Source organism: Oncorhynchus masou, unplaced genomic scaffold (genome assembly GCF_036934945.1).
Source record: "Oncorhynchus masou masou isolate Uvic2021 unplaced genomic scaffold, UVic_Omas_1.1 unplaced_scaffold_679, whole genome shotgun sequence".
Lineage (NCBI taxonomy): Eukaryota > Metazoa > Chordata > Actinopteri > Salmoniformes > Salmonidae > Oncorhynchus > Oncorhynchus masou.
The window spans coordinates 1722-72581 of record NW_027013240.1 but is presented as its reverse complement, the minus strand read 5'-3'; the positions used below and the strand labels follow the sequence as shown (position 1 = coordinate 72581).

At 51.2% G+C, this 70860-nt stretch overlaps 2 protein-coding genes across 2 annotated transcripts in view; one reads left to right on the top strand and one right to left on the bottom strand.

The window, feature by feature from the left end:
• large1 (LARGE xylosyl- and glucuronyltransferase 1) overlaps window positions 1-14448 on the top strand; it is a 215447-nt gene extending 200999 nt beyond the window's left edge. Inside the window, exons 12-15 of the mRNA XM_064963116.1 lie at window positions 5703-5981; window positions 7764-7910; window positions 11566-11761; window positions 14245-14448. Of these exons, the coding sequence (XP_064819188.1) occupies window positions 5703-5981; window positions 7764-7910; window positions 11566-11761; window positions 14245-14442 (820 nt within the window). The 3' untranslated portion in view covers window positions 14443-14448. The remainder of the gene's footprint in view (window positions 1-5702; window positions 5982-7763; window positions 7911-11565; window positions 11762-14244) is intronic.
• A 31158-nt stretch (window positions 14449-45606) lies between these two features.
• On the bottom strand, window positions 45607-69484 carry LOC135536892 (stimulated by retinoic acid gene 8 protein-like; the record flags this gene model as incomplete). The annotated part of the gene is made up of 7 exons (XM_064963115.1): window positions 45607-46086; window positions 50416-50527; window positions 53187-53248; window positions 61494-61788; window positions 66360-66524; window positions 69221-69302; window positions 69394-69484. Coding segments are annotated over 7 exons (888 nt in total), but the record flags the coding sequence as incomplete, so codon positions are not given.
• Between the last annotated feature and the right edge of the window lie 1376 nt (window positions 69485-70860).

The window sequence follows — 70860 nt, the reverse complement described above, 5'->3', positions numbered from 1 at the left end:
CTCTCACTCTCCTCTCTCTCTCCTCTCTCTGTCTCTCTCTCTCTGTCTCTCTCTCTCTCTCTCTCTCTCTCTCTCTCTCTCTCTCTCTCCCTTCTCTTCTCTCACCCCATCTCTCTCTCTCTCTCTCTCTCTCTCCCTTCTCTTCTCTCACCCCCATCTCTCTCTCTCTCTCTCTCTCTCTTCTCTCTCCCTTCTCCCTCATCCCCATCTCTCTCACTCTCCTCTCACTCTCCTTTTTCTCTCTCTCTCTGTCTCTGTCTCTCTCTCTCTCTCTCTGTCTCTCTCTCTCCCTTCTCTTCTCTCACCCCCATCTCTCTCTCCCTCCCTTCTCTTCTCTCACCGCCATCTCTCTCTCTTCCTTCTCTTCTCTCACCCCCATATCTCTCTCTCTCTCTCTCTCTTCTCTCTCCTTTTTCCTCTTTCTCTCCCTCAAGCAAGGGGATTGGGACTTATCCCCAAACTGGGAAACATTGGAAAATGTTTAAGAACACTTTAAGGAACGCTGACTGTGTTCTTCTGTTTTCTCTGTGTGTCTGGGCTTTTAGGACAGGAGGCATGTTTACCCTGTAGCCCTGTCAGTTAGCTCTGTGAGCTGAGGACCACATGGGAGTCTTTACCCTCTAGTCCTGTCAGTTAGCTCTGTGAGCTGAGGACCACATGGGAGTCTTTACCCTGAGGACCACATGGGAGTCTTTACCCTGAGGACCACATGGGAGTCTTTACCCTGAGGACCACATGGGAGTCTTTACCCTGAGGACCACATGGGAGTCTTTACCCTGTAGCCCTGTCAGTTAGCTCTGTGAACTGAGGACCACATGGGAGTCTTTACCCTGTAGTCCTGTCAGTTAGCTCTGTGAGCTGAGGACCACATGGGAGTCTTTACCCTGTAGCCCTGTCAGTTAGCTCTGTGAGCTGAAGACCACATGGGAGTCTTTACCCTCTAGCCCTGTCAGTTAGCTCTGTGAGCTGAGGACCACATGGGAGTCTTTACCCTCTAGCCCTGTCAGTTAGCTCTGTGAGCTGAGGACCACATGGGAGTCTTTACCCTCTAGCCCTGTCAGTTAGCTCTGTGAGCTGAGGACCACATGGGAGTCTTTACCCTCTAGCCCTGTCAGTTAGCTCTGTGAGCTGAGGACCACATGGGAGTCTTTACCCTGTAGCCCTGTCAGTTAGCTCTGTGAGCTGAGGACCACATGGGAGTCTTTACCCTCTAGCCCTGTCAGTTAGCTCTGTGAGCTGAGGATCACATGGGAGTCTTTACCCTGTAGTCCTGTCAGTTAGCTCTGTGAGCTGAGGACCACATGGGAGTCTTTACCCTGTAGCCCTGTCAGTTAGCTCTGTGAGCTGAGGATCACATGGGAGTCTTTACCCTGTAGCCCTGTCAGTTAGCTCTGTGAGCTGAGGACCACATGGGAGTCTTTACCCTCTAGCCCTGTCAGTTAGCTCTGTGAGCTGAGGACCACATGGGAGTCTTTACCCTCTAGCCCTGTCAGTTAGCTCTGTGAGCTGAGGATCACATGGGAGTCATGTCTCTCTCTCTCTCGCTCTCTCCCCCTCTCACTCCTTCTCTCTATCTCCATCTCCTCTCTCACTCCCTCTCTCTCTCCATCTCCTCTCTCCCTCCTCCTCTCACTCCCTCTCTCTATCTCCTCTTTCTCTTCCTCCTCTTCCTCCTCCTCTAACGGTGGTGTCTCTCTCTCCTCTTCCTCCTCCTCTAACGGTGGTGTCTCTCTCTCCTCTTCCTCCTCCTCTAACGGTGGTGTCTCTCTCTCCTCTTCCTCCTCCTCTAACGGTGGTGTCTCTCTCTCCTCTTCCTCATCCTCTAACGGTGGTGTCTCTCTCTCCTCTTCCTCCTCCTCTAACGGTGGTGTATCTCTCTCCTCTTCCTCCTCCTCTAACGGTGGTGTCTCTCTCTCCTCTTCCTCCTCCTCTAACGGTGGTGTCTCTCTCTCCTCTTCCTCCTCCTCTAACGGTGGTGTCTCTCTCTCCTCTTCCTCCTCCTCTAACGGTGGTGTCTCTCTCTCCTCTTCCTCCTCCTCTAACGGTGGTGTCTCTCTCTCCTCTTCCTCCTCCTCTAACGGTGGTGTCTCTCTCTCCTCTTCCTCCTCCTCTAACGGTGGTGTCTCTCTCTCTTCCTCCTCCTCTAACGGTGGTGTGTCTCTCCTCTTCCTCCTCCTCTAACGGTGGTGTCTCTCTCTCCTCTTCCTCCTCCTCTAACGGTGGTGTCTCTCTCTCCTCTTCCTCCTCCTCTAACGGTGGTGTCTCTCTCTCCTCTTCCTCCTCCTCTAACGGTGGTGTGTCTCTCCTCTTCCTCCTCCTCTAACGGTGGTGTATCTCTCTCCTCTTCCTCCTCCTCTAACGGTGGTGTCTCTCTCTCCTCTTCCTCCTCCTCTAACGGTGGTGTCTCTCTCTTCCTCCTCCTCTAACGGTGGTGTCTCTCTCTCCTCTTCCTCCTCCTCTAACAGTGGTGTCTCTCTCCCTCTTCCTCCTCCTCTAACGGTGGTGTCTCTCTCTCTTCCTCCTCCTCTAACGGTGGTGTCTCTCTCCACTCCAGACTCCAGATGTTAGAGGCTATCTGTAAACACTGGGAAGGTCCTATTAGCCTGGCTCTGTATCTCTCTCCTCTTCCTCCTCCTCTAACGGTGGTGTCTCTCTCTCCTCTTCCTCCTCCTCTAACGGTGGTGTCTCTCTCTCCTCTTCCTCCTCCTCTAACGGTGGTGTCTCTCTCCTCTTCCTCCTCCTCTAACGGTGGTGTCTCTCTCTCCTCTTCCTCCTCCTCTAACGGTGGTGTCTCTCTCTCCTATTCCTCATCCTCTAACGGTGGTGTCTCTCTCTCCTCTTCCTCATCCTCTAACGGTGGTGTCTCTCTCTCCTCTTCCTCCTCCTCTAACGGTGGTGTCTCTCTCTCCTCTTCCTCCTCCTCTAACGGTGGTGTCTCTCTCTCCTCTCCAGACTCCAGATGTTAGAGGCTATCTGTAAACACTGGGAAGGTCCTATTAGCCTGGCCCTGTCTCTCTCTCCTCTTCCTCCTCCTCTAACGGTGGTGTCTCTCTCTCCTCTTCCTCCTCCTCTAACGGTGGTGTCTCTCTCTCCTCTTCCTCCTCCTCTAACGGTGGTGTCTCTCTCTCCTCTTCCTCCTCCTCTAACGGTGGTGTCTCTCTCTCCTCTTCCTCCTCCTCTAATGGTGGTGTCTCTCTCTCCTCTTCCTCCTCCTCTAACGGTGGTGTCTCTCTCTCCTCTTCCTCCTCCTCTAACGGTGGTGTCTCTCTCTCCTCTTCCTCCTCCTCTAACGGTGGTGTCTCTCTCTCCTCTTCCTCCTCTTCCTCCTCCTCTAACGGTGGTGTATCTCTCTCCTCTTCCTCCTCCTCTAACGGTGGTGTCTCTCTCTCCTCTTCCTCCTCCTCTAACGGTGGTGTCTCTCTCTCCTCTTCCTCCTCCTCTAACGGTGGTGTCTCTCTCTCCTCTTCCTCCTCTTCCTCCTCCTCTAACGGTGGTGTCTATCTCTCCTCTTCCTCCTCCTCTAACGGTGGTGTCTCTCTCTCCTCTCCAGACTCCAGATGTTAGAGGCTATCTGTAAACACTGGGAAGGTCCTATTAGCCTGGCCCTGTCTCTCTCTCCTCTTCCTCCTCCTCTAACGGTGGTGTCTCTCTCTCCTCTTCCTCCTCCTCTAACGGTGGTCTCTCTCTCTCCTCTCCAGACTCCAGATGTTAGAGGCTATCTGTAAACACTGGGAAGGTCCTATTAGCCTGGCTCTGTATCTCTCTCCTCTTCCTCTAACGGTGGTGTCTCTCTCTCCTCTTCCTCCTCCTCTAACGGTGGTGTCTCTCTCTCCTCTCCAGACTCCAGATGTTAGAGGCTATCTGTAAACACTGGGAAGGTCCTATTAGCCTGGCTCTGTATCTCTCTCTCTCTTCCTCCCTCTAACGGTGGTGTCTCTCTCTCCTCTTCCTCCTCCTCTAACGGTGGTGTCTCTCTCTCCACTCCAGACTCCAGATGTTAGAGGCTATCTGTAAACACTGGGAAGGTCCTATTAGCCTGGCTCTGTCTCTCTCTCCTCTTCCTCCTCCTCTAACGGTGGTGTCTCTCTCTCTCTTCCTCCTCCTCTAACGGTGGTGTCTATCTCTCCTCTTCCTCCTCCTCTAACGGTGGTGTCTCTCTCTCCTCTCCAGACTCCAGATGTTAGAGGCTATCTGTAAACACTGGGAAGGTCCTATTAGCCTGGCTCTGTCTCTCTCTCCTCTTCCTCCTCCTCTAACGGTGGTGTCTCTCTCTCCTCTTCCTCCTCCTCTAACGGTGGTGTCTCTCTCTCCTCTTCCTCCTCCTCTAACGGTGGTGTCTCTCTCCCTCTTCCTCCTCCTCTAACGGTGGTGTCTCTCTCTCCTCTTCCTTCTCCTCTAACGGTGGTGTCTCTCTCTCCTCTCCAGACTCCAGATGTTAGAGGCTATCTGTAAACACTGGGAAGGTCCTATTAGCCTGGCTCTGTCTCTCTCTCCTCTTCCTCCTCCTCTAACGGTGGTGTCTCTCTCTCCTCTTCCTCCTCCTCTAACGGTGGTGTCTCTCTCTCCTCTTCCTTCTCCTCTAACGGTGGTGTCTCTCTCTCTCTCCAGACTCCAGATGTTAGAGGCTATCTGTAAACACTGGGAAGGTCCTATTAGCCTGGCTCTGTCTCTCTCTCCTCTTCCTCCTCCTCTAACGGTGGTGTCTCTCTCTCCTCTTCCTCCTCCTCTAACGGTGGTGTCTCTCTCCCTCTTCCTCCTCCTCTAACGGTGGTGTCTCTCTCTCCTCTTCCTCCTCCTCTAACGGTGGTGACTCTCTCTCCTCTTCCTCCTCCTCTAACGGTGGTGTCTCTCTCTCCTCTTCCTCCTCCTCTAACGGTGGTGTCTCTCTCTCCTCTTCCTCCTCCTCTAACGGTGGTGTCTCTCTCTCCTCTTCTTCCTCCTCCTCTAGCGGTGGTGTCTATCTCTCCTCTTCCTCCTCCTCTAACGGTGGTGTCTCTCTCTCCTCTCCAGACTCCAGATGTTAGAGGCTATCTGTAAACACTGGGAAGGTCCTATTAGCCTGGCTCTGTCTCTCTCTCCTCTTCCTCCTCCTCTAACGGTGGTGTCTCTCTCTCCTCTTCCTCCTCCTCTAACGGTGGTGTCTCTCTCTCCTCTTCCTCCTCCTCTAACGGTGGTGTCTATCTCTCCTCTTCCTCCTCCTCTAACGGTGGTGTCTCTCTCTCCTCTCCAGACTCCAGATGTTAGAGGCTATCTGTAAACACTGGGAAGGTCCTATTAGCCTGGCTCTGTCTCTCTCTCCTCTTCCTCCTCCTCTAACGGTGGTGTCTCTCTCTCCTCTTCCTCCTCCTCTAACGGTGGTGTCTCTCTCTCCTCTTCCTCCTCCTCTAACGGTGGTGTCTCTCTCTCCTCTTCCTCCTCCTCTAACGGTGGTGTCTCTCTCTCCTCTTCCTCCTCCTCTAACGGTGGTGTCGCTCTCTCCTCTTCCTCCTCCTCTAACGGTGGTGTCTCTCTCTCCTCTTCCTCCTCCTCTAACGGTGGTGTCTCTCTCTCCTCTTCCTCCTCCTCTAACGGTGGTGTCTCTCTCTCCTCTTCCTCCTCCTCTAACGGTGGTGTCTCTCTCTCCTCTTCCTCCTCCTCTAACGGTGGTGTCTCTCTCTCCTCTTCCTCCTCCTCTAACGGTGGTGTCTCTCTCTCCTCTCCAGACTCCAGATGTTAGAGGCTATCTGTAAACACTGGGAAGGTCCTATTAGCCTGGCTCTGTATCTCTCGGACGCTGAGGCTCAACAGTTCCTGCGCTACACCCAGGGGTCAGAGGTCCTGATGTCCAGGGGAAACGTGGGCTACCACATCGTCTACAAGGAGGGTCAGTTCTATCCGGTCAACCTGCTCAGGAACGTAGCCATGCGGCAGGTCAACACGCCCTACATGTTCCTGTCAGATATCGACTTCCTGCCCATGTACGGCCTCTACGAGTACCTCAGGTGAGGGAGAACGACTCAGCTGTAGAGATACTGTAATGTATAATGTCCTATAACGTCTCTGTAACGTCTCTGTCTGTAACGTCTCTGTCTGTAACGTCTCTGTCTGTAACGTCTCTGTAACGTCTCTCTCTGTAACGTCTCTGTCTGTGACGTCTCTGTCTGTGACGTCTGTCTGTAACGTCTCTCTCTGTAACGTCTCTGTCTGTAACGTCTCTGTCTGTGACGTCTGTCTGTAACGTCTCTGTCTGTAACGTCTCTGTCTGTAACGTCTCTGTCTGTAACGTCTCTCTCTGTAACGTCTCTGTCTGTGACGTCTGTCTGTGACGTCTCTGTAACGTCTCTGTCTGTAATGTCTCTGTAACGTCTCTGTCTGTAACGTCTCTGTAACGTCTCTGTGACGTCTCTGTCTGTAACGTCTCTGTAACGTCTCTGTCTGTAACGTCTCTCTCTGTAACGTCTCTGTCTGTGACGTCTCTGTCTGTGACGTCTCTGTCTGTGACGTCTCTGTCTGTGACGTCTCTGTAACGTCTCTGTCTGTGACGTCTCTGTCTAACGTCTCTGTCTGTAACGTCTCTGTAACGTCTCTGTCTGTAACGTCTCTGTAACGTCTCTGTCTGTAACGTCTCTGTCTGTAACGTCTCTGTCTGTAACGTCTCTGTCTGTAACGTCTCTGTAACGTCTCTGTCTGTAACGTCTCTGTCTGTAACGTCTCTGTCTGTAACGTCTCTGTCTGTAACGTCTCTGTCTGTAACGTCTCTGTCTGTAACGTCTCTGTCTGTAACGTCTCTGTCTGTAACGTCTCTGTCTGTAACGTCTCTGTCTGTAACGTCTCTGTCTGTAACGTCTCTGTCTGTGACGTCTCTGTAACGTCTCTGTCTGTAACGTCTCTGTCTGTAACGTCTCTGTCTGTAACGCCTCTGTCTGTAACGTCTCTGTAACGTCTCTGTCTGTAACGTCTCTGTCTGTAACGCCTCTGTCTGTAACGTCTCTGTAACGTCTCTGTCTGTGACGTCTCTGTAACGTCTCTGTCTGTAACGTCTCTGTCTGTAACGTCTCTGTCTGTAACGTCTCTGTCTGTAACGTCTCTGTCTGTAACGTCTCTGTCTGTGACGTCTCTGTAACGTCTCTGTCTGTAACGTCTCTGTCTGTAACGTCTCTGTCTGTAACGTCTCTGTCTGTAACGTCTCTGTCTGTAACGTCTCTGTCTGTAACGTCTCTGTCTGTGACGTCTCTGTAACGTCTCTGTCTGTAACGTCTCTGTCTGTGACGTCTCTGTAACGTCTCTGTCTGTAACGCCTCTGTCTGTAACGTCTCTGTCTGTAACGTCTCTGTCTGTAACGTCTCTGTCTGTAACGTCTCTGTCTGTAACGTCTCTGTCTGTAACGTCTCTGTAACGTCTCTCTCTGTAACGTCCCTGTAACGTCTCTGTCTGTAACGTCTCTCTCTGTAACGTCTCTGTAACGTCTCTGTAACGTCTCTGTCTGTAACGTCTCTGTAACGTCTCTGTTACGTCTCTGTGACGTCTGTCTGTAATGTCACTGTAACGTCTCTGTCTGTAACGTCTCTGTCTGTAACGTCTCTGTCTGTAACGTCTCTGTCTGTAACGTCTCTGTAACGTCTCTGTAACGTCTCTGTCTGTAACGTCTCTGTCTGTAACGTCTCTGTCTGTAACGTCTCTGTAACGTCCCTGTAACGTCTCTGTCTGTAACGTCTCTGTAACGTCCCTGTAACGTCTCTGTCTGTAACGTCTCTCTCTGTAACGTCTCTGTAACGTCTCTGCAGGAAGTCAGTGGTACAGCTGGACATGGCGAACAGCAAGAAAGCCTTGGTGGTGCCGGCCTTCGAGACGCTCCGTTACCGTCTGTCTTACCCCAAGTCCAAGGCCGAGCTGCTGTCCCAACTGGACATGGGGACTTTATTCACCTTCAGGTAAAAACACAGGTAGCTGCTGTTCCAACTGGACATGGGGACTCTATTCACCTTCAGGTAAAAACACATGTAGCTGCTGTCCCAACTGGACATGGGGACTCTATTCACCTTCAGGTAAAAACACATGTAGCTGCTGTCCCAACTGGACATGGGGACTCTATTCACCTTCAGGTAAAAACACATGTAGCTGCTGTCCCAACTGGACATGGGGACTCTATTCACCTTACATTCCCCTGTACCCCCACTGGGCCAGTTTCTAAACGTCCGTTCCCCTCCACCTGTACCCCCACTGGGCCAGTGTTCTGAACTTATAGGGATGGCCCACTGGGCCAGTGTTCTGAACATAAAGGGATGGCCCACTGGGCCAGTGTTCTGAACTTCAAGGGATGGCCCACTGGGCCAGTGTTCTGAACTTAAAGGGATGGTCCACTGGGCCAGTGTTCTGAACTTAAAGGGATGGGACACTGGGCCAGTGTTCTGAACTTAAAGGGATGGCCCACTGGGCCAGTGTTCTGAACTTAAAGGGATGGCCCACTGGGCCAGTGTTCTGAACTTAAAGGGATGGCCCACTGGGCCAGTGTTCTGAACTTAAAGGGATGGCCCACTGGGCCAGTGTTCTGAACTTAAAGGGATGGTCCACTGGGCCAGTGTTCTGAACTTAAAGGGATGGCCCACTGGGCCAGTGTTCTGAACTTAAAGGGATGGCCCACTGGGCCAGTGTTCTGAACTTAAAGGGATGGCCCACTGGGCCAGTGTTCTGAACTTAAAGGGATGGCCCACTGGGCCAGTGTTCTGAACTTAAAGGGATGGGACGCTGGACCAGTGTTCTGAACTTAAAGGGATGGAACACTTGGCCAGTGTTCTGAACTTAAAGGGATGGGACGCTGGACCAGTGTTCTGAACTTAAAGGGATGGGACACATTGTCATTAGTTAGCAGCAGCACAGATGTTACTCTACCGTTCGCCTGCCAACGACTGAAACAATCATTTAAGGTTCAACATCAATCTTACTCCGGCTCTCAGGGATAAAGGGAGGCCTCGTTAAATAAAGACTGACTCCTGGTGTCTAAATACAAGCAGCAGCGTAGATGTTTGTCTTTCAACACAGAGATCGTTTTTGATCATTAACATGACAGATTGAGCTACAGAGCCCAGAAAGTTGGGTTCAATCACTCCTCCGCTAGAAGGACTCCCAGATGGGTTCAATCACTCCTCCGCTAGAAGACTCCCAGATGGGTTCAATCACTACTCAGCTAGAAGGACTCCCAGAAAGTTGGGTTCAATCACTCCTCCGCTAGAAGACTCCCAGATGGGTTCAATCACTCCTCCGCTAGAAGACTCCCAGATGGGTTCAATCACTCCTCCGCTAGAAGACTCCCAGATGGGTTCAATCACTACTCAGCTAGAAAGACTCCCAGATGGGTTCAATCACTCCTCAGCTAGAAGACTCCCAGATGGGTTCAATCACTACTCAGCTAGAAGACTCCCAGATGGGTTCAATCACTACTCAGCTAGAAGACTCCCAGATGGGTTCAATCACTCCTCAGCTAGAAGACTCCCAGATGGGTTCAATCACTACTCAGCTAGAAGACTCCCAGATGGGTTCAATCACTCCTCAGCTAGAAGACTCCCAGATGGGTTCAATCACTACTCAGCTAGAAAGACTTTAATTTTTTTTTTAATTTTACCTTTATTTAACCAGGCAAGTCAGTTAAGAACAAATTCTTATTTTCAATGACGGCCTGGGAACAGTGGGTTAACTGCCTGTTCAAGGGCAGAACGACAGATTTGTACCTTGTCAGCTCGGGGTTTCAACTCGCAACCTTCCGGTTACTAGTCCAACGCTCTAACCACTAGGCTACCCTGCCGCTAGAAAGACTCCTAGATAGTTGGGTTCAATCACTCTTCAGCTACCTGCCGCCTCTACACTCAAACCACTAGGCTACCTGCCACCTCTACACTCTAACCACTAGGTTACTTGCCACCTCTACACTCTAACCACTAGGCTACCCTGCCACCTCAACACTCTAACCACTAGGCTACCCTGCCACCTCAACACTCTAACCACTAGGTTACCTGCCTCCTCTACCCTCTAACCACTAGGCTACCCTGCCACCTCTACCCTGCCACCTCTACTCTCTAACCACTAGGCTACCCTGCCACCTCTACTCTCTAACCACTAGGCTACCCTGCCACCTCTACTCTCTAACCACTAGGCTACCCTGCCACCTCTACTCTCTAAGTCTAAGTCCTGTGTGGCTCAGTCGGTAGAGCATGAAGCTTGCAACGCCAAGCGTCGTGGGTTCGATTCCCGCTGGGGCCACCCATATGTAAAAGTAGTGGCCACAGCTGACTTGTAAGTCGCTTTGGACAAAAGCGTCTGCTAAATGGGATATATTATTATATATTTAACCACTAGGCTACCCTGCCACCTCTACTCTCTAACCACTAGGCTACCCTGCCACCTCTACACTCTAACCACTAGGCTACCCTGCCGCCTCTACACTCTAACCACTAGGCTACCCTGCCGCCTCTACAATCTAACCACTAGGTTACCTGCCACCTCTACTCTCTAACCACTAGGCTACCCTGCCACCACTACTCTCTAACCACTAGGCTACCCTGCCACCTCTACACTCTAACCACTAGGCTACCCTGCCACCTCTACACTCTAACCACTAGGCTACCCTGCCACCTCTACACTCTGACCACTAGGCTACCCTGCCACCTCAACACTCTAACCACTAGGCTACCCTGCCACCTCTACACTCTGACCACTAGGCTACCCTGCCACCTCTACACTCTAACCACTAGGTTACCTGCCACCTCTACACTCTGACCACTAGGCTACCTGCCACCTCTACACTCTAACCACTAGGCTACCCTGCCACCTCAACACTCTAACCACTAGGTTACCTGCCTCCTCTACTCTCTAACCACTAGGCTACCCTGCCACCTCTACTCTCTAACCACTAGGCTACCCTGCCATCTCTACTCTCTAACCACTAGGCTACCCTGCCACCTCTACTCTCTAACCACTAGGCTACCCTGCCACCTCTACTCTCTAACCACTAGGCTACCCTGCCACCTCTACTCTCTAACCACTAGGCTACCCTGCCACCTCTACTCTCTAACCACTAGGTTACCCTGCCACCTCTACCTGCCACCTCTACTCTCTAACCACTAGGCTACCCTGCCACCTCTACTCTCTAACCACTAGGCTACCCTGCCACCTCTACTCTCTAACCACTAGGTTACCTGCCACCTCTACTCTCTAACCAGTAGGCTACCCTGCCACCTCTACACTCTAACCACTAGGTTACCTGCCACCTCTACACTCTGACCACTAGGCTACCTGCCACCTCTACACTCTAACCACTAGGTTACCTGCCTCCTCTACTCTCTAACCACTAGGCTACCCTGCCACCTCTACTCTCTAACCACTAGGCTACCCTGCCATCTCTACTCTCTAACCACTAGGCTACCCTGCCACCTCTACTCTCTAACCACTAGGCTACCCTGCCACCTCTACTCTCTAACCACTAGGCTACCCTGCCACCTCTACTCTCTAACCACTAGGCTACCCTGCCACCTCTACTCTCTAACCACTAGGCTACCCTGAATGTTGAATCCTACTCCCTGTTCTCCCTGCTAGATACCATGTCTGGACGAAGGGTCATGCTCCCACTAACTTTGCCAAGTGGAGGACTGCCACCACGCCGTACAGAGTCCAGTGGGAAGCGGACTTTGAACCCTATGTGATGGTGAGACGGGACAGTCCAGAGTACGACAGACGCTTCGTTGGCTTTGGGTGGAATAAAGTGGCTCACATTATGGAGCTGGATGCACAGGTACTGGCCACACCTCTTTGCCATCACTCTGTCACTCACAGGTACTGGCCACACCTCTTTGCCATCACTCTGTCACTCACAGGTACTGGCCACACCTTTACCCATCACTCTGTCACTCACAGGTACTGGACACACCTTTACCCATCACTCTGTCGCTCACAGGTACTGGCCACACCTCTTTGCCATCACTCTGTCACTCACAGGTACTGGCCACACCTTTACCCATCACTCTGTCACTCACAGGTACTGGCCACACCTTTACCCATCACTCTGTCCCTCACAGGTACTGGCCACACCTCTTTGCCATCACTCTGTCACTCACAGGTACTGGCCACACCTTTACCCATCACTCTGTCGTTCACAGGTACTGGCCACACCTCTTTACCCATCACTCTGTCACTCACAGGTACTGGCCACACCTCTTTACCCATCACTCTGTCACTCACAGGTACTGGCCACACCTCTTTGCCATCACTCTGTCACTCACAGGTACTGGACACACCTTTACCCATCACTCTGTCGTTCACAGGTACTGGCCACACCTCTTTACCCATCACTCTGTCACTCACAGGTACTGGCCACACCTCTTTACCCATCACTCTGTCACTCACAGGTACTGGCCACACCTCTTTACCCATCACTCTGTCGCTCACAGGTACTGGCCACACCTCTTTACCCATCACTCTGTCGCTCACAGGTACTGGCCACACCTCTTTACCCATCACTCTGTCACTCACAGGTACTGGCCACACCTTTACCCATCACTCTGTCACTCACAGGTACTGGCCACACCTTTACCCATCACTCTGTCACTCACAGGTACTGGACACACCTTTACCCATAACTCTGTCACTCACAGGTACTGGCCACAGCTCTTTACCCATCACTCTGTCACTCACAGGTACTGGCCACACCTTTACCCATCACTCTGTCACTCACAGGTACTGGACACACCTCTTTACCATCACTCTGTCACTCACAGGTACTGGCCACACCTTTACCCATCACTCTGTCACTCACAGGTACTGGCCACACCTTTACCCATCACTCTGTCACTCACAGGTACTGGCCACACCTTTACCCATCACTCTCACTCACAGGTACTGGCCACACCTTTACCCATCACTCTGTCACTCACAGGTACTGGCCACACCTTTACCCATCACTCTGTAACTCACAGGTACTGATCACTCTGTCACTCACAGGTACTGGCCACACCTTTACCCATCACTCTATATGCGATAGTGATGCTGTCTTAGTGTTTCTAACTCTGTCCTCTGTCCTCTCTTCCAGCAGTATGAGTTAGTGATGCTGTCTTAGTGTTTCTAACTCTGTCCTCTGTCCTCTCTTCCAGCAGTATGAGTTAGTGATGCTGTCTTAGTGTTTCTAACTCTGTCCTCTGTCCTCTCTTCCAGGAGTATGAGATAGTGATGCTGTCTTAGTGTTTCTAACTCCGTCCTCTGTCCTCTCTTCCAGCAGTATGAGTTAGTGATGCTGTCTTAGTGTTTCTAACTCTGTCCTCGGTCCTCTCTTCCAGCAGTATGAGTTAGTGATGCTGTCTTAGTGTTTCTAACTCTGTCCTCTGTCCTCTCTTCCAGCAGTATGAGATAGTGATGCTGTCGTAGTGTTTCTAACTCTGTCCTCTCTTCCAGCAGTATGAGTTAGTGATGCTGTCTTAGTGTTTCTAACTCTGTCCTCTGTCCTCTCTTCCAGCAGTATGAGTTAGTGATGCTGTCTTAGTGTTTCTAACTCTGTCCTCTGTCCTCTCTTCCAGGAGTATGAGATAGTGATGCTGTCTTAGTGTTTCTAACTCTGTCCTCTGTCCTCTCTTCCAGGAGTATGAGATAGTGATGCTGTCTTAGTGTTTCTAACTCTGTCCTCTGTCCTCTCTTCCAGCAGTATGAGATAGTGATGCTGTCTTAGTGTTTCTAACTCTGTCCTCTCTTCCAGGAGTATGAGTTAGTGATGCTGTCTTGGTGTTTCTAACTCTGTCCTCTGTCCTCTCTTCCAGCAGTATGAGTTAGTGATGCTGTCTTAGTGTTTCTAACTCTGTCCTCTGTCCTCTCTTCCAGCAGTATGAGTTAGTGATGCTGTCTTAGTGTTTCTAACTCTGTCCTCTCTTCCAGGAGTATGAGATAGTGATGCTGTCTTAGTGTTTAACTCTGTCCTCTCTTCCAGGAGTATGAGTTAGTGATGCTGTCTTAGTGTTTCTAACTCTGTCCTCTGTCCTCTCTTCCAGCAGTATGAGTTAGTGATGCTGTCTTAGTGTTTCTAACTCTGTCCTCTGTCCTCTCTTCCAGCAGTATGAGTTAGTGATGCTGTCTTAGTGTTTCTAACTCTGTCCTCTGTCCTCTCTTCCAGGAGTATGAGTTAGTGATGCTGTCTTAGTGTTTCTAACTCTGTCCTCTGTCCTCTCTTCCAGCAGTATGAGTTAGTGATGATGTCTTAGTGTTTCTAACTCCGTCCTCTGTCCTCTCTTCCAGGAGTATGAGTTTGTGGTTCTGCCCAACGCCTATATGATCCACATGCCTCATGCTCCCAGTTTCGACATCACCAAGTTCCGGTCCAACAAGCAGTACCGCGTCTGCCTGAAGACCCTGAAAGAGGAGTTTCAACAGAACATGTCTCGACGATACGGCTTCGCTGCCCTCAAATACATGACTGCAGAGAACAACAGCTAGCCAACACCGATGAGCCAGGACACTCTGACCCGTTATTGACTACACTACCCATAACACCCTTCTCTAAGGCTGTCTAGGACTACACTTCTACAGAGGAGAGGGAAAGGGCGGTGGATTCTAAGGACAGTCGATGTAGGGGAGTCGGGAGTGGACAGAACGGTTACTAAAGACTCTTACTACGAACTCTGACCCGTTATTGACTACACTACCCATAACACCCTTCTCTAAGGCTGTCTAGGACTACACTTCTACAGAGGAGAGGGAAAGGGTTGGTGGATTCTATGGACAGTCGATGTAGGGGACTCGGGAGTGGACAGAACGGTTACTAAAGACTCTTACTACGAACTCTGACCTTTGTGCCAACCGATCATGAGGTTTTAAATTGTGAGCTCTGATTCTTGTGAACTCTCACCTTTTAGTTTGGGGTTATGACCTGGTTTGAGACAAACCAGCGTTAACCAACTGAAGGGTAACCGGGGGTAACCGTAAGGTCGTTGTGTCCCAAACATTGTTTTTACCCCTCCCCGAGGACGGATGGAGCAGTCTGTCCAGAAGTTGCAGACCGGGTTTCTGGCTGTTGGGCCAGGAAGCTGTTGCTGTGAATGTTGAGTCAGTACAGGGCTGGTTTGGACTCATACAACTCTCTGTTCTTCTCTACCAATAGAACTGGGCATCACTATGGGAGGGAAGGAGGGAGGAAGGGAAGGAAGGAGGGAGGAGGGGAAGGAGGAAGGGAGAGCGGGGCAGAGAGACTGACTGAAGCCCTGGACTTGGAAAGCAGACAAGACATTTGTTCTCTGGCCATATCTCGAAGACCAGCTGCTCATTCACAGCTGTTGTTTGTTGTGCTAAATGTAATATGGTATGTGTGTGTCTGTCTCCCTTCCTCCTTCCCTGTCTCCCTCCCTCCCTCCCTGTCTCCCTCCCTGTCTCCCTCCCTGTCTCTCTCCCTGTCTACCTGCCGCCCTCCCTGCCTCCCTCCCTGTCTCTCTCCCTGTCTACCTGCCGCCCTCCCTGCCTCCCTCCCTGTCTTTCTGCCTCCCTGTCTTCCTCCCTCCCTCCCTGTCTCCCTCCCTGTCTCCCTCCCTCCCTCCCTGTCTCCCTCCCTCTCTCCCTCCCTCCCTGTCTCCCTGCCTCCCTCCCTGTCTTCCTCCCTCCCTCCCTGTCTCCCTCCCTCCCTGTCTCCCTCCCTCCCTGTCTCCCTGTCTCCCTGCCTCCCTGTCTTCCTCCCTGTCTCCCTGCCTCCCTCCCTGTCTCCCTCCCTGTCTTCCTCCCTCTCTCCCTGTCTCCCTCCCTGCCTCCCTCCCTCTCTCCCTCCCTGTCTCCCTGTCTCCCTGCCTCCCTCCCTGCCTCCCTTCCTCCCTCCCTCCCTGCCTCCCTCCCTGTCTTCCTCCCTCCCTCCCTCCCTGTCTTCCTCCCTCCCTCCCTGTCTCCCTCCCTCCCTCCCTCCCTGTCTCCCTCCCTCCCTCCCTGTCTCCCTCCCTGTCTCCCTGCCTCCCTCCCTCCCTGTCTCCCTCCCTGTCTCCCTCCCTGTCTGTCTCCCTGTCTGTCTCCCTCCCTCCCTCCCTCCCTGTCTCCCTCCCTCCCTCCCTGTCTCCCTGCCTCCCTCCCTCCCTCCCTCCCTGCCTCCCTCCCTCTCTCCCTCCCTCCCTGTCTCCCTGCCTCCCTCCCTGTCTTCCTCCCTCCCTCCCTGTCTCCCTCCCTCCCTGTCTCCCTCCCTCCCTGTCTCCCTGCCTCCCTCCCTGTCTTCCTCCCTGTCTCCCTGCCTCCCTCCCTGTCTCCCTCCCTGTCTTCCTCCCTGTCTTCCTCCCTCTCTCCCTGTCTCCCTCCCTGCCTCCCTCCCTCTCTCCCTCCCTGTCTCCCTGTCTCCCTCCCTGCCTCCCTTCCTCCCTCCCTCCCTGCCTCCCTTCCTCCCTCCCTCCCTGCCTCCCTCCCTGTCTTCCTCCCTCCCTGTCTTCCTCCCTCCCTCCCTCCCTCCCTGTCTCCCTCCCTCCCTCCCTGTCTCCCTCCCTCCCTCCCTGTCTCCCTCCCTGTCTCCCTCCCTGTCTCCCTGCCTCCCTGTCTCCCTCCCTCCCTGTCTCCCTCCCTGTCTCCCTCCCTCCCTGTCTCCCTCCCTCCCTCCCTGTCTCCCTGCCTCCCTCCCTCCCTCCCTGCCTCCCTCCCTGTCTCCCTCCCTCCCTCTCTCCCTGTCTCTCTCCCTCCCTCTCTCCCTGTCTCTCTCCCTCCCTCTCTCCCTCCCTGCCTCCGGGACAAATGCTTAGCGAGGACTGAGGAGAGTGGACAGAAAGCTTTGAAGCATTGTGTGCTTTACATTATGTCCTGCCTCTCTCCCTCCCTGCCTCCCTGTCTCCCTCCCTCTCTCCCTGTCTCCCTCCCACCCTCCAGGACAGATGCTTAGCGAGGACTGAGGAGGACAGAAAGCTTTGAAGCATTGTGTGCTTTACATTATGTCCTGCAAATCAGAAAAATTATTATTTTCTCTCCATGTGCCGTAAAAAATAAAACAATTTAACTGACAGACAACGTATCCAAGTTTCACTCTCGTAAAAATGCAAATGATGTTGCTCAGGGATAAGAGACAAGAACATCAGAGCCTCAACAGAATCAGAACCGTCGGAGAGTCTGGATGACTGACACGTCTCAAATGGCTCCCTTTTCCCTATAGAGTGCACTACTATAGACCAGAGCCCTATTCCCTATATAGTACACTACTATAGACCAGAGCCCTATTCCCTATATAGTACACCACTTTAGACCAGAGCCCTATTCCCTATATAGTACACTACTATAGACCAGAGCCCTATTTCCTATATAGTGCACTACTATAGACCAGAGCCCTATTCCCTATATAGTACACTACTATAGACCAGAGCCCTATTCCCTATATAGTACACTACTTTAGACCAGAGCCCTATTCCCTATATAGTACACTACTATAGACCAGAGCCCTATTCCCTATATAGTACACTACTTTAGACCAGAGCCCTATTCCCTATATAGTACACTACTTTAAACCAGGGCCCTATTCCCTATATTGTACACTACTTTAGACCAGAGCCCTATTAGTGCACTACCTAGGGAATAGTGACATACTCCGTCTGCTAGGTTTAGTTCCAGTCTGATCAGAACCATGAGGAGTGACTGTGTGTGTTTGAGGAGTGACTGTGTGTGTATGAGGAGTGACTGTGTGTGGTTGAGGAGTGACTGTGTGTGTGTATGAGGAGTGAATTTGTGTATATGAGGTGTGACTGTGTGTGTTTGAGGAGTGACTGTGTGTGTTTGAGGAGTGACTGTGTGTGTTTATGAGCTGTGACTGTGTGTGTTTGAGGAGTGACTGTGTGTGTATATGAGGTGTGACTGTGTGTGTTTATGAGGTGTGACTGTGTGTGTTTATGAGGTGTGACTGTGTGTGTATATGAGGTGTGACTGTGTGTGTATATGAGGTGTGACTGTGTGTGTATATGAGGTGTGACTGTGTGTGTTTATGAGGTGTGACTGTGTGTGTTTATGAGGTGTGACTGTGTGTGTACATGACATGTGACTGTGTGTGTTTATGAGGTGTGACTGTGTGTGTTTGAGGAGTGACTGTGTGTGTATATGAGGTGTGACTGTGTGTTTATGAGGTGTGACTGTGTGTGTATATGAGGTGTGACTGTGTGTGTATATGAGGTGTGACTGTGTGTGTATATGAGGTGTGACTGTGTGTGTTTATGAGGTGTGACTGTGTGTGTTTATGAGGTGTGACTGTGTGTTTATGAGGTGTGACTGTGTGTGTATATGAGGTGTGACTGTGTGTGTATATGAGGTGTGACTGTGTGTGTTTATGAGGTGTGACTGTGTGTGTTTATGAGGTGTGACTGTGTGTGTATATGAGGTGTGACTGTGTGTGTATATGAGGTGTGACTGTGTGTGTATATGAGGTGTGACTGTGTGTGTTTATGAGGTGTGACTGTGTGTGTACATGAGGTGTGACTGTGTGTGTTTATGAGGTGTGACTGTGTGTGTTTGAGGAGTGACTGTGTGTGTATATGAGGTGTGACTGTGTGTTTATGAGGTGTGACTGTGTGTGTATATGAGGTGTGACTGTGTGTGTATATGAGGTGTGACTGTGTGTGTTTATGAGGTGTGACTGTGTGTGTATATGAGGTGTGACTGTGTGTGTATATGAGGTGTGACTGTGTGTGTACATGAGGTGTGACTGTGTGTGTACATGAGGTGTGACTGTGTGTGTTTATGAGGTGTGACTGTGTGTGTTTGAGGAGTGACTGTGTGTGTATATGAGGTGTGACTGTGTGTTTATGAGGTGTGACTGTGTGTGTATATGAGGTGTGACTGTGTGTGTATATGAGGTGTGACTGTGTGTGTTTATGAGGTGTGACTGATGGAGCTCCACTGTAGGAACATTGCTGCTTTAACAGCCTCCACTCTTCTGGGAAGGCTTTCCACTAGATGTTGGGACATTGCTGGTATAACAGCCTCCACTCTTCTGGGAAGGCTTTCCACTAGATGTTGGGACATTGCTGCTATAACAGCCTCCACTCTTCTGGGAAGGCATTCCACTAGATGTTGGGACATTGCTGGTATAACAGCCTCCACTCTTCTGGGAAGACTTTCCACTAGATGTTGGGACATTGCTGCTATAACAGCCTCCACTCTTCTGGGAAGGCATTCCACTAGATGTTGGAACATTGATGCTATAACAGCCTCCACTCTTCTGGGAAGGCTTTCCACTAGATGTTGGGACATTGCTGCTATAACAGCCTCCACTCTTCTGGGAAGGCTTTCCACTAGATGTTGGGACATTGCTGCTATAACAGCCTCCACTCTTCTGGGAAGGCTTTCCACTAGATGTTGGGATATTGCTGCTATAACAGCCTCCACTCTTCTGGGAAGGCTTTCCACTAGATGTTGGGACATTGCTGCTATAACAGCCTCCACTCTTCTGGGAAGGCTTTCCACTAGATGTTGGGACATTGCTGCTATAACAGCCTCCACTCTTCTGGGAAGGCTTTCCACTAGATGTTGGAACATTGCTGCTATAACAGCCTCCACTCTTCTGGGAAGGCTTTCCACTAGATGTAGGAACATTGCTGCTATAACAGCCTCCACTCTTCTGGGAAGGCTTTCCACTAGATGTTGGAACATTGCTGCTATAACAGCCTCCACTCTTCTGGGAAGGCTTTCCACTAGATGTTGGAACATTGCTGCTATAACAGCCTCCACTCTTCTGGGAAGGCTTTCCACTAGATGTTGGAACATTGCTGCAGGGACTTGCTTCCATTCAGCCACAAGAGCATTAGTGAGGTCGGGCACCGATGTTGAGCGATTAGGCCTGGCTCGTAGTCGCCGTTCAAATTGATCCCAAATGTGTTCGGTGGGGTTAGAGGTCAGGGCTCTGTGCAGTCTTTAGTGTGTTATCTAAAAGCTTAGCAGTAAATGTCCACGTTAATTTATAGTGTAATGTCTGAGTAGTCTTATGTCCTACACTCCCCTGCAGAGCTCTGTCTCAGTCACACATATAGAGATGTCTGTCTCAGTCACACATATGAGAGAGGTCTGTCTCAGTCACACATATAGAGAGGTCTGTCTCAGTCACACATAGAGATGTCTGTCTCAGTCACACATATGAGAGGTCTGTCTCAGTCACACATGAGAGGTCTGTCTCAGTCACACATAGAGAGAGGTCTGTCTCAGTCACACATATGAGAGAGGTCTGTCTCAGTCACACATGAGAGAGGTCTGTCTCAGTCACACATAGAGAGACGTCTGTCTCAGTCACACATATGAGAGAGGTCTGTCTCAGTCACACATGAGAGAGGTCTGTCTCAGTCACACATAGAGAGACGTCTGTCTCAGTCACACATATGACTCTGGCAGAAGAGAGAGAACAAGCCTGGGGCTGGAGACTGGTCTGCTCACTATAATGCAGAAGAGAGAGAACAAGCCTGTGGCTGGAGACTGGTCTGCTCACTATAAGGCAGGAGAGAGAGAACAAGCCTGGGGCTGGAGACTGGTCTGCTCACTATAAGGCAGGAGTGAGAGAACAAGCCTGAGGCTGGAGACTGGTCTGCTCACTATAAGGCAGAAGAGAGAGAACAAGCCTAGAGGCAGCTGGAGACTGGTCTGCTCACTATAAGGCAGGAGAGAGAGAACAAGCCTGGGGCTGGAGACTGGTCTGCTCACTATAAGGCAGAAGAGAGAGAACAAGCCTAGAGGCAGCTGGAGACTGGTCTGCTCACTATAAGGCAGGACAGAGAGAACAAGCCTGGGGCTGGAGACTGGTCTGCTCACTATAAGGCAGAAGAGAGAGAACAAGCCTGGGGCTGGAGACTGGTCTGCTCACTATAAGGCAGAAGAGAGAGAACAAGCCTGGGGCTGGAGACTGGTCTGCTCACTATAAGGCAGGAGTGAGAGAACAAGCCTGAGGCTGGAGACTGGTCTGCTCACTATAAGGCAGAAGAGAGAGAATAAGCCTAGAGGCAGCTGGAGACTGGTCTGCTCACTATAAGGCAGGACAGAGAGAACAAGCCTGGGGCTGGAGACTGGTCTGCTCACTATAAGGCAGAAGAGAGAGAACAAGCCTGGGGCTGCAGACTGGTCTGCTCATTATAAGGCAGGAGAGAGAGAGAAGCCTGGGGCTGGAGACTGGTCTGCTCACTATAAGGCAGAAGAGAGAGAGAAGCCTGGGGCTGGAGACTGGTCTGCTCACTATAAGGCAGAAGAGAGAGAACAAGCCTGGGGCTGGAGACTGGTCTGCTCAATATAAGGCAGAAGAGAGAGAACAAGCCTGGGGCTGGAGACTGGTCTGCTCACTATAAGGCAGAAGAGAGAGAACAAGCCTGGGGCTGGAGGCAGCTGGAGACTTGTCTGCTCACTATAAGGCAGGAGAGAGAGAACAAGCCTGGGGCTGGAGACTGGTCTGCTCACTATAAGGCAGAAGAGAGAGAACAAGCCTGGGGCTGGAGACTGGTCTGCTCACTATAAGGCAGAAGAGAGAGAACAAGCCTGGGGCTGGAGACTGGTCTGCTCATTATAAGGCAGGAGAGAGAGAGAGCCTGGGGCTGGAGACTGGTCTGCTCACTATAAGGCAGAAGAGAGAGAGAAGCCTGGGGCTGGAGACTGGTCTGCTCACTATAAGGCAGAAGAGAGAGAACAAGCCTGGGGCTGGAGACTGGTCTGCTCACTATAAGGCAGAAGAGAGAGAACAAGCCTCAGGCTGGAGACTGGTCTGCTCAATATAAGGCAGAAGAGAGAGAGAACAAGCCTGGGGCTGGAGACTGGTCTGCTCACTATAAGGCAGAAGAGAGAGAAGCCTGGGGCTGGAGACTGGTCTGCTCATTATAAGGCAGGAGAGAGAGAGAAGCCTGGGGCTGGAGACTGGTCTGCTCACTATAAGGCAGAAGAGAGAGAGAAGCCTGGGGCTGGAGACTGGTCTGCTCACTATAAGGCAGAAGAGAGAGAGAAGCCTGGGGCTGGAGACTGGTCTGATCACTATAAGGCAGAAGAGAGAGAAGCCTGGGGCTGGAGACTGGTCTGCTCACTATAAGGCAGAAGAGAGAGAACAAGCCTCAGGCTGGAGACTGGTCTGCTCACTATAAGGCAGAAGAGAGAGAACAAGCCTGGGGCTGGAGACTGGTCTGCTCACTATAAGGCAGAAGAGAGAGAACACGCCTGGGGCTGGAGACTGGTCTGCTCACTATAAGGCAGAAGAGAGAGAACAAGCCTGGGGCTGGAGACTGGTCTGCTCACTATAAGGCAGAAGAGAGAGAACAAGCCTGGGGCTGGAGACTGGTCTGCTCATTATAAGGCAGGAGAGAGAGAGAAGCCTGGGGCTGGAGACTGGTCTGCTCACTATAAGGCAGAAGAGAGAGAAGCCTGGGGCTGGAGACTGGTCTGCTCACTATAAGGCAGAAGAGAGAGAACAAGCCTGGGGCTGGAGACTGGTCTGCTCACTATAAGGCAGAAGAGAGAGAAGCCTGGGGCTGGAGACTGGTCTGCTCACTATAAGGCAGAAGAGAGAGAACAAGCCTGGGGCAGGAGACTGGTCTGCTCACTATAAGGCAGAAGAGAGAGAACAAGCCTGGGGCTGGAGACTGGTCTGCTCACTATAAGGCAGGAGTGAGAGAACAAGCCTGAGGCTGGAGACTGGTCTGCTCACTATAAGGCAGAAGAGAGAGAACAAGCCTAGAGGCAGCTGGAGACTGGTCTGCTCACTATAAGGCAGGAGAGAGAACAAGCCTGGGGCTGGAGACTGGTCTGCTCACTATAAGGCAGAAGAGAGAGAACAAGCCTAGAGGCAGCTGGAGACTGGTCTGCTCACTATAAGGCAGGACAGAGAGAACAAGCCTGGGGCTGGAGACTGGTCTGCTCACTATAAGGCAGAAGAGAGAGAACAAGCCTGGGGCTGGAGACTGGTCTGCTCACTATAAGGCAGAAGAGAGAGAACAAGCCTGGGGCTGGAGACTGGTCTGCTCACTATAAGGCAGAAGAGAGAGAGAAGCCTGGGGCTGGAGACTGGTCTGCTCACTATAAGGCAGAAGAGAGAGAACAAGCCTGGGGCAGGAGACTGGTCTGCTCACTATAAGGCAGAAGAGAGAGAACAAACCTGGGGCTGGAGACTGGTCTGCTCAATATAAGGCAGAAGAGAGAGAACAAGCCTGGGGCTGGAGACTGGTCTGCTCACTATAAGGCAGAAGAGAGAGAACAAGCCTGGGGCTGGAGGCAGCTGGAGACTTGTCTGCTCACTATAAGGCAGGAGAGAGAGAACAAGCCTGGGGCTGGAGACTGGTCTGCTCACTATAAGGCAGAAGAGAGAACAAGCCTGGGGCTGGAGACTGGTCTGCTCACTATAAGGCAGAAGAGAGAGAACAAGCCTGGGGCTGGAGACTGGTCTGCTCATTATAAGGCAGGAGAGAGAGAGAAGCCTGGGGCTGGAGACTGGTCTGCTCACTATAAGGCAGAAGAGAGAGAGAAGCCTGGGGCTGGAGACTGGTCTGCTCACTATAAGGCAGAAGAGAGAGAACAAGCCTGGGGCTGGAGACTGGTCTGCTCAATATAAGGCAGAAGAGAGAGAACAAGCCTGGGGCTGGAGACTGGTCTGCTCACTATAAGGCAGAAGAGAGAGAACAAGCCTGGGGCTGGAGGCAGCTGGAGACTTGTCTGCTCACTATAAGGCAGGAGAGAGAGAACAAGCCTGGGGCTGGAGACTGGTCTGCTCACTATAAGGCAGAAGAGAGAGAACAAGCCTGGGGCTGGAGACTGGTCTGCTCACTATAAGGCAGAAGAGAGAGAACAAGCCTGGGGCTGGAGACTGGTCTGCTCATTATAAGGCAGGAGAGAGAGAGAAGCCTGGGGCTGGAGACTGGTCTGCTCACTATAAGGCAGAAGAGAGAGAGAAGCCTGGGGCTGGAGACTGGTCTGCTCACTATAAGGCAGAAGAGAGAGAACAAGCCTGGGGCTGGAGACTGGTCTGCTCACTATAAGGCAGAAGAGAGAGAACAAGCCTCAGGCTGGAGACTGGTCTGCTCAATATAAGGCAGAAGAGAGAGAGAACAAGCCTGGGGCTGGAGACTGGTCTGCTCATTATAAGGCAGGAGAGAGAGAGAAGCCTGGGGCTGGAGACTGGTCTGCTCACTATAAGGCAGAAGAGAGAGAGAAGCCTGGGGCTGGAGACTGGTCTGCTCACTATAAGGCAGAAGAGAGAGAGAAGCCTGGGGCTGGAGACTGGTCTGATCACTATAAGGCAGAAGAGAGAAGCCTGGGGCTGGAGACTGGTCTGCTCACTATAAGGCAGAAGAGAGAGAACAAGCCTCAGGCTGGAGACTGGTCTGCTCACTATAAGGCAGAAGAGAGAGAACAAGCCTGGGGCTGGAGACTGGTCTGCTCACTATAAGGCAGAAGAGAGAGAACACGCCTGGGGCTGGAGACTGGTCTGCTCACTATAAGGCAGAAGAGAGAGAACAAGCCTGGGGCTGGAGACTGGTCTGCTCACTATAAGGCAGAAGAGAGAGAACAAGCCTGGGGCTGGAGACTGGTCTGCTCATTATAAGGCAGGAGAGAGAGAGAAGCCTGGGGCTGGAGACTGGTCTGCTCACTATAAGGCAGAAGAGAGAGAGAAGCCTGGGGCTGGAGACTGGTCTGCTCACTATAAGGCAGAAGAGAGAGAACAAGCCTGGGGCTGGAGACTGGTCTGCTCACTATAAGGCAGAAGAGAGAGAAGCCTGGGGCTGGAGACTGGTCTGCTCACTATAAGGCAGAAGAGAGAGAACAAGCCTGGGGCAGGAGACTGGTCTGCTCACTATAAGGCAGAAGAGAGAGAACAAGCCTGGGGCTGGAGACTGGTCTGCTCACTATAAGGCAGGAGTGAGAGAACAAGCCTGAGGCTGGAGACTGGTCTGCTCACTATAAGGCAGAAGAGAGAGAACAAGCCTAGAGGCAGCTGGAGACTGGTCTGCTCACTATAAGGCAGGAGAGAGAGAACAAGCCTGGGGCTGGAGACTGGTCTGCTCACTATAAGGCAGAAGAGAGAGAACAAGCCTAGAGGCAGCTGGAGACTGGTCTGCTCACTATAAGGCAGGACAGAGAGAACAAGCCTGGGGCTGGAGACTGGTCTGCTCACTATAAGGCAGAAGAGAGAGAACAAGCCTGGGGCTGGAGACTGGTCTGCTCACTATAAGGCAGAAGAGAGAGAACAAGCCTGGGGCTGGAGACTGGTCTGCTCACTATAAGGCAGAAGAGAGAGAGAAGCCTGGGGCTGGAGACTGGTCTGCTCACTATAAGGCAGAAGAGAGAGAACAAGCCTGGGGCAGGAGACTGGTCTGCTCACTATAAGGCAGAAGAGAGAGAACAAACCTGGGGCTGGAGACTGGTCTGCTCAATATAAGGCAGAAGAGAGAGAACAAGCCTGGGGCTGGAGACTGGTCTGCTCACTATAAGGCAGAAGAGAGAGAACAAGCCTGGGGCTGGAGGCAGCTGGAGACTGGTCTGCTCACTATAAGGCAGGAGAGAGAACAAGCCTGGGGCTGGAGACTGGTCTGCTCACTATAAGGCAGAAGAGAGAGAACAAGCCTGGGGCTGGAGACTGGTCTGCTCACTATAAGGCAGAAGAGAGAGAACAAGCCTGGGGCTGGAGACTGGTCTGCTCATTATAAGGCAGGAGAGAGAGAAAGCCTGGGGCTGGAGACTGGTCTGCTCACTATAAGGCAGAAGAGAGAGAGAAGCCTGGGGCTGGAGACTGGTCTGCTCACTATAAGGCAGAAGAGAGAGAACAAGCCTGGGGCTGGAGACTGGTCTGCTCAATATAAGGCAGAAGAGAGAGAACAAGCCTGGGGCTGGAGACTGGTCTGCTCACTATAAGGCAGAAGAGAGAGAACAAGCCTGGGGCTGGAGACTGGTCTGCTCACTATAAGGCAGAAGAGAGAACAAGCCTGGGGCTGGAGACTGGTCTGGTCACTATAAGGCAGAAGAGAGAGAACAAGCCTGGGGCTGGAGACTGGTCTGCTCACTATAAGGCAGAAGAGAGAGAACAAGCCTGGGGCTGGAGACTGGTCTGCTCACTATAAGGCAGAAGAGAGAGAACAAGCCTGGGGCTGGAGACTGGTCTGCTCACTATAATGCAGAAGAGAGAGAACAAGCCTGGGGCTGGAGACTGGTCTGCTCACTATAAGGCAGAAGAGAGAGAACAAGCCTGGGGCTGGAGACTGGTCTGCTCACTATAAGGCAGGAGTGAGAGAACAAGCCTGAGGCTGGAGACTGGTATGCTCACTATAAGGCAGAAGAGAGAGAACAAGCCTAGAGGCAGCTGGAGACTGGTCTGCTCACTATAAGGCAGGAGAGAGAGAACAAGCCTGGGGCTGGAGACTGGTCTGCTCACTATAAGGCAGAAGAGAGAGAACAAGCCTAGAGGCAGCTGGAGACTGGTCTGCTCACTATAAGGCAGGACAGAGAGAACAAGCCTGGGGCTGGAGACTGGTCTGCTCACTATAAGGCAGAAGAGAGAGAACAAGCCTGGGGCAGGAGACTGGTCTGCTCACTATAAGGCAGAAGAGAGAGAACAAGCCTGGGCTGGAGACTGGTCTGCTCATTATAAGGCAGGAGAGAGAGAGAGCCTGGGGCTGGAGACTGGTCTGCTCACTATAAGGCAGAAGAGAGAGAAGCCTGGGGCTGGAGACTGGTCTGCTCACTATAAGGCAGAAGAGAGAGAACAAGCCTGGGGCTGGAGACTGGTCTGCTCATTATAAGGCAGGAGAGAGAGAAGCCTGGGGCTGGAGACTGGTCTGCTCACTATAAGGCAGAAGAGAGAGAAGCCTGGGGCTGGAGACTGGTCTGCTCACTATAAGGCAGAAGAGAGAGAGAAGCCTGGGGCTGGAGACTGGTCTGCTCACTATAAGGCAGAAGAGAGAGAACAAGCCTGGGGCTGGAGACTGGTCTGCTCACTATAAGGCAGAAGAGAGAGAACAAGCCTGGGGCAGGAGACTGGTCTGCTCACTATAAGGCAGAAGAGAGAGAACAAGCCTGGGGCTGGAGACTGGTCTGCTCACTATAATGCAGAAGAGAGAGAACAAGCCTGGGGCTGGAGACTGGTCTGCTCACTATAATGCAGAAGAGAGAGAACAAGCCTGGGGCTGGAGACTGGTCTGCTCACTATAAGGCAGGAGTGAGAGAACAAGCCTAGAGGCAGCTGGAGACTGGTCTGCTCACTATAAGGCAGGACAGAGAGAACAAGCCTGGGGCTGGAGACTGGTCTGCTCACTATAAGGCAGAAGAGAGAGAACAAGCCTGGGGCTGGAGACTGGTCTGCTCACTATAAGGCAGAAGAGAGAGAACAAGCCTTGGGCTGGAGGCAGCTGGAGACTTGTCTGCTCACTATAAGGCAGGAGAGAGAGAACAAGCCTGGGGCTGGAGACTGGTCTGCTCACTATAAGGCAGAAGAGAGAGAACAAGCCTGGGGCTGGAGACTGGTCTGCTCACTATAAGGCAGAAGAGAGAGAACAAGCCTGGGGCAGGAGACTGGTCTGCTCACTATAAGGCAGAAGAGAGAGAACAAGCCTGGGGCTGGAGACTGGTCTGCTCACTATAAGGCAGAAGAGAGAGAACAAGCCTGGGGCTGGAGACTGGTCTGCTCACTATAAGGCAGAAGAGAGAGAACAAGCCTTGGGCTGGAGGCAGCTGGAGACTTGTCTGCTCACTATAAGGCAGGAGAGAGAGAACAAGCCTGGGGCTGGAGACTGGTCTGCTCACTATAAGGCAGAAGAGAGAGAACAAGCCTGGGGCTGGAGACTGGTCTGCTCACTATAAGGCAGGAGTGAGAGAACAAGCCTGAGGCTGGAGACTGGTCTGCTCACTATAAGGCAGAAGAGAGAGAACAAGCCTAGAGGCAGCTGGAGACTGGTCTGCTCACTATAAGGCAGGAGAGAGAGAACAAGCCTGGGGCTGGAGACTGGTCTGCTCACTATAAGGCAGAAGAGAGAGAACAAGCCTGGGGCAGGAGACTGGTCTGCTCACTATAAGGCAGAAGAGAGAGAACAAGCCTGGGGCTGGAGACTGGTCTGCTCACTATAAGGCAGAAGAGAGAGAACAAGCCTGGGGCTGGAGACTGGTCTGCTCACTATAAGGCAGAAGAGAGAGAACAAGCCTGTGGCTGGAGACTGGTCTGCTCACTATAAGGCAGAAGAGAGAGAACAAGCCTGTGGCTGGAGACTGGTCTTCTCACTATAAGGCAGAAGAGAGAGAACAAGCCTGGGGCTGGAGACTGGTCTGCTCACTATAAGGCAGGAGTGAGAGAACAAGCCTGAGGCTGGAGACTGGTCTGCTCACTATAAGGCAGAAGAGAGAGAACAAGCCTAGAGGCAGCTGGAGACTGGTCTGCTCACTATAAGGCAGGACAGAGAGAACAAGCCTGGGGCTGGAGACTGGTCTGCTCACTATAAGGCAGAAGAGAGAGAACAAGCCTGGGGCTGGAGACTGGTCTGCTCACTATAAGGCAGAAGAGAGAGAACAAGCCTGGGGCTGGAGACTGGTCTGCTCACTATAAGGCAGAAGAGAGAGAGAAGCCTGGGGCTGGAGACTGGTCTGCTCACTATAAGGCAGAAGAGAGAGAACAAGCCTGGGGCAGGAGACTGGTCTGCTCACTATAAGGCAGAAGAGAGAGAACAAGCCTGGGGCTGGAGACTGGTCTGCTCATTATAAGGCAGGAGAGAGAGAGAAGCCTGGGGCTGGAGACTGGTCTGCTCACTATAAGGCAGAAGAGAGAGAGAAGCCTGGGACTGGAGACTGGTCTGCTCACTATAAGGCAGAAGAGAGAGAACAAGCCTGGGGCTGGAGACTGGTCTGCTCATTATAAGGCAGGAGAGAGAGAGAAGCCTGGGGCTGGAGACTGGTCTGCTCACTATAAGGCAGAAGAGAGAGAGAAGCCTGGGGCTGGAGACTGGTCTGCTCACTATAAGGCAGAAGAGAGAGAACAAGCCTGGGGCTGGAGACTGGTCTGCTCACTATAAGGCAGAAGAGAGAGAACAAGCCTGGGGCTGGAGACTGGTCTGCTCACTATAAGGCAGAAGAGAGAGAACAAGCCTGGGGCTGGAGGCAGCTGGAGACTGGTCTGCTCACTATAAGGCAGGAGAGAGAGAACAAGCCTGGGGCTGGAGACTGGTCTCCTCACTATAAGGCAGAAGAGAGAGAACAAGCCTGGGGCTGGAGACTGTTCTGCTCACTATAAGGCAGAAGAGAGAGAACAAGCCTGGGGCTGGAGGCAGCTGGAGACTGGTCTGCTCACTATAAGGCAGGAGAGAGAGAACAAGCCTGGGGCTGGAGACTGTTCTGCTCACTATAAGGCAGAAGAGAGAGAACAAGCCTGGGGCTGGAGACTGGTCTGCTCACTATAATGCAGAAGAGAGAGAACAAGCCTGGGACTGGAGACTGGTCTGCTCACTATAATGCAGAAGAGAGAGAACAAGCCTGGGGCTGGAGACTGGTCTGCTCACTATAAGGCAGGAGTGAGAGAACAAGCCTGAGGCTGGAGACTGGTCTGCTCACTATAAGGCAGAAGAGAGAGAACAAGCCTAGAGGCAGCTGGAGACTGGTCTGCTCACTATAAGGCAGGACAGAGAGAACAAGCCTGGGGCTGGAGACTGGTCTGCTCACTATAAGACAGAAGAGAGAGAACAAGCCTGGGGCTGGAGACTGGTATGCTCATTATAAGGCAGGAGAGAGAGAGAAGCCTGGGGCTGGAGACTGGTCTGCTCACTATAAGGCAGAAGAGAGAGAGAAGCCTGGGGCTGGAGACTGGTCTGCTCACTATAAGGCAGAAGAGAGAGAACAAGCCTGGGGCTGGAGGCAGCTGGAGACTTGTCTGCTCACTATAAGGCAGGAGAGAGAGAACAAGCCTGGGGCTGGAGACTGGTCTGCTCACTATAAGGCAGAAGAGAGAGAACAAGCCTGGGGCTGGAGACTGGTCTGCTCACTATAAGGCAGAAGAGAGAGAACAAGCTTGGGGCTGGAGACTGGTCTGCTCACTATAAGGCAGAAGAGAGAGAGAAGCCTGGGGCTGGAGACTGGTCTGCTCACTATAAGGCAGAAGAGAGAGAGAAGCCTGGGGCTGGAGACTGGTCTGCTCACTATAAGGCAGAAGAGAGAGAACAAGCCTGGGGCTGGAGACTGGTCTGCTCACTATAAGGCAGAAGAGAGAGAACAAGCTTCGGGCTGGAGACTGGTCTGCTCACTACAAGGCAGAAGAGAGAGAACAAGCCTGGGGATGGAGCCAGCTGGAGACTGGTCTGCTCACTATAAGGCAGGAGAGAGAACAAGCCTGGGGCTGGAGACTGGTCTGCTCACTATAAGGCAGAAGAGAGAGAACAAGCCTGGGGCTGGAGACTGGTCTGCTCACTATAAGGCAGAAGAGAGAGAGAAGCCTGGGGCTGGAGACTGGTCTGCTCACTATAAGGCAGAAGAGAGAGAACAAGCCTGTGATAAGGCAGAAGAGAGAGAGAAGCCTGGGGCTGGAGACTGGTCTGCTCACTATAAGGCAGAAGAGAGAGAGAAGCCTGGGGCTGGAGACTGGTCTGCTCACTATAAGGCAGAAGAGAGAGAACAAGCCTGGGGCTGGAGACTGGTCTGCTCACTATAAGGCAGGAGAGAGAGAACAAGCCTGGGGCTGGAGGCAGCTGGAGACTTGTCTGCTCACTATAAGGCAGAAGAGAGAGAACAAGCCTGGGGCTGGAGACTGGTCTGCTCACTATAAGGCAGGAGTGAGAGAACAAGCCTGAGGCTGGAGACTGGTCTGCTCACTATAAGGCAGAAGAGAGAGAACAAGCCTAGAGGCAGCTGGAGACTGGTCTGCTCACTATAAGGCAGGAGAGAGAGAACAAGCCTGGGGCTGGAGACTGGTCTGCTCACTATAAGGCAGAAGAGAGAGAACAAGCCTGGGGCAGGAGACTGGTCTGCTCACTATAAGGCAGAAGAGAGAGAACAAGCCTGGGGCTGGAGACTGGTCTGCTCACTATAAGGCAGAAGAGAGAGAACAAGCCTGGGGCTGGAGACTGGTCTGCTCACTATAAGGCAGAAGAGAGAGAACAAGCCTGGGGCTGGAGACTGGTCTGATCACTATAAGGCAGAAGAGAGAGAACAAGCCTGTGGCTGGAGACTGGTCTGCTCACTATAAGGCAGAAGAGAGAGAACAAGCCTGTGGCTGGAGACTGGTCTGCTCACTATAAGGCAGAAGAGAGAGAACAAGCCTGGGGCTGGAGACTGGTCTGCTCACTATAAGGCAGAAGAGAGAGAACAAGCCTGGGGCTGGAGACTGGTCTGATCACTATAAGGCAGAAGAGAGAGAACAAGCCTGTGGCTGGAGACTGGTCTGCTCACTATAAGGCAGAAGAGAGAGAACAAGCCTGTGGCTGGAGACTGGTCTGCTCACTATAAGGCAGAAGAGAGAGAACAAGCCTGGGGCTCGAGGCAGCTGGAGACTGGTCTGCTCACTATAAGGCAGAAGAGAGAGAACAAGCCTGTGGCTGGAGACTGGTCTGCTCACTATAAGGCAGAAGAGAGAGAACAAGCCTGTGGCTGGAGACTGGTCTGCTCACTATAAGGCAGAAGAGAGAGAACAAGCCTGGGGCTGGAGACTGGTCTGCTCACTATAAGGCAGGAGTGAGAGAACAAGCCTGAGGCTGGAGACTGGTCTGCTCACTATAAGGCAGAAGAGAGAGAACAAGCCTAGAGGCAGCTGGAGACTGGTCTGCTCACTATAAGGCAGGACAGAGAGAACAAGCCTGGGGCTGGAGACTGGTCTGCTCACTATAAGGCAGGAGAGAGAGAACAAGCCTGGGGCTGGAGACTGGTCTGCTCACTATAAGGCAGAAGAGAGAGAACAAGCCTAGAGGTAGCTGGAGACTGGTCTGCTCACTATAAGGCAGGACAGAGAGAACAAGCCTGGGGCTGGAGACTGGTCTGCTCACTATAAGGCAGAAGAGAGAGAACAAGCCTGGGGCTGGAGACTGGTCTGCTCACTATAAGGCAGAAGAGAGAGAACAAGCCTGGGGCTGGAGGCAGCTGGAGACTGGTCTGCTCACTATAAGGCAGAAGAGAGAGAACAAGCCTGGGGCTGGAGACTGGTCTGCTCACTATAAGGCAGAATAGAGAGAACAAGCCTCAGGCTGGAGACTGGTCTGCTCACTATAAGGCAGAAGAGAAGAACAAGCCTGTGGCTGGAGACTGGTCTGCTCACTATAAGGCAGAAGAGAGAGAACAAGCCTGGGGCTGGAGACTGGTCTGCTCACTATAAGGCAGAAGAGAGAGAACAAGCCTGGGGCTGGAGACTGGTCGGCTCACTATAAGGCAGAAGAGAGAGAACAAGCCTGGGGCTGGAGACTGGTCTGCTCACTATAAGGCAGAAGAGAGAGAACAAGCCTGGGGCTGGAGACTGGTCTGCTCACTATAAGGCAGAAGAGAGAGAACAAGCCTGGGGCTGGAGACTGGTCTGCTCACTATAAGGCAGAAGAGAGAGAACAAGCCTGGGGCTGGAGACTGGTCTGATCACTATAAGGCAGAAGAGAGAGAACAAGCCTGGGGCTGGAGACTGGTCTGCTCACTATAAGGCAGAAGAGAGAGAACAAGCCTGGGGCTGGAGACTGGTCTGCTCACTATAAGGCAGAAGAGAGAGAACAAGCCTGGGGCTGGAGACTGGTCTGCTCACTATAAGGCAGAAGAGAGAGAACAAGCCTGGGGCTGGAGACTGGTCTGCTCACTATAAGGCAGAAGAGAGAGAACAAGCCTGGGGCTGGAGACTGGTCTGCTCACTATAAGGCAGAAGAGAGAACAAGCCTGGGGCTGGAGACTGGTCTGCTCACTATAAGGCAGAAGAGAGAGAACAAGCCTGGGGCTGGAGACTGGTCTGATCACTATAAGGCAGAAGAGAGAGAACAAGCCTGGGGCTGGAGACTGATCTGCTCACTATAAGGCAGAATAGAGAACAAGCCTGGGGCTGGAGACTGGTCTGCTCACTATAAGGCAGAAGAGAGAGAACAAGCCTGGGGCAGGAGACTGGTCTGGTCACTACAAGGCAGAAGAGAGAGAACAAGCCTGGGGCTGGAGGCAGCTGGAGACTGGTCTGGTCACTACAAGGCAGGAGAGAGAGAACAAGCCTGGGGCTGGAGACTGATCTGCTCACTATAAGGCAGAAGAGAGAGAACAAGCCTGGGGCTGGAGACTGGTCTGGTCACTACAAGGCAGGAGAGAGAGAACAAGCCTGGGGCTGGAGACTGGTCTGCTCACTATAAGGCAGAAGAGAGAGAACAAGCCTGGGGCTGGAGACTGGTCTGCTCACTATAAGGCAGAAGAGAGAGAACAAGCCTGGGGCTGGAGACTGGTCTGCTCACTATAAGGCAGAAGAGAGAGAACAAGCTTCGGGCTGGAGACTGGTCTGATCACTATAAGGCAGAAGAGAGAGAACAAGCCTGGGGCTGGAGACTGGTCTGCTCACTATAAGGAAGAAGAGAGAGAACAAGCCTGGGGCTGGAGACTTGTCTGCTCAATATAAGGCAAAAGAGAGAGAACAAGCCTGGGGCTGGAGACTGGTCTGCTCACTATAAGGCAGAAGAGAGAGAACAAGCCTGGGGCTGGAGACTGGTCTGCTCACTATAAGGCAGAAGAGAGAGAACAAGCCTGGGGCTGGAGACTGGTCTCCTCACTATAAGGCAGAAGAGAGAGAACAAGCCTGTGGCTGGAGACTGGTCTGCTCACTATAAGGCAGAAGAGAGAGAACAAGCCTGGGGCTGGAGACTGGTCTGCTCACTATAAGGCAGAAGAGAGAGAACAAGCCTGGGGCTGGAGACTGGTCTGCTCACTATAAGGCAGAAGAGAGAGAACAGGCCTGGGGCTGGAGACTGGTCTGCTCACTATAAGGCAGAAGAGAGAGAACAAGCCTGGGGCAGGAGACTGGTCTGCTCACTATAAGGCAGAAGAGAGAGAACAAGCCTGGGGCTGGAGGCAGCTGGAGACTGGTCTGCTCACTATAAGGCAGGAGAGAGAACAAGCCTGGGGCTGGAGACTGGTCTGCTCACTATAAGGCAGAAGAGAGAGAACAAGCCTGGGGCTGGAGACTGGTCTGCTCACTACAAGGCAGAAGAGAGAGAACAAGCCTGGGGCTGGAGACTGGTCTGCTCACTATAAGGCAGAAGAGAGAGAACAAGCCTGGGGCTGGAGACTGGTCTGCTCACTATAAGGCAGAAGAGAGAGAACAAGCCTGGGGCTGGAGACTGGTCTGATCACTATAAGGCAGAAGAGAGAGAACAAGCCTGGGGCTGGAGACTGGTCTGCTCACTATAAGGCAGAAGAGAGAGAACAAGCCTGGGGCTGGAGACTGGTCTGCTCACTATAAGGCAGAAGAGAGAGAACAAGCTTCGGGCTGGAGACTGGTCTGATCACTATAAGGCAGAAGAGAGAGAACAAGCCTGGGGCTGGAGACTGGTCTGCTCACTATAAGGAAGAAGAGAGAGAACAAGCCTGGGGCTGGAGACTTGTCTGCTCAATATAAGGCAAAGAGAGAGAACAAGCCTGGGGCTGGAGACTGGTCTGCTCACTATAAGGCAGAAGAGAGAGAACAAGCCTGGGGCTGGAGACTGGTCTGCTCACTATAAGGCAGAAGAGAGAGAACAAGCCTGGGGCTGGAGACTGGTCTCCTCACTATAAGGCAGAAGAGAGAGAACAAGCCTGTGGCTGGAGACTGGTCTGCTCACTATAAGGCAGAAGAGAGAGAACAAGCCTGGGGCTGGAGACTGGTCTGCTCACTATAAGGCAGAAGAGAGAGAACAAGCCTGGGGCTGGAGACTGGTCTGCTCACTATAAGGCAGAAGAGAGAGAACAGGCCTGGGGCTGGAGACTGGTCTGCTCACTATAAGGCAGAAGAGAGAGAACAAGCCTGGGGCAGGAGACTGGTCTGCTCACTATAAGGCAGAAGAGAGAGAACAAGCCTGGGGCTGGAGGCAGCTGGAGACTGGTCTGCTCACTATAAGGCAGGAGAGAGAACAAGCCTGGGGCTGGAGACTGGTCTGCTCACTATAAGGCAGAAGAGAGAGAACAAGCCTGGGGCTGGAGACTGGTCTGCTCACTACAAGGCAGAAGAGAGAGAACAAGCCTGGGGCTGGAGACTGGTCTGCTCACTATAAGGCAGAAGAGAGAGAACAAGCCTGGGGCTGGAGACTGGTCTGCTCACTATAAGGCAGAAGAGAGAGAACAAGCCTGGGGCTGGAGACTGGTCTGATCACTATAAGGCAGAAGAGAGAGAACAAGCCTGGGGCTGGAGACTGGTCTGCTCACTATAAGGCAGAAGAGAGAGAACAAGCCTGGGGCTGGAGACTGGTCTGCTCACTATAAGGCAGAAGAGAGAGAACAAGCCTGGGGCTGGAGACTGGTCTGCTCACTATAAGGCAGAAGAGAGAGAACAAGCCTGGGGCTGGAGACTGGTCTGCTCACTATAAGGCAGAAGAGAGAGAACAAGCCTGGGGCTGGAGACTGGTCTGCTCACTATAAGGCAGAAGAGAGAGAACAAGCCTGGGGCTGGAGGCAGCTGGAGACTGGTCTGCTCACTATAAGGCAGAAGAGAGAGGACAAGCCCGGGGCTGGAGACTGGTCTGCTCACTATAAGGCAGAAGAGAGAGAACAAGCCTGGGGCTGGAGACTGGTCTGATCACTATAAGGCAGAAGAGAGAAACAAGCCTGGGGCTGGAGACTGGTCTCCTCACTATAAGGCAGAAGAGAGAGAACAAGCCTGGGGCTGGAGACTGGTCTGATCACTATAAGGCAGAAGAGAGAGAACAAGCCTGGGGCTGGAGGCAGCTGGAGACTGGTCTGCTCACTATAAGGCAGAAGAGAGAGAACAAGCCTGGGGCTGGAGACTGGTCTGCTCACTATAAGGCAGAAGAGAGAGAACAAGCCTGGGGCTGGAGACTGGTCTGCTCACTATAAGGCAGAAGAGAGAGAACAAGCCTGGGGCTGGAGACTGGTCTGCTCACTATAAGGCAGAAGAGAACAAGCCTGGGGCTGGAGACTGGTCTGCCCACTATAAGGCAGAAGAGAGAGAACAAGCCTGGGGCTGGAGACTGGTCTGCTCACTATAAGGCAGAAGAGAGAGAACAAGCCTGGGGCTGGAGACTGGTCTGATCACTATAAGGCAGAAGAGAGAGAACAAGCCTGGGGCTGGAGACTGGTCTGCTCACTATAAGGCAGAAGAGAACAAGCCTGGGGCTGGAGACTGGTCTGATCACTATAAGGCAGAAGAGAGAGAACAAGCCTGGGGCTGGAGACTGGTCTCCTCACTATAAGGCAGAAGAGAGAGAACAAGCCTGGGGCTGGAGACTGGTCTGATCACTATAAGGCAGAAGAGAGAGAACAAGCCTGGGGCTGGAGGCAGCTGGAGACTGGTCTGCTCACTATAAGGCAGAAGAGAGAGAACAAGCCTGGGGCTGGAGACTGGTCTGCTCACTATAAGGCAGAAGAGAGAGAACAAGCCTGGGGCTGGAGACTGGTCTGCTCACTATAAGGCAGAAGAGAGAGAACAAGCCTGGGGCTGGAGACTGGTCTGCTCACTATAAGGCAGAAGAGAGAGAACAAGCCTGGGGCTGGAGACTGGTCTGGTCTGCTCACTATAAGGCAGAAGAGAGAGAACAAGCCTGGGGCTGGAGACTGGTCTGCTCACTAGAAGGCAGAAGAGAGAGAACAAGCCTGGGGCTGGAGACTGGTCTGCTCACTATAAGGCAGAAGAGAGAGAACAAGCCTGGGGCTGGAGACTGGTCTGCTCACTATAAGGCAGAAGAGAGAGAACAATCCTGGGGCTGGAGACTGGTCTGCTCACTATAAGGCAGAAGAGAGAGAACAAGCCTGGGGCTGGAGACTGGTCTGCTCACTATAAGGCAGAAGAGAGAGAACAAGCCTGGGGCTGGAGACTGGTCTGCTCACTATAAGGCAGAAGAGAGAGAACAAGCCTGGGGCTGGAGACTGGTCTGATCACTATAAGGCAGAAGAGAGAGAACAAGCCTGGGGCTGGAGACTGGTCTGCTCACTATAAGGCAGAAGAGAACAAGCCTGGGGCTGGAGACTGGTCTGCCCACTATAAGGCAGAAGAGAGAGAACAAGCCTGGGGCTGGAGACTGGTCTGCTCACTATAAGGCAGAAGAGAGAGAACAAGCCTGGGGCTGGAGGCAGCTGGAGACTGGTCTGCTCACTATAAGGCAGAAGAGAGAGAACAAGCCCGGGGCTGGAGACTGGTCTGCTCACTATAAGGCAGAAGAGAGAGAACAAGCCTGGGGCTGGAGACTGGTCTGATCACTATAAGGCAGAAGAGAGAGAACAAGCCTGGGGCTGGAGACTGGTCTCCTCACTATAAGGCAGAAGAGAGAGAACAAGCCTGGGGCTGGAGACTGGTCTGATCACTATAAGGCAGAAGAGAGAGAACAAGCCTGGGGCTGGAGGCAGCTGGAGACTGGTCTGCTCACTATAAGGCAGAAGAGAGAGAACAAGCCTGGGGCTGGAGACTGGTCTGCTCACTATAAGGCAGAAGAGAGAGAACAAGCCTGGGGCTGGAGACTGGTCTGCTCACTATAAGGCAGAAGAGAGAGAACAAGCCTGGGGCTGGAGACTGGTCTGCTCACTATAAGGCAGAAGAGAGAGAACAAGCCTGGGGCTGGAGACTGGTCTGCTCACTAGAAGGCAGAAGAGAGAGAACAAGCCTGGGGCTGGAGACTGGTCTGCTCACTATAAGGCAGAAGAGAGAGAACAAGCCTGGGGCTGGAGACTGGTCTGCTCACTATAAGGCAGAAGAGAGAGAACAAGCCTGGGGCTGGAGACTGGTCTGCTCACTAGAAGGCAGAAGAGAGAGAACAAGCCTGGGGCTGGAGACTGGTCTGCTCACTATAAGGCAGAAGAGAGAGAACAAGCCTGGGGCTGGAGACTGGTCTGCTCACTATAAGGCAGAAGAGAGAGAACAAGCCTGGGGCTGGAGACTGGTCTGCTCACTATAAGGCAGAAGAGAGAGAACAAGCCTGGGGCTGGAGACTGGTCTGCTCACTATAAGGCAGAAGAGAGAGAACAAGCCTGGGGCTGGAGACTGGTCTGCTCACTATAAGGCAGAAGAGAGAGAACAAGCCTGGGGCTGGAGACTGGTCTGATCACTATAAGGCAGAAGAGAGAGAACAAGCCTGGGGCTGGAGACTGGTCTGCTCACTATAAGGCAGAAGAGAACAAGCCTGGGGCTGGAGACTGGTCTGCCCACTATAAGGCAGAAGAGAGAGAACAAGCCTGGGGCTGGAGACTGGTCTGCTCACTATAAGGCAGAAGAGAGAGAACAAGCCTGGGGCTGGAGGCAGCTGGAGACTGGTCTGCTCACTATAAGGCAGAAGAGAGAGACAAGCCCGGGGCTGGAGACTGGTCTGCTCACTATAAGGCAGAAGAGAGAGAACAAGCCTGGGGCTGGAGACTGGTCTGATCACTATAAGGCAGAAGAGAGAGAACAAGCCTGGGGCTGGAGACTGGTCTCCTCACTATAAGGCAGAAGAGAGAGAACAAGCCTGGGGCTGGAGACTGGTCTGATCACTATAAGGCAGAAGAGAGAGAACAAGCCTGGGGCTGGAGGCAGCTGGAGACTGGTCTGCTCACTATAAGGCAGAAGAGAGAGAACAAGCCTGGGGCTGGAGACTGGTCTGCTCACTATAAGGCAGAAGAGAGAGAACAAGCCTGGGGCTGGAGACTGGTCTGCTCACTATAAGGCAGAAGAGAGAGAACAAGCCTGGGGCTGGAGACTGGTCTGCTCACTAGAAGGCAGAAGAGAGAGAACAAGCCTGGGGCTGGAGACTGGTCTGCTCACTATAAGGCAGAAGAGAGAGAACAAGCCTGGGGCTGGAGACTGGTCTGCTCACTATAAGGCAGAAGAGAGAGAACAAGCCTGGGGCTGGAGACTGGTCTGCTCACTATAAGGCAGAAGAGAGAGAACAAGCCTGGGGCTGGAGACTGGTCTGCTCACTATAAGGCAGAAGAGAGAGAACAAGCCTGGGGCTGGAGACTGGTCTGCTCACTATAAGGCAGAAGAGAGAGAACAAGCCTGGGGCTGGAGACTGGTCTGATCACTATAAGGCAGAAGAGAGAGAACAAGCCTGGGGCTGGAGACTGGTCTGCTCACTATAAGGCAGAAGAGAACAAGCCTGGGGCTGGAGACTGGTCTGCCCACTATAAGGCAGAAGAGAGAGAACAAGCCTGGGGCTGGAGACTGGTCTGCTCACTATAAGGCAGAAGAGAGAGAACAAGCCTGGGGCTGGAGGCAGCTGGAGACTGGTCTGCTCACTATAAGGCAGAAGAGAGAGGACAAGCCCGGGGCTGGAGACTGGTCTGCTCACTATAAGGCAGAAGAGAGAGAACAAGCCTGGGGCTGGAGACTGGTCTGATCACTATAAGGCAGAAGAGAGAGAACAAGCCTGGGGCTGGAGACTGGTCTCCTCACTATAAGGCAGAAGAGAGAGAACAAGCCTGGGGCTGGAGACTGGTCTGATCACTATAAGGCAGAAGAGAGAGAACAAGCCTGGGGCTGGAGGCAGCTGGAGACTGGTCTGCTCACTATAAGGCAGAAGAGAGAGAACAAGCCTGGGGCTGGAGACTGGTCTGCTCACTATAAGGCAGAAGAGAGAGAACAAGCCTGGGGCTGGAGACTGGTCTGCTCACTATAAGGCAGAAGAGAGAGAACAAGCCTGGGGCTGGAGACTGGTCTGCTCACTATAAGGCAGAAGAGAGAGAACAAGCCTGGGGCTGGAGACTGGTCTGCTCACTATAAGGCAGAAGAGAGAGAACAAGCCTGGGGCTGGAGACTGGTCTGCTCACTATAAGGCAGAAGAGAGAGAACAAGCCTGGGGCTGGAGACTGGTCTGCTCACTATAAGGCAGAAGAGAGAGAACAAGCCTGGGGCTGGAGACTGGTCTGCTCACTATAAGGCAGAAGAGAGAGAACAAGCCTGGGGCTGGAGACTGGTCTGATCACTATAAGGCAGAAGAGAGAGAACAAGCCTGGGGCTGGAGACTGGTCTGCTCACTATAAGGCAGAAGAGAGAGAACAAGCTGCCCTCCTGGAGACTGGTCTGCTCACTATAAGGCAGAAGAGAGAGAACAAGCCTGGGGCTGGAGACTGGTCTGCTCACTATAAGGCAGAAGAGAGAGAACACGCCTGGGGCTGGAGGCAGCTGGAGACTGGTCTGCTCACTATAAGGCAGAAGAGAGAGAACAAGCCCGGGGCTGGAGACTGGTCTGCTCACTATAAGGCAGAAGAGAGAGAACAAGCCTGGGGCTGGAGACTGGTCTGATCACTATAAGGCAGAAGAGAGAGAACAAGCCTGGGGCTGGAGACTGGTCTCCTCACTATAAGGCAGAAGAGAGAGAACAAGCCTGGGGCTGGAGACTGGTCTGATCACTATAAGGCAGAAGAGAGAGAACAAGCCTGGGGCTGGAGGCAGCTGGAGACTGGTCTGCTCACTATAAGGCAGAAGAGAGAGAACAAGCCCGGGGCTGGAGACTGGTATGCTCACTATAAGGCAGAGGAGAGAGAACAAGCCTGGGGCTGGAGACTGGTCTGCTCACTATAAAGCAAAAGAGAGAGAACAAGCCTGGGGCTGGAGACTGGTCTGCTCACTATAAGGCAGAAGAGAGAGAACAAGCCTGGGGCTGGAGACTGGTGTGCTCACTATAAGGCAGAAGAGAGAGAACAAGCCTGGGGCTGGAGACTGGTCTGCTCACTATAAGGCAGAAGAGAGAGAACAAGCCTGGGGCTGGAGACTGGTCTGCTCACTATAAGGCAGAAGAGAGAGAAAAGCCTGGGGCTGGAGACTGGTCTGCTCACTATAAGGCAGAAGAGAGAGAACAAGCCTGGGGCTGGAGACTGGTCTGCTCACTATAAGGCAGAAGAGAGAGAACAAGCCTGGGGCTGGAGGCAGCTGGAGACTGGTCTGCTCACTATAAGGCAGAAGAGAGAGAACAAGCCTGGGGCTGGAGACTGGTCTGCTCACTATAAGGCAGAAGAGAGAGAACAAGCCTGGGGCTGGAGACTGGTCTCCTCACTATAAGGCAGAAGAGAGAGAACAAGCCTGGGGCTGGAGACTGGTCTGATCACTATAAGGCAGAAGAGAGAGAACAAGCCTGGGGCTGGAGACTGGTCTGATCACTATAAGGCAGAAGAGAGAGAACAAGCCTGGGGCTGGAGACTGGTCTGCTCACTATAAGGCAGAAGAGAGAGAACAAGCCTGGGGCTGGAGACTGGTCTGCTCACTATAAGGCAGAAGAGAGAGAACAAGCCTGGGGCTGGAGACTGGTCTCCTCACTATGGCAGAAGAGAGAGAACAAGCCTGGGGCTGGAGACTTGTCTGCTCACTATAAGGCAGAAGAGAGAGAACAAGCCTGTGGCTGGAGACTGGTCTGCTCACTATAAGGCAGAAGAGAGAGAACAAGCCTGGGGCTGGAGACTGGTCTGCTCACTATAAGGCAGAAGAGAGAGAACAAGCTTCGGGCTGGAGACTGGTCTGCTCACTATAAGGCAGAATAGAGAGAACAAGCCTGGGGCTGGAGACTGGTCTGCTCACTATAAGGCAGAAGAGAGAGAACAAGCCTGGGGCTGGAGACTGGTCTGCTCACTATAAGGCAGAAGAGAGAGAACAAGCCTGGGGCTGGAGACTGGTCTGCTCACTATAAGGCAGAAGAGAGAGAACAAGCTTCGGGCTGGAGACTGGTCTGATCACTATAAGGCAGAAGAGAGAACAAGCCTGGGGCTGGAGACTGGTCTGCTCACTATAAGGCAGAAGAGAGAGAACAAGCCTGGGGCTGGAGACTGGTCTGCTCACTATAAGGCAGAAGAGAGAGAACAAGCCTGGAGCTGGAGACTGGTCTGATCACTATAAGGCAGAAGAGAGAGAACAAGCCTGGGGCTGGAGACTGGTCTGCTCACTATAAGGCAGAAGAGAGAGAACAAGCCTGGGGCTGGAGACTGGTCTGCTCACTATAAGGCAGAAGAGAGAGAACAAGCCTGGGGCTGGAGACTGGTCTGCTCACTATATGGCAGAAGAGAGAGAACAAGCCTGGGGCTGGAGACTGGTCTGCTCACTATAAGGCAGAAGAGAGAGAACAAGCCTGGGGCTGGAGACTGGTCTGCTCACTATAAGGCAGAAGAGAGAGAACAAGCCTGGGGCTGGAGACTGGTCTGCTCACTATAAGGCAGGAGAGAGAACAAGCCTGGGGCTGGAGACTGGTCTGCTCACTATAAGGCAGAAGAGAGAGAACAAGCCTGGGGCTGGAGACTGGTCTGCTCACTATAAGGCAGAAGAGAGAGAACAAGCCTGGGGCTGGAGGCAGCTGGAGACTGGTCTGCTCACTATAAGGCAGAAGAGAGAGAACAAGCCTGTGGCTGGAGACTGGTCTGCTCACTATAAGGCAGAAGAGAGAGAACAAGCCTGGGGCTGGAGACTGGTCTGCTCACTATAAGGCAGAATAGAGAGAACAAGCCTCAGGCTGGAGACTGGTCTGCTCACTATAAGGCAGAAGAGAGAGAACAAGCCTGTGGCTGGAGACTGGTCTGCTCACTATAAGGCAGAAGAGAGAGAACAAGCCTGGGGCTGGAGACTGGTCTGCTCACTATAAGGCAGAAGAGAGAGAACAAGCCTGGGGCTGGAGACTGGTCTGCTCACTATAAGGCAGAAGAGAGAGAACAAGCCTGGGGCTGGAGACTGGTCTGCTCACTATAAGGCAGAAGAGAGAGAACAAGCCTGGGGCTGGAGACTGGTCTGCTCACTATAAGGCAGAAGAGAGAGAACAAGCCTGGGGCTGGAGACTGGTCTGCTCACTATAAGGCAGAAGAGAGAGAACAAGCCTGGGGCTGGAGACTGGTCTGCTCACTATAAGGCAGAAGAGAGAGAACAAGCCTGGGGCTGGAGGCAGCTGGAGACTGGTCTGCTCACTATAAGGCAGGAGAGAGAACAAGCCTGGGGCTGGAGACTGGTCTGCTCACTATAAGGCAGAAGAGAGAGAACAAGCCTGGGGCTGGAGACTGGTCCGCTCACTATAAGGCAGAAGAGAGAGAACAAGCCTGGGGCTGGAGGCAGCTGGAGACTGGTCTGCTCACTATAAGGCAGAAGAGAGAGAACAAGCCTGTGGCTGGAGACTGGTCTGCTCACTATAAGGCAGAAGAGAGAGAACAAGCCTGGGGCTGGAGACTGGTCTGCTCACTATAAGGCAGAATAGAGAGAACAAGCCTCAGGCTGGAGACTGGTCTGCTCACTATAAGGCAGGCAGAAGAGAGAGAACAAGCCTGTGGCTGGAGACTGGTCTGCTCACTATAAGGCAGAAGAGAGAGAACAAGCCTGGGGCTGGAGACTGGTCTGCTCACTATAAGGCAGAAGAGAGAGAACAAGCCTGGGGCTGGAGACTGGTCTGCTCACTATAAGGCAGAAGAGAGAGAACAAGCCTGGGGCTGGAGACTGGTCTGCTCACTACAAGGCAGAAGAGAGAGAACAAGCCTGGGGCTGGAGACTGGTCGGCTCACTATAAGGCAGAAGAGAGAAAACAAGCCTGGGGCTGGAGACTGATCTGCTCACTATAAGGCAGAATAGAGAACAAGCCTGGGGCTGGAGACTGGTCTGCTCACTATAAGGCAGAAGAGAGAGAACAAGCCTGGGGCAGGAGACTGGTCTGGTCACTACAAGGCAGAAGAGAGAGAACAAGCCTGGGGCTGGAGGCAGCTGGAGACTGGTCTGGTCACTACAAGGCAGGAGAGAGAGAACAAGCCTGGGGCTGGAGACTGATCTGCTCACTATAAGGCAGAAGAGAGAGAACAAGCCTGGGGCTGGAGACTGGTCTGGTCACTACAAGGCAGGAGAGAGAGAACAAGCCTGGGGCTGGAGACTGGTCTGCTCACTATAAGGCAGAAGAGAGAGAACAAGCCTGGGGCTGGAGACTGGTCTGCTCACTATAAGGCAGAAGAGAGAGAACAAGCCTGGGGCTGGAGACTGGTCTGATCACTATAAGGCAGAAGAGAGAGAACAAGCCTGGGGCTGGAGACTGGTCTGCTCACTATAAGGCAGAAGAGAACAAGCCTGGGGCTGGAGACTGGTCTGCCCACTATAAGGCAGAAGAGAGAGAACAAGCCTGGGGCTGGAGACTGGTCTGGTCACTACAAGGCAGGAGAGAGAGAACAAGCCTGGGGCTGGAGACTGGTCTGCTCACTATAAGGCAGAAGAGAGAGAACAAGCCTGGGGCTGGAGACTGGTCTGCTCACTATAAGGCAGAAGAGAGAGAACAAGCCTGGGGCTGGAGGCAGCTGGAGACTGGTCTGCTCACTATAAGGCAGAAGAGAGAGAACAAGCCTGGGGCTGGAGCCAGCCAGACAGACAGACTCATCCAGACACTGACACACGTGATCTGTATTTCTAGAATGCGACCAGTGACCAGGAGGCTCAGAAGCCTGAAGACCAGGGGTTCCATAAAGATGAATGGTGGAAAAACGATTGGAACCATTTCCCTGTTTGACCGCTAGGTTTTATGGGTATTGAATAGCAGCTCGAAAGGCCACACTAGAATCATTCAGAAAAGCCTTTTCCCCCACGAATTAAGGGCCACTCTGGTTGAATTTTCTCTTTTTAGAATTTAATCATGTTCATTTACATTTTTAAGGTTAACCACATTACAAAGATACAAAGGCGATATTTAAAAAAATGTGTTTTATTTTTTACATTTTATTTTCAGGATTTTTGGAAATTCTCGTTTGCAACCTCGTTTTCACATCAGGCGTCCCCACATGGGGTCGCGACCCTTAGTTTGGGCACCGCTGCTGGACACTGTGAGACCACCATCCCTCCCTGAGGCTGAGGTTTAATACACAGAGAAAGACTGGCTGGACGAAATGCTAATTCTTCATGGATTAAAAAGGCTGAACAATGATCATCAAATACAAACTGATGAATGATTTGCCTCTGAACCAGTTTATAACACATCACATAAAAACATGAATGTCAGATTATAACATGTTACTCTAACCAGATTATAACACATGTTACTCTAACCAGATTATAACACATGTTACTCTAACCAGTTTATAACACGTTACTCTAACCAGATTATAACATGTTACTCTAACCAGATTATAACATAGATTATAACATGTTACTCTAACCAGATTATAACATGTTACTCTAACCAGATTATAACACAGATTATAACACATGTTACTCTAACCAGATTATAACACAGATTATAACACATTTTACTCTAACCAGATTATAACACATGTTACTCTAACCAGATTATAACATGTTACTCTAACCAGATTATAACACAGATTATAACATGTTACTCTAACCAGATTATAACACAGATTATAACATGTTACTCTAACCAGATTATAACACAGATTATAACATGTTACTCTAACCAGATTATAACATGTTACTCTAACCAGATTATAACATGTTACTCTAACCAGATTATAACATGTTACTCTAACCAGATTATAACATGTTACTCTAACCAGATAACACAGATTATAACATGTTACTCTAACCAGATTATAACACATGTTACTCTAACCAGATTATAACACAGATTATAACACATGTTACTCTAACCCGATTATAACACAGATTATAACATACGTCTGTAACAATAAACAGGTAGAAAAGCTGAACATTTATAAAAACAAATCCCAAAACGTGATCATTTATCAAGTCCATAACAAAGCAACACAATCATGTCACCAGGAACAAACACTTGTTCAACTAATAGGTGTTCACATGACAGGAAGTTGGTTAACAGGTTAATTGGGGAGAAAAGGCTTGTGGGTAATGACTGGAGCTGAATCAGTGGAACGGTATTAAATATATCAAACACATTCTGATTGGTCCCAGAAACAGGAAGTTGGTGAACAGGTTAATTGAGGAGAACAGGCTTGTGGGTAATGACTGGAGAAGTATTAAATACATCACACATGGTTTCCATGGTTTCCGGGTGTTTGCTTCGTTTCCGGACATTTCTATGAGCCGTCCTCCCGTCAGCAGCCTCCTGTGATTCACATGTCCTCACTGTCGAAGGACTCGGAGCACTGGAGAAAGATCTCCTCGTGGTCCCTCGTAGCAGACAGACACACGTCCTACAGGGAGAGAACCTGTTACCTGGAGGACAGACAGACAGACACACGTCCTACAGGGAGAGAACCTGTTACCTGGAGGACAGACAGACAGACACACGTCCTACAGGGAGAGAACCTGTTACCTGGAGGACAGACAGACAGACACACGTCCTACAGGGAGAGAACCTGTTACCTGGAGGACAGACAGACAGACAGGTCCTACAGGGGGAGAGAACCTGTTACCTGGAGGACAGACAGACAGACAGGTCCTACAGGGGGAGAGAACCTGTTACCTGGAGGACAGACAGACAGACAGACACACGTCCTATAGGGGGAGAGAACCTGTTACCTGGAGGACAGACAGACAGACACGTCCTACAGGGGGAGAGAACCTGTTACCTGGAGGACAGACAGACAGGTCCTATAGGGAGAGAGAACCTGTTACCTGGAGGACAGACAGACAGGTCCTATAGGGAGAGAGAACCTGTTACCTGGAGGACAGACAGACAGGTCCTATACGGAGAGAGAACCTGTTACCTGGAGGACAGACAGACAGGTCCTATACGGAGAGAGAACCTGTTACCTGGAGGACAGACAGACAGACAGGTCCTATAGGGAGAGAGAACCTGTTACCTGGAGGACAGACAGACAGGTCCTATACGGAGAGAGAACCTGTTATCTGGAGGACAGACAGGTCCTATAGGGAGAGAGAACCTGTTACCTGGAGGACAGATAGACAGGTCCTATAGGGAGAGAGAACCTGTTATCTGGAGGACAGACAGACAGACAGGTCCTATAGGGGGAGAGAAGCTGTTACCTGGAGGACAGACAGACAGGTCCTATAGGGGGAGAGAAGCTGTTACCTGGAGGACAGACAGACAGGTCCTATACGGAGAGAGAACCTGTTACCTGGAGGACAGACAGACAGGTCCTATAGGGAGAGAGAACCTGTTACCTGGAGGACAGACAGACAGGTCCTATACGGAGAGAGAACCTGTTACCTGGAGGACAGACAGACAGGTCCTATACGGAGAGAGAACCTGTTACCTGGAGGACAGACAGACAGGTCCTATAGGGAGAGAGAACCTGTTACCTGGAGGACAGACAGACAGGTCCTATAGGGAGAGAGAACCTGTTACCTGGAGGACAGACAGACAGGTCCTATAGGGGGAGAGAACCTGTTACCTGGAGGACAGACAGACAGGTCCTATAGGGAGAGAGAACCTGTTACCTGGAGGACAGACAGACAGACAGGTCCTATACGGAGAGAGAACCTGTTACCTGGAGGACAGACAGACAGACAGACAGGTCCTACAGGGAGAGAGAACCTGTTACCTGGAGGACAGACAGACAGGTCCTATACGGAGAGAGAACCTGTTACCTGGAGGACAGACAGACAGGTCCTATAGGGAGAGAGAACCTGTTACCTGGAGGACAGACAGACAGACAGGTCCTATAGGGAGAGAGAACCTGTTACCTGGAGGACAGACAGACAGGTCCTATACGGAGAGAGAACCTGTTACCTGGAGGACAGACAGACAGGTCCTATAGGGAGAGAGAACCTGTTACCTGGAGGACAGACAGACAGGTCCTATACGGAGAGAGAACCTGTTATCTGGAGGACAGACAGACAGGTCCTATAGGGAGAGAGAACCTGTTACCTGGAGGACAGACAGACAGGTCCTATAGGGAGAGAGAACCTGTTACCTGGAGGACAGACAGACAGGTCCTATACGGAGAGAGAACCTGTTACCTGGAGGACAGACAGACAGACAGGTCCTATAGGGAGAGAGAACCTGTTACCTGGAGGACAGACAGACAGGTCCTATACGGAGAGAGAACCTGTTACCTGGAGGACAGACAGACAGGTCCTATACGGAGAGAGAACCTGTTACCTGGAGGACAGACAGACAGACAGGTCCTATAGGGAGAGAGAACCTGTTACCTGGAGGACAGACAGACAGACAGACAGGTCCTATAGGGAGAGAGAACCTGTTACCTGGAGGACAGACAGACAGGTCCTATACGGAGAGAGAACCTGTTACCTGGAGGACAGACAGACAGACAGGTCCTATAGGGAGAGAGAACCTGTTACCTGGAGGACAGACAGACAGGTCCTATACGGAGAGAGAACCTGTTACATTGAGGACAGACAGACAGACAGGTCCTATAGGGGGAGAGAACCTGTTACCTGGAGGACAGACAGACAGGTCCTATACGGAGAGAGAACCTGTTACCTGGAGGACAGACAGACAGACAGGTCCTATAGGGAGAGAGAACCTGTTACCTGGAGGACAGACAGACAGGTCCTATAGGGAGAGAGAACCTGTTACCTGGAGGACAGACAGACAGGTCCTATAGGGAGAGAGAACCTGTTATCTGGAGGACAGACAGACAGACAGGTCCTATAGGGAGAGAGAACCTGTTACCTGGAGGACAGACAGACAGGTCCTATAGGGAGAGAGAACCTGTTACCTGGAGGACAGACAGACAGACAGACACACGTCCTATAGGGAGAGAGAACCTGTTACCTGGAGGACAGACAGACAGGTCCTATAGGGAGAGAGAACCTGTTACCTGGAGGACAGACAGACAGGTCCTATACGGAGAGAGAACCTGTTACCTGGAGGACAGACAGACAGGTCCTACAGGGGGAGAGAACCTGTTACCTGGAGGACAGACAGACAGGTCCTATAGGGAGAGAGAACCTGTTACCTGGAGGACAGACAGACAGACAGGTCCTATACGGAGAGAGAACCTGTTACCTGGAGGACAGACAGACAGACAGGTCCTATAGGGGGAGAGAACCTGTTACCTGGAGGACAGACAGACAGGTCCTATACGGAGAGAGAACCTGTTACCTGGAGGACAGACAGACAGACAGACAGGTCCTATACGGAGAGAGAACCTGTTACCTGGAGGACAGACAGACAGGTCCTATAGGGAGAGAGAACCTGTTACCTGGAGGACAGACAGACAGGTCCTATAGGGAGAGAGAACCTGTTACCTGGAGGACAGACAGGTCCTATACGGAGAGAGAACCTGTTACCTGGAGGACAGACAGACAGGTCCTATACGGAGAGAGAACCTGTTACCTGGAGGACAGGCAGACAGACAGGTCCTATAGGGAGAGAGAACCTGTTATCTGGAGGACAGACAGACAGGTCCTATAGGGAGAGAGAACCTGTTACCTGGAGGACAGACAGACAGGTCCTATAGGGAGAGAGAACCTGTTACCTGGAGGACAGACAGGTCCTATACGGAGAGAGAACCTGTTACCTGGAGGACAGACAGACAGGTCCTATAGGGAGAGAGAACCTGTTATCTGGAGGACAGACAGACAGTTCCTATACGGAGAGAGAACCTGTTACCTGGAGGACAGACAGACAGGTCCTATACGGAGAGAGAACCTGTTATCTGGAGGACAGACAGACAGGTCCTATACGGAGAGAGAACCTGTTACCTGGAGGACAGACAGGTCCTATACGGAGAGAGAACCTGTTACCTGGAGGACAGACAGACAGGTCCTATACGGAGAGAGAACCTGTTACCTGGAGGACAGACAGACAGACAGGTCCTATAGGGAGAGAGAACCTGTTACCTGGAGGACAGACAGACAGACAGGTCCTATACGGAGAGAGAACCTGTTACCTGGAGGACAGACAGACAGACAGGTCCTATAGGGAGAGAGAACCTGTTACCTGGAGGACAGACAGACAGGTCCTATACGGAGAGAGAACCTGTTACCTGGAGGACAGACAGACAGGTCCTATAGGGAGAGAGAACCTGTTACCTGGAGGACAGACATACCTAGTTATGTTCTGGTTCCTACCATACCTGGCTATGTTCTGGTTCCTACCATACCTGGTTATGTTCTGGTTCCTACCATACCTGGCTATGTTCTGGTTCCTACCATACCTGGTTATGTTCTGGTTCCTACCATACCTGGTTATATTCTGGTTTCTACCATACCTAGTTATGTTCTGGTTCCTACCATACCTGGTTATGTTCTGGTTCCTACCATACCTGATTATGTTCTGGTTCCTACCATACCTGGTTATGTTCTGGTTCCTACCATACCTGGCTATGTTCTGGTTCCTACCATACCTGGTTATGTTCTGGTTCCTACCATACCTGGTTATGTTCTGGTTCCTACCATACCTAGTTATGTTCTGGTTCCTACCATACCTGATTATGTTCTGGTTCCTACCATACCTGGTTATGTTCTGGTTTCTACCATACCTGGTTATGTTCTGGTTCCTACCATACCTGGTTATGTTCTGGTTCCTACCATACCTGGTTATGTTCTGGTTTCTACCATACCTGGTTATGTTCTGGTTTCTACCATACCTGGTTATATTCTGGTTTCTCCACCATCTGAGTCTTGACGAAACACATGATGTCCTTATAGATCTCCCGGAACTTGTCAAAGTCCCCACACTGAGGAGAGGCCAGGACAGGACTGGAGACACACAGAGACAAGTGGTTGGTAATGAGTCAACACCAGTCCTCCAGTCCATCAGAGGACAGAGGAGCAGACAGGACTGGAGACACACAGAGACAAGTGGTTGGTAATGAGTCAACACCAGTCCTGCAGTCCATCAGAGGACAGAGGAGCAGACAGGACTGGAGACACACAGAGACAAGTGGTTGGTAATGAGTCAACACCAGTCCTGCAGTCCATCAGAGGACAGAGGAGCAGACAGGACTGGAGACACACAGAGACAAGTGGTTGGTAATGAGTCAACACCAGTCCTCCAGTCCATCAGAGGACAGAGGAGCAGACAGGACTGGAGACACACAGAGACAAGTGGTTGGTAATGAGTCAACACCAGTCCTCCAGTCCATCAGAGGACAGAGGAGCAGACAGGACTGGAGACACACAGAGACAAGTGGTTGGTAATGAGTCAACACCAGTCCTCCAGTCCATCAGAGGACAGAGGAGCAGACAGGACTGGAGACACACAGAGACAAGTGGTTGGTAATGAGTCAACACCAGTCCTCCAGTCCATCAGAGGACAGAGGAGCAGACAGGACTGGAGACACACAGAGACAAGTGGTTGGTAATGAGTCAACACCAGTCCTCCAGTCCATCAGAGGACAGAGGAGCAGACAGGACTGGAGACACACAGAGACAAGTGGTTGGTAATGAGTCAACACCAGTCCTCCAGTCCATCAGAGGACAGAGGAGCAGACAGGACTGGAGACACACAGAGACAAGTGGTTGGTAATGAGTCAACACCAGTCCTCCAGTCCATCAGAGGACAGAGGAGCAGACAGGACTGGAGACACACAGAGACAAGTGGTTGGTAATGAGTCAACACCAGTCCTCCAGTCCATCAGAGGACAGAGGAGCAGACAGGACTGGAGACACACAGAGACAAGTGGTTGGTAATGAGTCAACACCAGTCCTCCAGTCCATCAGAGGACAGAGGAGCAGACAAGACTGGAGACACACAGAGACAAGTGGTTGGTAATGAGTCAACACCAGACCATCAGAGGACAGAGGAGCAGGGAAAAGAGACTGAGTAGAGAAGGTGATTATTAAGAGAGAGAGCATTGGGACAATCTCAAAGAACATACTCCTTGAGTCCTTTCTCCTCGCCTTCTTATTAAATCCCATTGGATGAGAAAGCCAGGAGGTCCCTCCCCTCTGACCTTCTCCTCCAATGGGAAGATGGAGGCAGAGGGACTTCCTGTGAACCACGTTCCCTGCCAGTGCATCGGTTTCTGTGAACAGGGAGTGTGTGTATGTCTGTGTGTGTTATCCAGGGCACGTCAGGGCCCAGTCCTTTGTTGAGGGAGACCTAATTAAAAGTGAATTCTTAATGAGCTGCTCCAAAGCCACCACCTTTACCATCTCTCTCTCCTCTACTCTCTCTCTCTCTCCTCTACTCTCTCTTCTCTCCTGTCTCTCTCTTCTCTCCTGTCTCTCTCCTCTCCTCTACCCTGTCTCTCTCTCTCTCTCTCTGTCTCCTCTACCCTGTCTCTCTGTCTGTCTTCTCCCCCTCTCTCCTCTACCCTGTCTCTCTGTCTCTCTCTCTCTTCTCCCCCTCTCTCCTCTGCCCTCGCTCTCCCTCCTCGTCTCTATCTCTTCTCTCTTTCCTCATCCCTCCCGCTCTCTCCTGCCTTACCACTAACATGTTGAGACCTGTTCCGTTCTGAGACCAGCCCTGTTCTGATACCTGCCCTGTTCTGATACCTGCCCTGTTCTGAGACCTGCCCTGTTCTGAGACCTGCCCTGTTCTGAGACCTGCCCTGTTCTGATACCTGCCCTGTTCTGAGACCTGCCCTGTTCTGAGACCTGCCCTGTTCTGAGACCTGCCCTGTTCTGATACCTGCCCTGTTCTGATACCTGCCCTGTTCTGAGACCTGCCCTGTTCTGAGACCTGCCCTGTTCTGAGACCTGCCCTGTTCTGAGACCTAACCTGTTCTGATACCTGCCCTGTTCTGATACCTGCCCTGTTCTGAGACCTGCCCTGTTCTGATACCTGCCCTGTTCTGAGACCTGCCCTGTTCTGAGACCTGCCCTGTTCTGAGACCTGCCCTGTTCTGATACCTGCCCTGTTCTGATACCTGCCCTGTTCTGAGACCTGCCCTGTTCTGATACCTGCCCTGTTCTGATACCTGCCCTGTTCTGATACCTGCCCTGTTCTGATACCTGCCCTGTTCTGAGACCTGCCCTGTTCTGATACCTGCCCTGTTCTGAGACCTGCCCTGTTCTGATACCTGCCCTCTCTCTGCTGGTCATTTATGAACATTTGAACATCTTGGCCATGTTCTGTTATAATTTCCACCCGGCACAGCCAGAAGAGGACTGGCCCACCCCACATAGCCTGGTTCCTCTCTAGGTTTCTTCCTAGGTTCAGGCCTTTCTGGAGAGTTTTTCCTAGCCACCGTGCTTCTACACCTGCATTGCTTGCTGTTTGGGGGTTTTAGGCTGGGTTTCTGTACAGCACTTTGAGACATCAGCTGATGTACGAAGGGCTATATAAATACATTTGATTGATTGATTGATATGTGATGACCCTGAAGGACACCATTCTAGGTGATTCCAGATGACATCGTACTGTATTGCCAGCTGTGTAATTAAATCAGCGTAAAGAACTATGTGAATCTACCTGTGGTCTGAAGTGGAGTCCATCTCTTTCTTCACCACATCATAGGCATCCTGAAGCAGGTCCTGACAACAAACAAACAAACAACATTCTGGAACGGTTGCAACAACATGGCTGAAACAAGAGGAAACTACAAGCTGTAGATCTGTCTGTCTTCCATCACTATGGGGTCTCTGTCCCATTTCTCCAGGGGTATGACTGACTGCCTTCCATCACTATGGGGTCTCTGTCCCATTTCTCCAGGGGTATGACTGACTGTCTGTCTTCCATCCATCACTATGGGGTCTCTGTCCCATTTCTCCAGGGGTATGACTGACTGTCTGTCTTCCATCACTATGGGGTCTCTGTCCCATTTCTCCAGGGGTATGACTGACTGCCTTTCCATCACTATGGGGTCATCACTATGGGGTCTCTATCCCATTTCTCCAGGGGTATGACTGACTGTCTGTCTTCCATCCATCACTATGGGGTCTCTGTCCCATTTCTCCAGGGGTATGACTGACTGTCTGTCTTCCATCCATCACTATGGGGTCTCTGTCCCATTTCTCCAGGGGTATGACTGACTGTCTGTCTTCCATCCATCACTATGGGGTCTCTGTCCCATTTCTCCAGGGGTATGACTGTCTGTCTGTCTTCCATCCATCACCATGGGGTCTCTGTCCCATTTCTCCAGGGGTATGACTGACTGTCTGTCTTCCATCACTATGGGGTCTCTGTCCCATTTCTCCAGGGGTATGACTGTCTGTCTGTCTTCCATCCATCACTATGGGGTCTCTGTCCCATTTCTCCAGGGGTATGACTGTCTGTCTGTCTTCCATCCATCACTATGGGGTCTCTGTCCCATTTCTCCAGGGGTATGACTGACTGTCTGTCTTCCATCACTATGGGGTCTCTGTCCCATTTCTCCAGGGGTATGACTGACTGTCTGTCTTCCATCACTATGGGGTCTCTGTCCCATTTCTCCAGGGGTATGACTGACTGTCTGTCTTCCATCCATCACTATGGAGTATCTGTCCCATTTCTCCAGGGGTATGACTGACTGTCTGTCTTCCATCACTATGGGGTCTCTGTCCCATTTCTCCAGGGGTATGACTGTCTGTCTTCCATCCATCACTATGGGGTCTCTGTCCCATTTCTCCAGGGGTATGACTGACTGTCTGTCTTCCATCCATCACTATGGGGTCTCTGTCCCATTTCTCCAGGGGTATGACTGACTGTCTGTCTTCCATCACTATGGGGTCTCTGTCCCATTTCTCCAGGGGTATGACTGTCTGTCTGTCTTCCATCCATCACTATGGGGTCTCTGTCCCATTTCTCCAGGGGTATGACTGTCTGTCTGTCTTCCATCCATCACTATGGGGTCTCTGTCCCATTTCTCCAGGGGTATGACTGACTGTCTGTCTTCCATCACTATGGGGTCTCTGTCCCATTTCTCCAGGGGTATGACTGACTGTCTGTCTTCCATCCATCACTATGGGGTCTCTGTCCCATTTCTCCAGGGGTATGACTGACTGTCTGTCTTCCATCCATCACTATGGGGTATCTGTCCCATTTCTCCAGGGGTATGACTGACTGTCTGTCTTCCATCACTATGGGGTCTCTGTCCCATTTCTCCAGGGGTATGACTGTCTGTCTTCCATCCATCACTATGGGGTCTCTGTCCCATTTCTCCAGGGGTATGACTGACTGTCTGTCTTCCATCACTATGGGGTCTCTGTCCCATTTCTCCAGGGGTATGACTGACTGTCTGTCTTCCATCACTATGGGGTCTCTGTCCCATTTCTCCAGGGGTATGACTGACTGTCTGTCTTCCATCCATCACTATGGGGTCTCTGTCCCATTTCTCCAGGGGTATGACTGACTGTCTGTCTCTGTCTTCCATCCATCACTATGGGGTCTCTGTCTCATTTCTCCAGGGGTATGACTGACTGACTGTCTGTCTTCCATCACTATGGGGTCTCTGTCCCATTTCTCCAGGGGTATGACTGACTGTCTGTCTTCCATCCATCACTATGGGGTCTCTGTCCCATTTCTCCAGGGGTATGACTGTCAGCCTTCCATCACTATGGGGTCTCTGTCCCATTTCTCCAGGGGTATGACTGACTGTCTGTCTTCCATCACTATGGGGTCTCTGTCCCATTTCTCCAGGGGTATGACTGACTGTCTGTCTTCCATCCATCACTATGGGGTCTCTGTCCCATTTCTCCAGGGGTATGACTGACTGTCTGTCTTCCATCCATCACTATGGGGTCTCTGTCTCATTTCTCCAGGGGTATGACTGACTGACTGTCTGTCTTCCATCACTATGGGGTCTCTGTCCCATTTCTCCAGGGGTATGACTGATTGTCTGTCTTCCATCACTATGGGGTCTCTGTCCCATTTCTCCAGGGGTGTGACTGACTGTCTCCCATCCATCACTATGGGGTCTCTGTCCCATTTCTCCAGGGGTATGACTGACTGTCTCCCATCACTATGGGGTCTCTGTCCCAAACAGACAGCTCACTGTCTGGAGAAACAGAGCAGCTCACTGTCTGCAGACACAGAGCAGCTCACTGTCTGCAGACACAGAGCAGCTCACTGTCTGGAGAAACAGAGCAGCTCACTGTCTGGAGAAACAGAGCAGCTCACTGTCTGGAGAAACAGAGCAGCTCACTGTCTGGAGAAACAGAGCAGCTCACTGTCTGGAGAAACAGAGCAGCTCACTGTCTGGAGACACAGAGCAGCTCACTGTCTGGAGACACAGAGCAGCTCACTGTCTGGAGAAACAGAGCAGCTCAGAAACAGAGCAGCTCACTGTCTGGAGAAACAGAGCAGCTCACTGTCTGGAGAAACAGAGCAGCTCACTGTCTGGAGAAACAGAGCAGCTCACTGTCTGGAGAAACAGAGCAGCTCACTGTCTGGAGAAACAGAGCAGCTCACTGTCTGGAGCAGAGCAGCTCACTGTCTGGAGACACAGAGCAGCTCACTGTCTGGAGAAACAGAGCAGCTCACTGTCTGGAGACACAGAGCAGCTCACTGTCTGGAGAAACAGAGCAGCTCACTGTCTGGAGAAACAGAGCAGCTCACTGTCTGGAGAAACAGAGCAGCTCACTGTCTGGAGAAAGAGCAGCAGTCTGGAGAAAGCAGCTCACTGTCTGGAGAAACAGAGCAGCTCACTGTCTGCACTGTCTCACTGTCTGGAGAAACAGAGCAGCTCACTGTCTGCAGAGTCAGAGCAGCTCACTGTCTGGAGAAACAGAGCAGCTCACTGTCTGGAGAAACAGAGCAGCTCACTGTCTGGAGACACAGAGCAGCTCACTGTCTGCAGACACAGAGCAGCTCACTGTCTGGAGAAACAGAGCAGCTCACTGTCTGGAGACACAGAGCAGCTCACTGTCTGCAGACACAGAGCAGCTCACTGTCTGGAGAAACAGAGCAGCTCACTGTCTGGAGAAACAGAGCAGCTCACTGTCTGGAGAAACAGAGCAGCTCACTGTCTGGAGAAACAGAGCAGCTCACTGTCTGCAGAAACAGAGCAGCTCACTGTCTGGAGAAACAGAGCAGCTCACTGTCTGGAGAAACAGAGCAGCTCACTGTCTGGAGACACAGAGCAGCTCACTGTCTGGAGACACAGAGCAGCTCACTGTCTGCAGACACAGAGCAGCTCACTGTCTGGAGAAACAGAGCAGCTCACTGTCTGGAGAAACAGAGCAGCTCACTGTCTGGAGAAACAGAGCAGCTCACTGTCTGGAGACACAGAGCAGCTCACTGTCTGGAGAAACAGAGCAGCTCACTGTCTGGAGAAACAGAGCAGCTCACTGTCTGGAGAAACAGAGCAGCTCACTGTCTGGAGAAACAGAGCAGCTCACTGTCTGGAGACACAGAGCAGCTCACTGTCTGGAGAAACAGCTGGGACAGAACATGGTAGCTGGAGGATGTGGATGTGGCTGTGATACAGTGTGACCCCTGACCTCTCCATAGGGAAGGAGAGGAGGCTGTGATACGGTGTGACCCCTGACCTCTCCATAGGGAAGGAGAGGAGGCTGTGAGACGGTGTGACCCCTGACCTCTCCATAGGAAGGAGAGGAGGCTGTGAGACGGTGTGACCCCTGACCTCTCCATAGGAAGGAGAGGAGGCTGTGAGACGGTGTGACCCCTGACCTCTCCATAGGGAAGGAGAGGAGGCTGTGAGACAGTGTGACCCCTGACCTCTCCATAGGGAAGGAGAGGAGGCTGTGAGACGGTGTGACCCCTGACCTCTCCATAGGAAGGAGAGGAGGCTGTGAGACAGTGTGACCCCTGACCTCTCCATAGGGAAGGAGAGGAGGCTGTGAGACAGTGTGACCCCTGACCTCTCCATAGGGAAGGAGAGGAGGCTGTGAGACGGTGTGACCCCTGACCTCTCCATAGGGAAGGAGAGGAGGCTGTGAGACAGTGTGACCACTGACCTCTCCATAGGGAAGGAGAGGAGGCTGTGAGACGGTGTGACCCCTGACCTCTCCATAGGAAGGAGAGGAGGCTGTGAGACGGTGTGACCTCTGACCTCTCCATAGGGAAGGAGAGGAGGCTGTGAGACCGTGTGACCCCTGACCTCTCCATAGGGAAGGAGAGGAGGCTGTGAGACCGTGTGACCCCTGACCTCTCCATAGGGAAGGAGAGGAGGCTGTGAGACGGTGTGACCTCTGACCTCTCCATAGGGAAGGAGAGGAGGCTGTGAGTCCGTGTGACCCCTGACCTCTCCATAGGGAAGGAGAGGATGCTGTGAAACGGTGTGACCCCTGACCTCTCCATAGGAAGGAGAGGAGGCTGTGAGAAGGTGTGACCCCTGACCTCTCCATAGGGAAGGAGAGGAGGCTGTGAGACGGTGTGACCCCTGACCCAGGGGCTCTTTAACTTTTTCAGCCTGGGACCCAAATGAGAAATTCTGTGTTTTCCTGGGACCCAAGCTCACGGAAATATGCAGCTATATGTAAATATTTGTCACGAACCTCGCCGAGGATGGTGCCTCTTCCTGTTGGGGCGGTGCTCGGCGGTCGTCGTCGCCGGCCTATTAGCTGCCATCGAATCCCTTTCCGTTTGTTTTTGGTTATTGGTTAATTGGGTTAGGGTTTGTTTGTAGGGTATTTAAGGGCACTAGACCCGCTGGGTATTTGTGCGGGCTTGTTTCTTGTTACTCTGTGTTGGATGGTGTTATTTTGTTCTTGTCGTTATTCGCCGGACCATTTCTGTCCTGTTGTTTGGACTGGCAACTTATATACGCCCTGTGTGTTGGCGTGACCGTTTTTGTTGCGCTGGGGAATAAATTTGACAAAACGACTGAACCCTGCTCTCTGCGCCTGATTCCACTCCTAGTTATCGTAACAATATTGGTCAATTTCATTACCCTTATGTCTAAAACAAATGCAATATAGACAAAAACAAAGAAGAATAATGCCATAAAATATCCATTTAAATATCTAATCATGTTTAATTCTGCCCTACCAAGCAAAAAGGCAGTAACTTCTCATAGCGTGAAACTGAGAAAAATGGCCTTTAATTTACCTTCGGTTTCATCGTCATCCAGTTACTGTTAACATTTTCATTTTCTCCTGACCAAAATATGAGGCAGGACACTTGTCCACATGATTAAACTTGTATTTAATGTAGCAAAACATGACATGAACTCATTTTAGACCAAACGAGCAGTTACCGCCTTGTTGCTTGGTAGGGCAGCATTGCGCCTCGTTAAAAACACTCTTTTATCCGTCTAAGTTGGAACTGGTGCTGTTAAAAATACAATATTTATTTTATTCTGAACATGAATAAACCGATTGATGAAATCCCACAGGTTGACGTTTTCAACAAGCACGTCTATTCTGGGCTCAGGTTTAGACTCAGAGGTGATACGTTGAGAACCCGGACTGACACGGGTACATGGTGCCAACCTGGACCAGAACATCTACTGCTTCCTCAGGCAGGCAGGAGGCCACTTCCTGTTGTAGATGAACAACCCAGAACTGTGTGAGTGGGTTCTCAGTCAGGCAGGAGGCCACTTCCTGTTGGAGATGAACAACCCAGAACTGTGTGAGTGGGTTCTCAGTCAGACAGGAGGCCACTTCCTGTTGTAGATGAACAACCCAGAACTGTGTGAGTGGGTTTACCTCAAAAAAGCAAAAAATAATTTCTACAGTAAGTTATTTACAGTAGGCCTGGTAATTTCTACAGTAAGTTATTTACAGTAGGCCTGGTAATTTCTACAGTAAGTTATTTACAGTAGGCCTGGTAATTTCTACAGTAAGTTATTTACAGTAGGCCTGGTAATTTCTACAGTAAGTTATTTACAGTAAGCCTGGTAATTTCTACAGTAAGTTATTTACAGTAGGCCTGATCATTTCTACAGTAAGTTATTTACAGTAGGCCTGATCATTTCTACAGTAAGTTATTTACAGTAGGCCTGATCATTTTTCATCTTCATCAGTACTGTTAGTTAGTGTTGTACTATCAGTAGATAGCTTGTTTGGCTAACATTAGCTATTAGCTGTGTACAAGGCCAGGGGATTGTTAGCTATTAGCTGTGTACAAGGCCAGGGGAATGTTAGCTATTAGCTGTGTACAAGGCCAGGGGATTGTTAGCTATTAGCTGTGTACAAGGCCAGGGGATTGTTAGCTATTAGCTGTGTACAAGGTCAGGGGATTGTTAGCTATTAGCTGTGTACAAGGTCAGGGGATTGTTAGCTATTAGCTGTGTACAAGGCCAGGGGATTGTTAGCTATTAGCTGTGTACAAGGCCAGGGGATTGTTAGCTATTAGCTGTGTACAAGGCCAGGGGATTGTTAGCTATTAGCTGTGTACAAGGCCAGGGGATTGTTAGCTATTAGCTGTGTACAAGGTCAGGGGATTGTTAGCTATTAGCTGTGTACAAGGTCAGGGGATTGTTAGCTATTAGCTGTGTACAAGGTCAGGGGATTGTTAGCTATTAGCTGTGTACAAGGCCAGGGGATTGTTAGCTATTAGCTGTGTACAAGGCCAGGGGATTGTTAGCTATTAGCTGTGCACAAGGCCAGGGGATTGTTAGCTATTAGCTGTGTACAAGGCCAGGGGATTGTTAGCTATTAGCTGTGTACAAGAACAGGGTATTGTTAGCTATTAGCTGTGTACAAAGCCAGGGGATTGTTAGCTATTAGCTGTGTACAAGGCCAGGGGATTGTTAGCTATTAGCTGTGTACAAGGCCAGGGGATTGTTAGCTATTAGCTGTGTACAAGGTCAGGGGATTGTTAGCTATTAGCTGTGTACAAGGTCAGGGGATTGTTAGCTATTAGCTGTGTACAAGAACAGGGTATTGTTAGCTATTAGCTGTGTACAAAGCCAGGGGAATGTTAGCTATTAGCTGTGTACAAGGCCAGGGGATTGTTAGCTATTAGCTGTGTACAAGAACAGGGTATTGTTAGCTATTAGCTGTGTACAAAGCCAGGGGATTGTTAGCTATTAGCTGTGTACAAGGCCAGGGGATTGTTAGCTATTAGCTGTGTACAAGGCCAGGGGATTGTTAGCTATTAGCTGTGTACAAGGCCAGGGGATTGTTAGCTATTAGCTGTGTACAAGGCCAGGGGATTGTTAGCTATTAGCTGTGCACAAGGTCAGGGGATTGTTAGAAAGAGAAACATCTACTACTATGAAGGTTAGTTAGTTACTCCCTTATGTCTGCTGATCATCACCTGTTAGAAAATGACAACAACGCCTTGCTAGCTGACTCACTGTTCCACTGTCGAAGCACTGTTTCCAGAAGGACAGTTTCCCAGAAGGACCGTTTCCCAGAAGCACTGTTTCCCAGAACCACTGTTTCCCAGAAGCACTGTTTCCCAGAAGCATCCTGCTCTGAAAGACCTCCCTGGGTTTACCGTCACGCTGTGTTTGATCAGGACGTGTCGTTTGATTAATTAGTTGGTTTTCAGAGACTCATTACTAAGCACTTCCCCTTGTGGGCGCTCCCGTTTATTTCTCAACGTTTGTGTGAAACTAAGAGAGAGAAACTCATCGCTGTATTTGCGTTTCATGACGATTGAGCTCAGTCAGAACTAGTAGCTACCATGAGTCCATTTGATGACAGCGGTGTTTGGATGGCTGGTGGGAACGACAAGTCAATGGCCGACAGAGCTGCAGCGTTTGGGTCTCGGAGTGATCTTCAAGAAAACGGGCTGGGGATCGAACCAGGGTCTGTAGTGACGCCTCTAGCACTGAGATGCAATGCCTTAGACCGCCGCGCCACTTGGCCAAATCAATTAAAATCCAGTAATCAATAAAATAATTCATTATAATTGATTAAATAATTGATTAAGGAAAGCTGTACCCACCTCTTCATAGCTAGAAGGAGAAGAGGCTCCCTGTCTGTTTGCCTGAGTGGAGGGCTGGAGCGTGAGGTGGAGGTGGGTGTCTGGAACAGGATTAGGGGGTGTCTCTGCCGGCCCATCCCAGCCCAGGGTGCTCTGCTGGGGGGGACAGGTCTGGTAGGCTGCCCGGCGCTCTGGAGAGAAGCTATCCCACAGGCCTGAGATAGCTTCAGATACTACAGCCAGACCAGTCTGTCCCGGGCTCAGCACACCGCTACAAACCAACTTCTCCAGTGTCTGTCTGTAGAACAACAAGTACCTGGGGAGAAATAGAGAGATGGGGGAGAGAGAGAGTGTGATTGGGGAGAGATAGATAGGGATGGGAGAGAGAGGGATGGGGAGAGAGATGGGGAGAGAAAGATGGGGAGAGAGAGCGATGGGGAGAGAGAGAGAGATGGGGAGAGAGAAAGGGATGGGGAGAGAGAGAGGGTGATTGGGGAGAGATAGATAGGGATGGGAGAGAGAGAGTGTGATGGGGAGAGAGAAAGGGATGGGGAGAGAGAGAGGGTGATTGGGGAGAGATAGATAGGGATGGGAGAGAGAGAGTGTGATGGGGAGAGAGAGTGTGATGGGGAGAGAGAGAGGGATCGGGATGGGAGAGAGAGAGAAAAAGATCATTGCTGTTTTATGGAGGTTATACATTAATTAGGTGAAATGAACGAGTCCCTTTTTTAAACCCCTCTCCCATGGTCAGAGGTGCACCTCAGTGCCCCCAGCTATAAACCCCCTCGTGCTGAATCCTTGATCCCTAGGCACAGGCCAGTAAAGCACTAACTTAACGCACTACGGACAGTTAAAACATCTCAACGGAGACAGGACATCTAATAGAAGCAACCAGCCAAGGCTGAAATCCTGACAGATTGTTCATTCAAAAATATGACTTCAGTTTCATTTGGACTTTGGGGAGGAGCTTCAACTGAGACGAAGGCGGGGACAGAATTGTCCCTTGAGAAGTATCTTCTATTGTCACTCATTCTGTCAATAAATTGGTCTATAATCTGACTGTCAATTAGTTGGTCTATAATCAGACTGTCAATAGGTTGGTCTCTAAACAGACTGTCCATAGGTTGGTCTATAAACAGACTGAATTGCCTCTACACTGATGGTCAGCTGTATAGCCTCTATACTGATAGAAATACCAGATGACTGGTCAGCTGTATAGCCTCTACACTGATGGTCAGCTGTATAGCCTCCACACTGATGGTCAGCTGTATAGCCTCTACACTGATGGAAATACCAGTTGACTGGTCGGCTGTATAGCCTCTACACTGATGGAAATACCAGTTGACTGGTCAGCTGTATAGCCTCTACACTGATAGTCAGCTGTATAGCCTCTACACTGATGGAAATACCAGTTGACTGGTCGGCTGTATAGCCTCTACACTGATGGAAATACCAGTTGACTGGTCGGCTGTATAGCCTCTACACTGATGGTCAGCTGTATAGCCTCTACACTGATGGAAATACCAGTTGACTGGTCAGCTGTATAGCCTCTACACTGATGGTCAGCTGTATAGCCTCTACACTGATGCAAATACCAGTTGACTGGTCGGCTGTATAGCCTCTACACTGATGGTCAGCTGTATAGCCTCCACACTGATGGAAATACCAGTTGACTGGTCAGCTGTATAGCCTCTACACTGATGGTCAGCTGTATAGCCTCTACACTGATGGTCAGCTGTATAGCCTCCACACTGATGGTCAGCTGTATAGCCTCCACACTGATGGAAATACCAGTTGACTGGTCAGCTGTATAGCCTCTACACTGATGGAAATACCAGTTGACTGGTCGGCTGTATAGCCTCTACACTGATGGTCAGCTGTATAGCCTCTACACTGATGGTCAGCTGTATAGCCTCTACACTGATGGTCAGCTGTATAGCCTCTACACTGATGGTCAGCTGTATAGCCTCCACACTGATGGTCAGCTGTATAGCCTCCACACTGATGGAAATACCAGTTGACTGGTCAGCTGTATAGCCTCTACACTGATGGAAATACCAGTTGACTGGTCGGCTGTATAGCCTCTACACTGATGGTCAGCTGTATAGCCTCTACACTGATGGTCAGCTGTATAGCCTCTACACTGATGGTCAGCTGTATAGCCTCTACACTGATGGTCAGCTGTATAGCCTCCACACTGATGGAAATACCAGTTGACTGGTCGGCTGTATAGCCTCTACACTGATGGAAATACCAGTTGACTGGTCAGCTGTATAGCCTCTACACTGATGGAAATACCAGTTGCTGGGCGGCTGTATAGAAACTACACTGATGGTCAGCTGTATAGCCTCTACACTGATGGAAATACCAGTTGACTGGTCAGCTGTATAGCCTCCACACTGATGGAAATACCAGTTGACTGGTCGGCTGTATAGCCTCTACACTGATGGAAATACCAGTTGACTGGTCAGCTGTATAGCCTCTACACTGATGGAAATACCAGTTGCTGGGCGGCTGTATAGCCTCTACACTGATGGTCAGCTGTATAGCCTCTACACTGATGGAAATACCAGTTGACTGGTCAGCTGTATAGCCTCTACACTGATGGTCAGCTGTATAGCCTCTACACTGATGGAAATACCAGTTGACTGGTCAGCTGTATAGCCTCGACACTGATGGAAATACCAGTTGACTGGTCAGCTGTATAGCCTCTACACTGATGGTCAGCTGTATAGCCTCTACACTGATGGAAATACCAGTTGACTGGTCAGCTGTATAGCCTCTACACTGATGGAAATACCAGTTGACTGGTCAGCTGTATAGCCTCTACACTGATGGAAATACCAGTTGACTGGTCAGCTGTATAGCCTCTACACTGATGGTCAGCTGTATAGCCTCTACACTGATGGAAATACCAGTTGACTGGTCGGCTGTATAGCCTCTACACTGATGGTCAGCTGTATAGCCTCTACACTGATGGAAATACCAGTTGACTGGTCAGCTGTATAGCCTCTACACTGATGGTCAGCTGTATAGCCTCTACACTGATGGAAATACCAGTTGACTGGTCAGCTGTATAGCCTCTACACTGATGGTCAGCTGTATAGCCTCTACACTGATGGAAATACCAGTTGACTGGTCAGCTGTATAGCCTCTACACTGATGGGCGGCTGTATAGCCTCCACACTGATGCAAATACCAGTTGACTGGTCGGCTGTATAGCCTCTACACTGATGCAAATACCAGTTGACTGGTCAGCTGTATAGCCTCTACACTGACGCTCTACACTGATGGAAATACCAGTTGACTGGTCGGCTGTATAGCCTCTACACTGATGGTCAGCTGTATAGCCTCCACACTGATGGTCAGCTGTATAGCCTCTACACTGATGGTCAGCTGTATAGCCTCCACACTGATGGTCAGCTGTATAGCCTCCACACTGATGGTCAGCTGTATAGCCTCCACACTGATGGTCAGCTGTACAGCCTCCACACTGATGGTCAGCTGTACAGCCTCCACACTGATGGTCAGCTGTACAGCCTCCACACTGATGGTCAGCTGTATAGCCTCCACACTGATGGTCAGCTGTATAGCCTCCACACTGATGGTCAGCTGTATAGCCTCCACACTGATGGTCAGCTGTACAGCCTCTACACTGATGGTCAGCTGTACAGCCTCCACACTGATGGTCAGCTGTATAGCCTCCACACTGATGGTCAGCTGTATAGCCTCCACACTGATGGTCAGCTGTATAGCCTCCACACTGATGGTCAGCTGTATAGCCTCCACACTGATGGTCAGCTGTATAGCCTCCACACTGATGGTCAGCTGTATAGCCTCTACACTGATGGTCAGCTATAAAGCCTCCACACTGATGGAAATACCAGTTGACTGGTCAGCTGTATAGCCTCTACACTGATGGAAATACCAGTTGACTGGTCAGCTGTATAGCCTCTACACTGATGGTCAGCTATAAAGCCTCCACACTGATGGAAATACCAGTTCACAGAAGTTAAAGCTTGGTCGGAAATGGGTCTTCCAAATGGACAACGACCCCAAGCATAAGTTGTGGCAAAATGGCTTAAGGACAACAAGGTCAAGGTATTGGAGTGGCCATCACAAAGCCCTGACCTCAATCCTATAGAACATTTGTGGGCAGAACTGAAAAAGCGTGTGCAAGCAAGGAGGCCTACGAACCTGACTCAGTTACAGCAGCTCTGTCAGGAGGAATGGGCCAAAATTCACCCAACTTATTGTGGGAAGCTTGTGGAAGGCTACCCGAAACGTTTGACCCAAGTTAAACAATTTAAAGGCAATGCTACCAAATACTAATTGAGTGCATGTAAAACCTCTGACCCATTGGGAATGTGATGAAAGAAATAAAAGCTGAAATAAATCATTTTCTCTACTATTATTCTGACATTTCACCTTCTTAAAATAAAGTGGTGATCCGAACTGATCTAAGACAGGGAATTTTTACTCGGATTAAATGTCATTAGTGAAAAACTGAGTTTAAATATATTTGGCTAAGGTGTATGTAAACGTCCGACTTCAGCTGTATGTATATATATATATATATATATATATATATATATATATATATATATATATATATATATAAATATATATAAATATAAATATATAAATATATATAATATAATATATATAAATATATATTTAAATATAATTTTAAATATAAATAATAGGCCTACTGGCTGTATGAATCTGGGATCTATCGTCCCAAAACTGTCCCAGAGTCTGTTTGTAACAGGCTATTTCTTTCTCGACAAGCTGACCAATAGAATAGGTGGCCTAAACTTTTCTCCTATAGTAGATTGCCATAGGCTAGCGATGTTGCTACTCGTTCACCCTGGCACGAGCCCCCACCCTTCAAACTCCAGGATGTTGGTTAGAGAGTTGATGGAGGTCTGAGAGGGGGCGGAGTCATCCAGAGTCTCCTCCTCAGAGTCTTCCTCACTGGTCTCAGTCAGGTCCTCTCCGTCAGCCCCGCCATGACGCCTGGGGCCACCAGGTCTTCTGGAGCGCAGGGAGCTGAGGGGAGGGGGGGGAGGAGGAGGGGGAGGAAAGGGAGGGGGAGGAGGGGGGGGGCAGGAGGGGAGGGGGGGGGAAGGAGGAGGGAGAAAGGGAGGGGGAGGAGGGGGAGGGAGGGGAGGGGGGAAGGAGGAGGGAGAAATGGGGGGGGGAGGGGAGGAGGGAGGAGGGGAGGGGGAAGGAGGAGGGGGAAAGGGAGGGGGAGGAGGGGAGGGGGGGAAAGGGAGGGGGAGGAGGTTGATCAATAACATGGGTAGATGATCAATAACATGGGTAGATGTATATAAACAACTAGTTGATCAATAACATGGGTAGATGATCAATAACATGGGTAGATGTGTATAGACAACTGTAGTTGATCAATAACATGGGTAGATGTGTATAAACAACTGTAGTTGATCAATAACATGGGTAGATGATCAATAACATGGGTTGATGTATATAAACAACTAGTTGATCAATAACATGGGTAGATGATCAATAACATGGGTAGATGTGTATAAACAACTGTAGTTGATCAATAACATGGGTAGATGTGTATAGACAACTGTAGTTGATCAATAACATGGGTAGATGATCAATAACATGGGTAGATGTATATAAACAACTAGTTTATCAATAACATGGGTAGATGTGAATAAACAACTGTAGATGCTCAATAACATGGGTAGATGCTGCCCCCCAGTGGTAATCTATACCAACTGCAGGTGGCACGCTGTACTTAGGGAAAGGGGATACCTAGTCACTGAAATGTGTCTTCAGCTGTTAACCCACAAACCCCTCTGACTCAGAGAGGGGCATTGGGCTGCCTTAACCCCAAACCCCTCTGACTCAGAGAGGGGCAGTGGGCTGCCTTAACCCACAAACCCCTCTGAATCAGAGAGGGGCAGTGGGCTGCCTTAACCCACAAACCCCTCTGACTCAGAGAAGGGCAGTGGGCTGCCTTAACCCACGTCATCGGGGCCCTGGGAGCTGCTGTTGTTAACTGCCTTAACCCACGTCATCGGGGCCCTGGGAGCTGCTGTTGTTAACTGCCTCGCTCAACAGCAGAACGGAAGGTTTTTCCCCATCTTGTCAGCTCGGGGATTCAAACCAAAAACCTTTCAGTTACTGGCCCAATGCTCTTAAGCCTAGTGGTTAGAGCGTTGGACTAGTAACCGAAAGGTTGCTGGATCTAATCCCCGAGCTGACAAGGTACAAATGTGTCGTTCTGCCCCTGAACAAGGCAGTTAACCCACTGTTCCTAGGCAGTTAACCCACTGTTCCAAGGCAGTTAACCCGCTGTTCCTAGGCAGTTAACCCACTGTTCCAAGGCAGTTAACCCACTGTTCCTAGGCAGTTAACCCACTGTTCCTAGGCAGTTAACCCACTGTTCCTAGGCAGTTAACCCACTGTTCCTAGGCAATTAACCCACTGTTCCTAGGCAGTTAACCCACTGTTCCAAGGCAGTTAACCCACTGTTCCTGGGCAGTTAACCCACTGTTCCTAGGCAGTTAACCCACTGTTCCTAGGCAGTTAACCCACTGTTCCTAGGCAGTTAACCCACTGTTCCAAGGCAGTTAACCCACTGTTCCAAGGCAGTTAACCCACTGTTCCTAGGCAGTTAACCCACTGTTCCTAGACCAGTTAACCCACTGTTCCTAGGCAGTTAACCCACGGCTCCTAGGCAATTAACCCACTGTTCCTAGGCAGTTAACCCACTGTTCCTAGGCAGTTAACCCACTGTCCCTAGGCAGTTAACCCACTGTTCCAAGGCAGTTAACCCACTGTTCCAAGGCAGTTAACCCACTGTTCCTAGGCAGTTAACCCACTGTTCCTAGGCAGTTAACCCACTGTTCCTAGGCAGTTAACCCACTGTCCCTAGGCAGTTAACCCACTGTTCCAAGGCAGTTAACCCACTGTTCCTAGGCAGTTAACCCACTGTTCCAAGGCAGTTAACCCAATGTTCCTAGGCAGTTAACCCACTGTTCCTAGGCAGTTAACCCACTGTTCCAAGGCAGTTAACCCACTGTTCCTAGGCAGTTAACCCACTGTTCCTAGGCAGTTAACCCACTGTTCCTAGGCAGTTAACCCACTGTTCCTAGGCAGTTAACCCCACTGTTCCTAGGCAGTTAACCCACTGTTCCTAGGCAGTTAACCCACTGTTCCTAGGCAGTTAACCCACTGTTCCTAGGCAGTTAACCCCACTGTTCCTAGGCAGTTAACCCCACTGTTCCTAGGCAGTTAACCCACTGTTCCAAGGCAGTTAACCCACTGTTCCAAGGCAGTTAACCCACTGTTCCTAGGCAGTTAACCCACTGTTCCTAGACCAGTTAACCCACTGTTCCTAGGCAGTTAACCCACGGCTCCTAGGCAATTAACCCACTGTTCCTAGGCAGTTAACCCACTGTCCCTAGGCAGTTAACCCACTGTTCCAAGGCAGTTAACCCACTGTTCCTAGGCAGTTAACCCACTGTTCCTAGGCAGTTAACCCACTGTTCCTAGGCAGTTAACCCACTGTCCCTAGGCAGTTAACCCACTGTTCCAAGGCAGTTAACCCACTGTTCCTAGGCAGTTAACCCACTGTTCCAAGGCAGTTAACCCACTGTTCCAAGGCAGTTAACCCACTGCTCCTAAACCGTCATTGAAAATAAGAATTTGTTCTTAACTGACCTAGTAAAATAAAGATCTAGTGTATGTCAATGGGAGTAGTGTACCTGCTGTGTGACTGCAGCCTCCGGTACTCTGCCCTCACTTCCTCCAAGCTGCACGGCCCGTCTTCATTACCGAGGAATATCCCTAAACACATGTCGGTGAATGAGAAACCGTGCCCTTAATCACAGAGCGTGGTTGTTCTGTACACATCAAAAGGGCATTGGGCTCCTCTCACCTTTCAGTAGCATCAGTCTGCTCAGGTGGGCTTCCTGCTCTTTCAGAAATCCTTTGGCGTGGTCCAAGATCTTCCACTGAGCGACCAGACAACATTACAATCACACTTTACAATACAACACATTCAACTGAGGTTGCCACTTATCTGATCCATCATACCAATTTATCACCAGGTAGGTGAAGATCTACCTGCATGGCCAGGTAGGTGAAGATCTACCTGCATGGCCAGGTAGGTGAAGATCTACCTGCATGGCCAGGTAGGTGAAGATCTACCTGCATGGCCAGGTAGGTGAAGATCTACCTGCATGGCCAGGTAGGTGAAGATCTACCTGCATGGCCAGGTAGGTGAAGATCTACCTGCAGGGCCAGGTAGGTGAAGATCTACCTGCAGGGCCAGGTAGGTGCAGATCTACCTGCAGGGCCAGGTAGGTGAAGATCTACCTGCAGGGCCAGGTAGGTGAAGATCTACCTGCAGGGCCAGGTAGGTGAAGATCTACCTGCAGGGCCAGGTAGGTGCAGATCTACCTGCAGGGCCAGGTAGGTGAAGATCTACCTGCATCACCAGGTAGGTGAAGATCTACCTGCAGGGGCCAGGTAGGTGAAGATCTACCTGCATCACCAGGTAGGTGAAGATCTACCTGCAGGGCCAGGTAGGTGAAGATCTACCTGCATGGCCAGGTAGGTGAAGATATACCTGCATGGCCAGGTAGGTGAAGATATACCTGCATGGCCAGGTAGGTGAAGATATACCTGCATCGCCAGGTAGGTGAAGATCTACCTGCAGGGCCAGGTAGGTGAAGATATACCTGCATGGCCAGGTAGGTGAAGATATACCTGCATGGCCAGGTAGGTGAAGATATACCTGCATGGCCAGGTAGGTGAAGATCTACCTGCATGGCCAGGTAGGTGAAGATATACCTGCATGGCCAGGTAGGTGAAGATATACCTGCATGGCCAGGTAGGTGAAGATATACATGCATGGCCAGGTAGGTGAAGATATACCTGCATGGCCAGGTAGGTGAAGATATACCTGCATGGCCAGGTAGGTGAAGATATACCTGCATGGCCAGGTAGGTGAAGACCTACCTGCAGGGCCAGGTAGGTGAAGATATACCTGCATGGCCAGGAAGGTGAAGATATACCTGCATGGCCAGGTAGGTGAAGATATACCTGCATGGCCAGGTAGGTGAAGATATACCTGCCTCACCAGGTAGGTGAAGATCTACCTGCATGGCCAGGTAGGTGAAGATGTTTTTGGAAAGTAGAGAAAGTCGACAATAAACAGTAACTTGGAATCAGAAAAGTATATGAGAATGTCAGAACAGTTCCCACAACAGACCACTATAACTGAAGTGGTAGCAGGGACGACTGTGACGAGCTCTGAACGAATCAAGGTGAGTGGAAATCTCCCTTACCACCCTTTCAGAAAAAAATATTTTAATGACAACTTATGGAAAAGAAATATCGA